At 41.5% G+C, this 60,948-nt stretch overlaps 2 protein-coding genes across 2 annotated transcripts in view; both read left to right on the plus strand.

Annotated features, from left to right (window-relative positions):
* The window catches only part of laynb (layilin b), a gene marked incomplete at its 5' end in the record, with an annotated part of 6,127 nt that extends 294 nt beyond the window's left edge, over positions 1-5,833 (plus strand). The window contains 6 exons of the mRNA XM_083886000.1: positions 1,364-1,673; positions 1,938-2,092; positions 2,486-2,530; positions 3,380-3,457; positions 3,626-3,743; positions 5,181-5,833. Of these exons, the coding sequence (XP_083742126.1) occupies positions 1,364-1,673; positions 1,938-2,092; positions 2,486-2,530; positions 3,380-3,457; positions 3,626-3,743; positions 5,181-5,493 (1,019 nt within the window). The 3' untranslated portion in view covers positions 5,494-5,833. The remainder of the gene's footprint in view (positions 1-1,363; positions 1,674-1,937; positions 2,093-2,485; positions 2,531-3,379; positions 3,458-3,625; positions 3,744-5,180) is intronic.
* Positions 5,834-9,124: 3,291 nt separating this feature from the next.
* sik2b (salt-inducible kinase 2b) lies at positions 9,125-60,491 on the plus strand. Its single transcript, XM_083887285.1, has 15 exons — positions 9,125-9,606; positions 15,352-15,468; positions 23,297-23,360; positions 36,034-36,195; positions 43,758-43,882; positions 44,344-44,467; positions 48,231-48,457; positions 49,345-49,497; positions 49,915-50,073; positions 52,897-53,119; positions 53,219-53,506; positions 55,997-56,154; positions 56,932-57,045; positions 58,372-58,460; positions 59,443-60,491. Exons 1-15 carry the CDS (start codon positions 9,469-9,471, stop codon positions 60,071-60,073), a joined length of 2,772 nt encoding a protein of 923 aa, XP_083743411.1. The 5' UTR covers positions 9,125-9,468; the 3' UTR covers positions 60,074-60,491.
* The last annotated feature ends 457 nt before the right edge of the window (positions 60,492-60,948 follow it).

Below are 60,948 nucleotides of genomic sequence, written 5' to 3' on the forward strand. Positions count from 1 at the left end.
AACAGACTGTGCACAGTCAGCAGACTGCAACACGTGATCTGCTGCTGCACGATGCAACGACTTCACTCATGCATGACATTATAATACTTATACTGGATTAAACATATCTTTAATTATATTTATATTATAGTTTTATTTGCCACTTTGCTCCTGAATGAAAGTTTGTTGAAAGCAGTTCATTGTTGGCTTTAAACTTCTTCAGTAATCAACTTTTATTTTTTTCCTTAAAGAAAACCATTTAATAATAATCATTTTTATGTTTTTTTGGACATTAATCTTAATTTTACAGACAGAAAGTATGTCATATTCTATTTTGCTTCCCCCCCTGATCAATTACTAAATTAATCGACTATTTTGATAATCAATGAACCAGTTTTAAGTTTTTTTCATGATTGAAGCAAGATTTCTGATTGTTTTAGCTTCTTAAATGTGAATATTTTCTTAATTTAAAGAAATCATTAAAACTGAATCATTTTGGCAAAAGCAACAAATGATCTTGTGAACAGAATTGTGTACAATTGTAGGTGGGCAGTAGTCTGAGTACACTCTTAGAAATAAGGGTTCCAAAAGGGTTCTATTACAAGGGCTGAGGTTCTACTTGGAACCATTTACTTCTGAAAACCCCTTTTTTCCAAAGAAAGGGCTTTTCAAGGGTTCTTGGTAAGACCAATGGTTCCAGTAAGAACCATTTTGATCCAGCGAACCGTTTAAAACCCCTTTCCTGAATAAAGGGTTTTAAAAGGGTTCTTGGTGGAACCCTCCAAAAGGGTTCCAGGTGGAACCTTTATAAAAAGGGTTCTCCTATGAGGACAAGCCGAAGAACCTTATATGGTTCTACTTGGCACTTTTATTTCTAGGAGTGTATTGCCTTATATATGAAAGTATACCAATGACTGATGCTGAGAGTATAACGCACATTGGTTTGTCGAACACTTTACAATTTGTAATAAACCTCAGGGACGCACAAAGACATTGAGCTGAAGCATTCATGTACAACCATATAAGGTTCCTCGTCTTGTCCTCATAGGAGAACCCTAGTTGGCTCCAGGTAGAACCTTTTTATAAAGGTTCCACCTGGAACCCATTTGGAGGGTTCCACCAAGAACCCTTTTAAAACCCTTTATTCAGGAAAGGGTTTTTCAGAAGCAAATGGCTCCAGGTAGAACCTCATACCCTTGTAGAAGGACCCTTTTGGAACCCTTATTTCTAAGAGTGTATGTACATTTTCGCTACCAAACCAATGTGACCTAAAAACTGTTCTTTTATGTCTGTGATTCTGAGAGTTTGAACGTTTCAGTGTCTTTAGAAACCAGACAAAACCACCTGCTCTCATTGTCTCCTGTTATCTCCTTGTGACGTCCAGGCCAAATGATCTGTCGGCGCGGGAGAGAGCGCCCGTGCTACAAGGTGTCCTACCTTCAGGACGGCGGACGGAGGCCCAACTTTGACGATGCCAGGCAGGCCTGCCGGTCAGACGGAGGCCAGGTGCTCAGCATTGAAACGGAGAGCGAGCAGCGGCTGATAGAGAGGTTCATCCAGCAGCTGCAGGCCGGAGACGGAGACTTCTGGATCGTTCTCCGACATAGCCCGCAGCATCGCTACAGGACGGAGACGGCGCGCCCAGGTTGCCCCTCGCAGTACTATTGGCTGGATGGAAGCAAGGCCAAGTTCAGGTCTTTGACTTCAACTTTTCACTCTGAATGAATCAGTATTTCAGCTTCACTTGTTGAAATTGCAAGGGACAATAAAAAAAAAAAACCTCAATGGAAAAACCCGGTTTTTACTTAGAAGAGATTATTGGATTAAATGATGCTTGCGTGGGAGTGATGGAATGTGAAGTTGAAGAATTGTTGTGTGGTGGGGAAAAAAAAGTCTGTGCGCAGATGACAATGAAAATGTCATAACAGTCAAACCTCGTGTCTTGTTAATGGCTGCAGGAACTGGCACTGGGATGAGTCAGCGTGCCGTGGCGAAACGTGCGTCGCTCTGTACGACCAGTCGTCTGCGACACCTGATGAAGGTCATTTCCCGTTCCAGTGGAATGACGGCGACTGCAACTCCAGGAACAGCGTTGTCTGCAAATACCCAGAAGGCGAGTCAGCAATCGCAGGCACACAGGCACTTGTACCTGGCTGTGGAGTAGACTCTCTTTGGCTCTCTTGATTCTTCTTAAATACGTTTTTTTATATATATATATATATATATATAAATGTGTGTGGATTTCCTCATTTACCTTTGAGCGACCAAAACTCGGCAGCTGTAAAAACCTCTCACTGAATAAAGTGTTCACACTTTATGGTCACTCCAATTGTTAAAGTTATAACCCCAAGCTTATATTTTACGCTACCAGTATTTTTACCTCTTCTATTCACGGCTCGTTTTATTTTATGGATTCCTTTTATTGCATTTTATGTTGTTGTTTGTTTGTTTGTTTGTTTGTTATATTCTGGGCAAAATGAACCTATTTTCTCTTTCTCTTTTGCAGAAAAAGTGCCTGTATTTACGGACACAAGGAACATGACACGTGCAGGTACAACATGCACCTGGCGACCACACACACACACACACACACACACACACTTCATGTGGGCATTATGTTACATCAGTATAGTGACAGGACCTTTTTTTAATCACTTAACATTGTGATTTATTTCTAAATGAAGACCTTTACTGGTTTCTTGTACATGTCTGATGAATGGAGCTTTACTTATGTATAGACATTATTCAAGAGGGAATGTTCATTGAGGAAAACCACTGATTAATTGATTACTCCACTATTTATTGTAATCGATTCATCAGTTTTGAAGCTTTTTTCATGATTAAAACAAGATTTCAGGTTGTTTTAGCTTTTTAAATGTGAATATGTTCTGGTTTCTTTGCTCCACATAACAAAGAAATCATTAAAATTGAATAATTTTTGTTTGTGGACAAAACAAGACATTGGAGAACATCGTCATTTCCAGGTTTGACAAACACCGATCAACGTTTTCTGATATTTTAAGGACCAAGCGCTTAATAAGCGACGGATTAATCGATTATAAAATAATGGTTAGTTGCAGCCCTCACGTCACTTCCTGCAAACCTGTTTACATGTCAAATGTATTATATATAAAATAATAATTATTATAATTATTATATATTATATTAAATTCCTGTTTCACAGAAAGTGGATGTTCATATATTGTGGAAAACTTCCTGTAAATTTGCTTTGAGATGCAATTCGACATCAATACATTTGATTTTATTATAAAAATAAACTATAGCATTGTGTATTATTCTTTAAAGTTTAAGTTAAGTTTTTTAGAAATCACTTTAACTTTCTGTGATGGTTCCATCCTCGCTGTCATTTAACAAACTTTATCTTCTCTGGCTGCTCCAGTTCCGTCGCTGAGGCCAAATCTATTCTCAACGACACAGAGTGATGACAGGACAAAAATAGTCCAATCTGAGTCATCAGGTAAGACAAGAAAAACTAACCCATGTGCTATTTTTGATACTTAATGTCCCTATTTTTTTGTGTTAGGAAACTTAAATCGGGTTTTCAAATGGTAAGAGACTGACGACGCGTCACTGATAATTTAAAGATAGAGGGTAAATGAAGATGTCGTGTGCTTTTACTTTGCAGTGTCTCTCTCCGACAACACCTTATATGTTTCATACATCCTTTATGGGACGATACCTGCTGTTCTGCTGCTGCTGTTTGCAGGTGCTGGGTTCTTCTGCTACAAACAGCATGCTAAGAGGTAAATACAGAAAAAAGCATGTATATACATATATATATATATATATATGTGTGTATATATATCTGTTTTGGATGCAAATAGTTAATTTTCCCTGTATAATGCACAAATGCTTTGGTCAAAATACCTTAAGGATGAAGCACCACAGCAGTTCAATCACCCTGCCAAAACAGCCCTGTTCAGAACGCTCTGTTTAGTAGTATCTCTTTAGGTCCACCTTAAAAAAAAGTTAAATGAAACTTAAGGGACAGGAAATGACATCAGCCACGGAGGCTACTGGGAGCTAAAAGCAGTTAGCATTTAGAAAAGTGATCATTTGCAGGCTCTAGCAGGCACATTGCTGTCATATATAACATCCACTGGACAGATAAATCATCTGAGGCTGGAAGTTTGTGTAGCACTCTGTGCTGCACTGTGGAGCCAAGAATATAACTTTTCGTGGGCTTCCGGTTTTCGGATGGCGTTGCCCTCACCAGCACTCTCGCATGTTTTACGGTCAACGTGGAGCTCCGCGAGACAACAATTCCAGGAATTTAGCATCTTGTGACGTCCCAGTGGAGGACCACAAAAACATGATTGAGTCATCTTTTTTCACACTTTGCCAACTGATGGGGCCTCCGGATTCCCAAATATAAGGATTGAAATGATTAAAAAGTTGATTTTGCATAATATGGGACCTTTAATGGCACATTGATGCAGCTCTTCTCCAAGTATTGAGTTTAGTTTTGACGAACCGTGTAAGCTTCTGAGTAACTTGTCTAGCTGTTGGTCTTAGTTTGCAGTTAGAAACACAAATGACAGCTGTGTTTTCTTACTTTATTTTATTTTATTTAACCAGAGAGGAAAAAAGGGGTTTCTCGGAGTGACCTGGCCGAGAGGTCAGCAGCACACGTCACAGTAAATAGTTACAAGGTTACAAACAATAATCGTTGACAGAAACAACAATCTAACAGTGTGTAAAGTTGCCGTGACATTTAAAGTGCACGAGTTGAGGTCACAGTGATAAATAAAGGACGCAGGCACTGTTTAACGGTTCCTCGTTGTCTGTCTTAATAAGAAAGAACAGAAGGCTGCGAGTGAAATAACATAATCTAACAGCTTTGTGTACAGTTTTTATTCTAGGGAACAGTTTTCTATATTCTAATCTAGTTTACTTTTTATTTTATTTACCTTTATTTCTATCCTTGTTTAAATTTAGATAAAGAGTGTTATCTTATTTTAGCACAATATTACAGACAATGTACCTTGTACAATCTCGTATCCAAATATGAAGGAACTAAACTAAGAAGAGTCTTATAGAATAATAGATTCAGAAATTGATCAGCTTGATCATACAGTTCACAGTGAACAACCAGTAACAAGTCAACTCATGGTTTAGAAACTTTATGAAGTTTCTAAAGTGGTCATTTCAAACGATAAAGCCTTTTCTTTCACACTCAGGAGGAAGACTGAAACAGAAAGCTATTCCAGCAGATTGCAGCCGTGGATGTTACCAGCAGCTTCTCCGTGCCCCATGCAAGGACCGTACGCCTCGAGCGACGTCACCAAGCTGCCTCACGACGCTCTCGACGGCAACGCGCGACCGGCCGACATCGTCACCAAGTACTCCTGCGCTCGCTTCCAGGACTCCCAGTGCGACGAGTATGAGAATGTGGAGTGCACAAACGGGGAGAGCGTTGGTTTTGTGACCAACGACATCTATGAGACGTGCAACAGTCAGCCTGGCTGGGTGGAAAACGAGATCTACGGATAACGTCGATTATGCCGATCTTGTTTCACCGCAAAGGTTATAACCCTCGTAGCTGTTAAAGAAAAGAGAGGAGCACAGCGTTCTCCCATCCCTGTCTTCCTCAGGTGGCTAAGTCAGCCGGGTTATTTGATCATAGATCTGTCTCCTGTGTGTTTCGGTGATGCTGCTTCGTGACCATGCAGCTTTTTTTATTACCTATAGTACAGGGTTTCCCAAGGGTTTGAATAACTGCAAATTTACATCACCAACGGAGAGTTCTCAAAATCTAATTTTTCAACAAATAGTAAATTTGAGCATAGCTGATATGGGCCACACTGTTGGTGTAGGGGTTAGCACTCTTGTTGTTCATGACCCGGTCAGAACAGTAGCTTTTCTGCATGGAGTTTTCTGCATGTTCTCCCCAAGTGTGCATGGATTTTGTCCGGATTCTCTGGTTTCCTCCCACAGTCCAAAGACATGCAGGTTCAGACTGGTCAGTTTAGAGCACATGTGTCAAACTCAAGGCCCGGGGGGCCAGATGTGGCCCGCCACATCATTTTATGTGGCCCGCGGGGTCTATGCTGCTTTAAGGCGTGTGTTGACCATAAACTACATTTCCCACAATGCATGATCGCGATCGTGTTACCCCGTGAAGTGACGGCATCCCGCCACTAGTTTGCAGTGTATCATCATGCGAGGAATGAAATTGGGATTGAAATATTTACAAATGATCCCAAAATGTCCAGGAAGAGAAAGATTGATGCAGATGGAAGGCAGTTTCAAGAAAAATGGGAAGGCGAATACATGTCTGTGCTTCAAGGAGAAAAACCGGTATGTCTTTTGTGTTATGAAGACTACAATCTACGTCAGAATTTTGACACCAAACAAGGAGCCAAGTATGCCAAAGTTAGCCTTCAAGGAAAAACAACAAATTGAACAAAGAATTAAAAGGCAAACTGCGATCGCATCAGAATGTATTCCCAAAAACCATAACCAAAAACGAGTGAAAGCTAGCTTTATTGTGGCTGAAGAAATCACCCGTGCTTCAAGGTCTTTTTCTGAGGGTGTCTTTACATTTATTCTGTCTTACAGTGACATCTGGCCCTTTGAGGGCAACCATTATGCTGATGTGGCTCTAAGTGAAAATGAGTTTGACACCCCTGGTTTAGAGTGTCCAACTAACCTCAGAGCATGTGAGGCATCAGTGCTCACCACCAGCCCTGTTATATGAATACAATTAACACACTGTTTCAATATGTTGTATTATTTAAAAAAAACTAACAAGTCTGCTTAAACTAAATGTGTCAACAAACACCAGTTTGAAATCAAAGTCGAGGAAAAGCTTGTGTATCACAAAGGTTATGCCAGTAAGATACATCACTCTAAACTTCTATAGGAAACCATTTATTGTGATTCTACAGGAAAACGTTTTCAAAAAAATGACCCTGGAATCATAATAATACATCCGGTTGAGACCATAGACATGTGCAACGTTTTGCTTTAAACTTATTATGGTGTTAAAACTGAGAAAAATGACACCATCCAGGTTTATATTGTGTTGTTTTGACACTGGGAGGAGGGAAATCAAGACTCAAGGAACTGCGTTGTTCTGTATCCAAAACAAAAACTTCATATCTATTGTGGATGGTTATTATGACACACTACAACGCTGACCTGTCCTTGCGAGCGTCTATTTACAGCTGCTTCTTTACAACAAACGTGAACCACTAGTAACATGAACGTAAAGCAGAAAAAGAAGAAATTTGTATGCTGACAGTGTAAAGAAAATGCTGGAACCCATTATTTGTGACATTATCTATGTGACAACACGTATAACCACGGGCCTTCACTCGTCCTGTAAACAATCTGAAATGAAACCACTTTCCAGTAACCGCATTACTGTACACAGACATGAGGACAAAAACATGTCGGTCCTCTTTTCGTCCAGTTTAGGGACGACTCTGATCTTCTCTCTAAACCTGAACTGTGTGGAGTGAACCCATGCTCGAGGCTTCCTGTTTGGATTCTGATGTCAGGGAACAGGACAGTACGTGCGGAAACGCTGATGACAGAACTCTGCTGACCCCAGTAAACTCACAAAAGTTGTGGGCTTTTCCCCAAGACTTTGACAGTGTGTCATCTCACCACCACACAGACTCCAGTTCTGGACATTGTAATGGATTCATTCGTCAATATTATACCTGTGGATATACGATAATAATGGTTTTGTCTGAGTATGTACCGAGTGGGCCGCTGGGTCGGCGTCTTGGAAAGATGTAGTAAAGCCCACAAAGGAGAAGCTGAGTGTGTTCTTGGAGAATGTTTGACAGGAAATGCCAAAAGCACATCTGGAACTCTTACATTCAGGAAGTCCATGCGTGACAGCGGAGGCCTTCGGAGCGCTGCTCTGCTCGGCTTTAGCAAAGCTCTGTTTTCTGTTAAGACTGTCACTGCGGGGGCTTAAAAGAACAACCGCTGGGTGTTAATGTGCGCTGCGTCTCAATAGGTGACGAGTGTTTTTGGCTTTCAAATAAAAGTTTGGCCTGCCTGAGATTGTGGTTACATTCTTCGTTTATAAAATAAAAGCAAGGGAATATTCAACCGTGTCTTCTTAAGACAGTGACGTTAGATGTGTGGGAATGTTACTGAAGTTATGTTTAAATAGAAAAATGATCAACATTATATATATATATATATTAGATAGATATAAATGGTTAAGGTTTTGGTTAGGTTGCAGTCAGGTGCTTCTCAGGATTGGGATTAAGTGCTGTTTTGGGTTGAGGTGAGTAGAGAACACATAATCTGGGTAACAGAATGCCTCCAGAATCTTCTCTTAAGCCTCATAAACCAATACCAGCCAATATGGAGGAAATGTGTGCTCAATTTTCGAATTCTGCCAACAGATGGCGCTGTTACGTCGCTGGACAAAGTCTTTGTGGCTGATAAAAATGTCAAACGAGGAACTGCATTATTTCATCATGTAAGAATTGTATATTATGGCATATTATAATATAGCACATGTTATGCCTAATAGTGCAAAAAAAATATGTTATGAATGAAATCATTGCATGCTTTCTTTATTTAAAAAAAATAAATGTTTCATTTATTTTATTTCATTCATACTTGCACGGAGCACGTAGCATCATTTTCTGATGCAGCTTATCCTGCAGAAACAATCTAACCCTTTTTTTTTTTTCTTTCTTATTTTTTTTTTTTTATTCCCTGCACCCTTTTTTGTTTTGCCTTCGTCACAAAAGCCCAACAAACAGCCGCGGGGCGAGACTTCAAAGTTACCTATGCGTGCAATCAAAGAAGAGCAGACGAGCAAACAGATTTCAGAATAGCAATTTTACCGGTTGACGTAAGAGGTGGGTCTGGTTGTCCTGGCAACCAATTGGCACTGGAGTGTGGAGCGGCTCCGTGGCCCCGCCCCCTGTACAAATACCCCTATGGCTTTGACGTCAATACACGTCAACCGGGAGAACATGATGCCTCTCTGCGAGTCGACTCGTGCGCTCCGCGGCTGATAGAGAGCAGAGAGGCTCCTCCAGCTGAAACACGAGAGCCGTATTGTAGCGGAGGACGTGCCGCGAGTGTGTGTGTGTGTTTGAGAGTGTGTGTGTGTGTGTGTGTGTGTGAACCTGTCAACAAATGGCCTGCTGCTTCTCCTTCTTGTCGCCGGACTGAGTGTGGCGCTCAGGCCGACACACATATCAACTTTGTCTCGGTTTTCTTTTTTTGTGTGTGTTTTTAATGGACGCGCTTCGAGCGGCGGCGGAGGCGGCGGCAGCGGCAGCGGCGGACAGTTTGTTTGACTTTGCTCCTTATCTATAGCTGCTCAAGCAAGCCCGCGAGAAAGAGTGAGCCCCCCCACCACCACCACCCTCCGACACCCCTAGCCCCACCACCACCACAGTGTGTGTCCCCCCACCCCCCACCCCCCCTCTCCTTCGTCTGGCTGCCTCCTCCTCGTCCACAAACAGTCATATTTAGACCAGCATGGTCATGGCTGACAGTGTCCAGAAACCGCTGATCCGGGGTCCCGTCCGAGTGGGCTTCTACGACATCGAGCGCACCCTCGGAAAAGGCAATTTCGCCGTGGTGAAGCTGGCGCGACACCGTATCACCAAGACCGAGGTGAGTCACTGTTTTGTCAGTTAGTTAGTGAGTGAGTAAAGTAAAGTAAGTAAGTTAGCCCCCTAAGCTAACCCGTGCTACTGTTCAGAGAGAGGGGGAGTTACATAACTTTTTTTTTTTTTTTTTTTAATGTTCAAGTTGACACTCCGGGTATTCTCAGCAGCAGCAGCAGATAGCGTAATGCTGTCCACATCGTGCACGAATAGAAATGTGGATCGGGTGACGGGATCGTTCGGCTTCACTCGGCTGCCCCGGTGCCAGCAGCAGCTGGTGTGTGTATGTATGTGTGTGTGTGTGTGTGTGTGTGTGAGTCGTGCTGCAGGTTTGCAGGAGCAATGACTGAGTGCACATTCACCCTCATTCAGCCAACATCATCAGTGCCAGGAAGAGGTCTGACCACCAGTGCTGCTGCTGCTGCTGCTGGGAAACACTCACCGGTCAACATGCATGCTGTAGTCGAGCTTTGAAGTCATCATGGGTTCAACAAAAAGTGACCAAATTATACAAACAGCACATGGAGCAAAATGTGTGGTGGCAGCAACGCCACACAGTGTTGGACACAAACAGGCAAAAAAACCACTCTCACGATATACACGTGTTTTCAAACGATAATTATTAAATGCAGAGTTTTGTGTCCTCCTGATGCATAGTTTAGAGTTCGACTTAGTTGTGGTTTAAACTTCTCCTTGTGCAGAAACACAGAAACGACAAATATCTAGCCGTTCCAAATGATATCGATTTATATTGAGCGGTCGCTATGTTGCCGTCTATGGGAAATCTATATTTCAATATACCAGATATCGATTTGGTGATGTATCGTCGTCGTCCCTCGTGTAAACACGTTAATCGATACGCCAGGGCGAATATCAGTATTTACGTGAACAAATGAAAGGTGCTCTAAAGTAAACAGTCCCTTGGCAGTTTCGCTCCCTGGGCGTCGATACTTGACTGCAGTGTTACTCAAATGAAAAGTTTACGGTGGGATAATGGCGGAGAATGCTTAGACGCTTAACGTTTAGAGACGCTCCATCCACGTTCAATACATAGACTTTATGCACTTTGGATAAATGGAGACATCCTGCACGTTTAGTTTTCTTCAGTCAGACGGATGTCATCATGTATTGCTGTGTGATTGTCTCGTATCGTGATGTTATTGGTATCGTGGACCATATATTGCGTATCGTGAGGTACTCTGTGTCGTGATTCCCACCCCTACAGTATACCGTACCTTTTTAAACATTGCTTAAAAGCAGTCACAGTAAACGCGCAACTGACTAATAATAGATAGTATTGCAATACATGGATAAATGACTTATGTAGCCTAAGTAGTATGACAATTAAAATGTGCCTGAAGTTTCGCCTCGTCTTCATCGAGGTTAAGGGTGCAGTAGTTTGTCTCACAGGACAGGAGGACGGACGGATGTCCTCGTATTTTGGGGCGTGGCCGTTAGGCACTCGGCAGCGGGCTTGTTTGCTATTAGCAGTCATCTTGAACTGCAATTTGTTTGGCCCTTCACCGAGGACAGGGGTCTGCAACCTGCTGTACGCATGGTGAGAATCATACAACTGCACTCCTTTTGGACTCAACTAGTTGCCTCAGTGTAAACATACTTGTTGTTGCTGTACGCAGAGCATGCAAGCATGGGTCGGTGGTCTAATTAAGTAATTTTGAATAATGATGTGATTTAGTGGGTACTGTGCCAAAAATGGAAGAAGAAAAAAGTGCCGAGAGCTTTCTGAGGAGCATGATGTGCCAGCCAGAGCTCCGTAATTGGAAAGCAAAGGATTCTGCACACAGGCACGTAGACAGCAATCCTCTGACACTGCTCTGGTGTCCTCTCAGAGTTTGGTGAGGGTTTGATATTAGGTTGCTCACTCTCAGGCGATGCAGTGTGAGCACACAGACTGAACAGGACTTGGATTTGCCTGAGTTTGCTTATAGTGTTATCTCATCTCATGAGCAGAGAGGCAATTTGTGAGTCGCGCCACTGAGGGCCGTGACGTTTTTACTGCAATGATAGAGAGACGGTAAAGAGTGTCCAGTCTCTGTTGTGTGACCGAGAGGGTGAAAGTGATCATTTGCAGGCTCTAGCAGGCACATTGCCGTCATATATAACATGTATCCACTGGGCAGATAAATCCTCTGAGGCTGGAAGTTTGTGTAGGACTCTGTGCTGCACTGTGGAGCCACAAAGAGAACTTTTTGCAGACTTCCGGTTTTCAGATACCGTTGCCCTCGCCAGTATTCTCGCGTGTTTTATCTCCTGTACTTAGACTGAGGAGGACCACAAAAACATGAGTGAGTCATCTTTTTTCACCCTTTGGCGACTGTTAGGGCCTCCAGAGTCCCAAATATAAGGATTTAAATTATTAAAAAGTTGCTTTTTGCATAATATGTCCCCTTTAAAGCCTGTGAAATAGTGTAGCATTAAATCAGAAGGGTAATCTGCAGCCATGTAAAACTAAGAGTTGCACACGAGTGCAGGTTTTCATGCGAGTCTTAGTGGTATTTAGACTGGCTGACTGTTTTTTAGGCAACTGGTTTTGTAGAGCTACACACAAAGCCAGTGCAAATGCCTGGCTCAGTCAGACCCATGGCCAGAGCCAGGCTGTTTATTAAATTGGCCAAGGTCAGCTGGAAAGGCAGGCGATCAACTTTATGCGATGCCATCTGCCTTGGAACTGTGCCAGTGCAAAAAAAAAAAAAAAAGATGTTAGCCAGGTAAAAAAGACTGCGAGGAAAATCAGGTTTAATGACGCATTAAACATCAGATCTGATGTGTCTCTTTGCACGGGTGACTGTGCATATTCCCAGATAAGTGCAGGTGTTTGCATAACCTACTTTCTTCTTCCCGTGGTTCCTGCGTGTCATACTAACCTATTCATCCGATTTATGTATATTTTGCAACTCGTTTGGTTCACAATGTAGTGCAAGCTCGCTCCCGTGTGGTACCACACATGTATTCATCCTCTCCACGCAGCGCCGTCCTGCATTTTCTGCTCTCATTACTTGAGGCTTAATCATTGCCCTTAAATGACCTTGTGCTAATAGAGTTCATTAGAAGTCCTGTGTTGTATATGTGTCGCTGCCTTTGCCAAAGGAGGTCATGTTTTTGCAAGACAAATGTTGAGGAAATTTTCTGGGAATGTAGGTAATGACCCAAGAAAGGAAATATTATTAGTGTATTGACACTGTGGAAACGTGTGTGGCATTGATGGAGGTTTTGCACTCTCTGAGTGCTTTTGCAGAGTAATCGCTCAGATCCTTCCTTTGTGTCCTGTTATCCTGCCATTTCCATAGAGAGCACTGAAAATGTTGATATTTTCATGGGATTTATGGTTAAATATCCCCTGTCTGCACTGTGCATCAAAACGACATACTACTAAACTTTTAATTAGTGCACGTCTCTTAAGAGCTCAATGCAAATTCGTGGAAGGGGATAAAACATTAATTTGTGTTCTTATCAGTGCAAAAAAAAATGCAGCTCTATGCTACAGCAGAAATGCGTATGCAAAAATAATTCCAGATAACCTGGTGGGGATAATGCTCCACCTGACTCATCCTTTGTCATTATCTGGAGTGACGTCACCGCGGCACGCACAATGGATGCCAGTCAAATGCATCCACTTGTGCATTCCTGATAAAGTATAGTGTGAACAGGGAAGTTCGGCTGCTCATCTGATGGCTGCCAAAACGGAGTAAAACAAACTCATCTGTGTGATAAGAGGGCGCAATTATCAACGGCTGTGCAGTGTTTATACCTCTGATAATCCTTCACACTCACGGATCCATTTTTAATCACCCTCGTGATTAACTGCTTCACATTGTCTTATTGATTCGGATTGCTTGTTTTGTACGACTTTCACATGAAATATAGTCAGTTCATATACTCGCATTTGTAGCGATGAAAGCACAAAATAAAAAGATCCATGTCAAACTTTTGGGTGGGAGAAGAACAAATCCAAGATTGCCGACATCGCGTTTGGGTAAAATTTGCGTTCGTGTTCAGGGGCGGGGTCTCGTGTCACCTATGAAGTTTCATATCGATTGGTCAATGCATGGCAAAGTTATAGCGCATTTTCGTGTTTCACGACGAGCCATCAAAATTCTGATGGCTGCCGTGGCCATTTTAAATCTGCGTAACATTCTGATAAAATTTGGATAAACCCTCAGACCAGCTATCTCAGTTCCGAAACTTGCGAAACGCCAAGATATACGCCAAATCCAAGATGGCTGACTTCCTGTTGATTTGGTCATGTTGTCCAGAGGATTGTGTGTGTGTCTCTGGCTGGACAATGTTCCCACCAAATCTTGCAAAATTCAGCCCAACTTAATTTGCGCCCACTCCGTAGGGGTTTGACCTGTGGGGGCGCTAATGAGCCATTTTGAATTGGTTTTTTTCCAATTCTGAGTCCATTATTTTATCTAATTTTTCGCCAGTTCTGGTTTGTGTGACAATTTTCTTCTGTTTTCACGCACGTTTAGTGGGTCAAATTCAAGATTCCCTGCAGAGAAAAATAATAACAAGAAGAATTCCTTGAATTAATTCCAATAGGGACCTTGCACACTTGAGCGCGAGGACCCTAATAAAAGTGATAATGTTCATATTTGAAGACTCACTGGTTCCTTTACTAACATAGAGTATACAGGTCCTGAAGAGACCAGCCCTGTTCTTTTTAGTTTAGTTTTCAGTGATTACCGAGCAGTGGAGTTGAGGTCTCCCTGTTGTTTACGCCTCCAGCTTTCTCAGAACACTTCAGACCACACTGGTGAAAAGTTGTTTATAAGACCATGTGAAGGAGAGATGTTAATATCGCCTTGTTACCTACCGGACATCATTACTCAGAGCCAAGAGCGTTGAGGTTGTGAGCGTGCGATTTACACGTACATGTCATAGTGGGTGGGTGTATGTGTGTATGCAGGCATGTGTTTGCCTCTGCTGAACCGTAGAATGATATTTCATCACGGCTCAAATTTGAAAAGTGTTTATGAAAATTCCTGTGCAGGCTGCGTTTAACTGTTTATCCTGTGTCTGCAAAAGTTTGCCACTCTCTCAGCAGAGAAGGACACTCTGTGCTCGCGCTACGCTGAGAATATAAAAATCGATGGAGTTTGTTGTGAGTGTGGGAATTGGGTTGCACGATATTAGGAAAACACACGCACTGTGGTATAATGTTGTTGAATATTGCAGTGAGGACATGACATGCGATAAATAAACAAATACTCCAGTAAACTGTGTTGATGTCTGCTTGCCTTGCCTTTGCTGCTAACACAGACCCAGACAGTGAGTAACCTATGCAGACTCTCAACAAAAATGCGAAATGCGAAATGTAAAAAGTTTCCTTGGCTGCCATATTCGGAAAAAAATATATAAAACAATGTAAATAAAAAACAATGATGTACTTATGTGGCAAGTTCTTGGTGAAAAAAAAAAAAAAAAACTCCTTAAGGAACAATAATCATTTATGATTCAATACTAGTGCAGTGCCCATAGGAAGTATGTACTCCTATAGTGGGAGCTGAAGAAGATTTTCAGTTATGGTAATGCATGATAGGGAACGTTAAGGCTAACATAATACAAACATTGTGCAACCTCATTAGGAACAACGCAATTTGTTTAATTTTCTTATAGCATTAGCGTAGCTAGCTGTTGTGACTGTCTTGCTTTATAGATATTGTCCTAATAATGATTCTGCTGTAAGCTATCGATAGTTAACACTGACTGTTGCCCCATTATTTTGCAGGTGGCCATTAAAATCATTGATAAGACCCAACTGGATGCTGTCAACCTGGAGAAGATCTACAGAGAAGTTCAGATCATGAAGATGCTTGACCACCCCCACATCATCAAACTCTACCAGGTGAGTTACTTTAATGCCTATTATCTGCACTTAGCCTGATACCTTTTCACTGCTCGCTGCAGTAATGTTGTACTAACTGCTTTCCTCTCTGCTGTTATCATTTCGCTGGGCTCTCGTGTCCTTTTTGTGTCTCTCTGATTGACATCTCTCAACATGGGGAAGTTGTTATTCCCCATGTTTGTTGTGATGTGGGATGATAATGGTTTAACCTGTTTGGGTTTTTTTATTTGCATATTTTTTTTGTCTCTTGCTGCTGAGATCAAACTCTTTCTCTAACCTCACCTCACCATAACTTCCCGCATTGGTGGAGGAATGTCCCCATACTCGCTGTATTTGTCCAGTTAATCCAGTTAGCATGACACAGACGGGGAAGTTTTTTCATTATCGTTATCCATTAGCAAAATTTGTCCAGGCATGGGAATCCAGAACCGGTTCCAAGTTATTGAAACAATGTGAATTGTATTTTTCCAAACCGATGAGTTCCATTTGTCAATACTGTCATGTTTATAAAAACAATGACATGCAACTCATTCCAGTGTTAACAGCACTGCATGTGTTGCCAATTACTTTAAGAATATGTTTTAAAATGATTGTATTAATCACTTTTAAGTGATCCATGAACATAATTTTCAGTACCTGTGTGATCAGTATTTCACAGATACGGCCTACCTTCGCCGTTGCCTTATCATTTTATTGTAGTTTTTTTATGGTGTGTGTTATCCAAGTTTTATTGTTATTACACTTGCTCGAGAACAATTAACCTAGGTTTAATATAAACGTCTATATTTATTTTTTAAATTTAAGGGTTTACTATTACATATTGACTAGTAATCTAATATATGAGCATTTTTTTTCCACTTACCGTATGTATAGTTGTAATAGTAATAGTATGTGTGTACTGTTGAAAGCATAGCATTAAGTAAAGGAAGTTTACGAGTTGTAATTTTGACAAACAGGGTTTCCCCCAGAAAACCTGCTAAGCCCGGTGGTACCTTTTGGGCCCACCGGCGGCCCACGGCGTTTTTGTAAAAAAAAAAAAAATTTTGAAGTTCACAGGAAATTTTTAATTATGACTATTATGTGTTATTGTAAGACATTTTTTAACAATACTTAAACACCAACTATAGTCTTCCAAAAATTTTAATTAAATAAATAATATAAATATTTTTAAGTAATCGGCCAGTGAATCTTAAAACAAGCCAGGCAATGGTTACATTTAAAAGTAAAATAAAGCAACATAAATATAAACGTGGTAGTGCCCCCTCATCTGCCTCATCTGGTGCAGACAAACGGCCCTCTTATTTCTGTGTTCTCTTCTCCCTCTCCCGCGCCGTTTGTTGCTCCTGCGCTTCTGCGTCTCCAAGCGGTCATTTCATATCTAAAGCAGACTGGATCATTTCTCTACGTGTTTTGTCCCCACATAAAAATAATGATCTTTATGACTAGGATGGAGTACAGTTGCGATGAAGTGCAGGGGATCTGAGTAAAACATGGTGTCAGACTCTGAAGAACAGAGCGCACTTTTCATTTCCACTCCGTGGTCTTAATCTTTGTGATAGAAGAACGCATGTGCTGTTCCACAGTGTTGTAGCTGTGTTTCGACCGCCAAATTCTCGGTGCATCCCTAAATATAACATCTTTATTGACAAGAACAATGTAACTGTAATAATGATGCGCTTGATAGTGTGAATTGGGTTTCAATCAGCAACTGGACAAGCGTGCGCTGCGCTGATTACATGGGGGCGCATGCGCTCTTGTTCCCCGGTATAGAAAAAGCCGTGGTGTTTAAAAAAAATCTATTTTAAATAAATAAACAAGCAAGCACTGTGGGAAACCCTGACAAAGTTTGTTCTGTCCGTGAAATGGTAATTTGGAAGTTAAACACAAAGCTGAAACATCTTTTTATGTCGGCTTCACTGCCAGGAATGTCATATCTTTTGACATTTCACATATGAGCTTCACTGCTTTCCAACCAAGCAGAATGTATTTGCCAAGGGTAAATATCCCATGCCATGTTATAATAACATTTGTTCCACGCAGGCAGACTCAGAAAGTCTTAACCTCAGTGACAACAGCAGTTTAACAGTGGAACATTTGCATAGTTAATGCTCACAGACGCAGAGAAGGCACAACTGTGACGCTGACTCTGAAAACCTGTGGAGGGGGAACTGTGCATGCAGGAACTGTTTAGAGTAATTGATTAAGGATCTGAATAATTGGTGCCATTATTATCAAAGTCTTACCGATTCCCATCTTCAGTCCAGTGTATCGAAATTAGTGTCCTGTAATTTTGAGATTGCAGATTGTAACAAATGTAGGACAGCACAGGGAACTACGGTGGCCTTCCCATACCAGAAAGGATGTCAGTCTTATTTGTTTGCATAGTAGTCTTCAGATTAAAAAGTGCACATGCTTTGCCTGGTTTGCCTTTCTGGGCTGCTGTAGGAACTAGGGATGGGCGTTCCGTGTTAAAACACTTTTCGAAAGTCGTATCTAATTAGTTGAATAATCGGCGGAAAACCAGTTCCCGAGCCAGTGGTTAATTTCAATAGGAAAGCCTGAGGTAACGCTGCTCTGCGCTGGGCACTGTGACCACAGAGCGCCTGCATAAGCGGAGCTGTTCACCTCCGACTACGTCGCTGCCAAACTGCATGTCATGTCTTGATACTTAAAGCACATTTTTAAATTCTAAATGACTAATTTTCTCGCCTCAAATGATCTAAAAACGGTTTCATTTCATTCTGAGCCTGTGGTTAATTTCAATAGAACAGGCTATACGGGGCACTCTGAGTGCCGAGTGCCCCGTATAGCCATATTTAAAAATTCTTTTAAAAAAATGTCTTTAATTGTTCAGGTTTGAAGATAATATGTTAATATAATAAAGAACTAATTCCACGAAACCAGTTTTTGCCTTTCAGAATAAAAAACATTACAAATGTATCAAAGAGATATTTGACCCCAAATTGTCCAATTAAACAGCATTGGTCATTGTGTGTGTGTGCGTGTGCACATGTGTGCATTTTAGCTTTTGAATGGTGTTGTGCGTTGTCAGTGTTTTGTGGCAGATTTTGATGCTCTGAAAAAAACAATAAAAAAACAGCCAAACGACAAGTTCATAAATTCATACGTTTCAAACTTACCCTTTAATTAGCAGCTATTAGATAGCTATAATATAGCTATTATACTACTTGTGCATTTTTTGTTATTTCCACGCTATGATGCTAGCATGATTAAGTCGAACAGTAGCCAAGAACATGACGCGTTAGAACACGGAAATCGACACGGCACTGACACTGACGTGCAAAATTGATACGCTCATTTTCTTTTTAGCATAACTGTCCTCAGCTAGCTAGACTCCAGGGTTGTAGATAGCGCATTTTAGACTGTTATGCTGTTATTAGCGGCTGACATGCTAAAATGCGCTAGCTATAACCCTGGATTATTGGATAACCATCACCCATCTCGAGTAAAAACATGGCAGCACAAGATGGCAGCATCTATACAGCAAGGCCCTGGTGGAAAGAACATTTAATTGTTATTGTAAGGCTATTGATACTACGTTCTGTTTGTGCCAATAAACTCTCTAAATGTTACACACTGGACCTTTTTAAATGTGTGTGTTATAAAAGCCTACGTGAATTCCCACAGCCTCACCTGGTTTGGTTTGTCGTCTAACGTAAACTATTATAAGTGGCACTGCGAGCTGGTCCCAAAGACTCTGCGTCCTTGTACTGCAGTCGTGTTACACGTATTACCGTGAGGCCTCAGTGCAACATCTGCTGAGGGGGCCTGGAGTCGGCGGTGCCTCTGGCAGAATTCACCTTTGTCGTTCTTCCAGGTACTTTAGCAGTTGGTGTTGAGCACACGACCAATCCAGGTCATTTTCTAATGCATTGGCAAACAACTGATGCCTAGCAGAACCTGCCACCGCTGGATAGTTTTAAGATATGAGAGCATGCGGTAGTTAATGACTGACGGACGCTCGGCGCTGTGTGTCTCCGTGTCTTTTCTACACTTTCATACAGTGTAGAAATCGATTTTTATGAAACCAATGTTTGCAGTGTTTTTATTAAGCCTGTTTGAAAATTCAAGTATATATATCTATATCTATATATAGATCTATGTAATGTTTTTTCCTGCGTCAGACTGCAGAGGTCATTCAGTTTCTTCTGTAGTGCAATTTACATAATTATGCTTCATACTCATGTCACAATAGATATGATATACAGTACATATTCTTCATTGTACATAATAAATAAACATAAAGCAAATAATAGCTGTAGTGAATGTGAGCACAGAAGTCAAGGAGCCTTTTAGTCATTATCATATCAAATCAAAGTGATTTTTTTCGTTTGCCGATATCCAATGATACATTTTAAAGCCGATATTGGCCAATGCCAATATTGTGTATCCCTAGATTTGACTTATTTTTATTCATGTGTGAAGATGAACCAGCTCCTCAGTGTTTTTCGTCTGTGTTGCGCTGCTTCAGTTTCTGGGTCTTGTGTTATATTGGGCGTGTGGTCACACTGGCTTACTTGGACATTTAGTATTTTACACTGTATCTTGACTCGAAACTGCAAGGATTTCATCCTGCAGTTTGTTTTTGACCACATTACGGTGATGTGTGTCAAAGGGATTTTTTTTATTCAACTTAATCCTATATATGTAATTTCCCTCAAGCCCTAAGCCACGTGTAAGGACATTCCACATGATTTATTCTCCTATTGCACTTGATACCCTGGTACACCAGTGATGTTTGGCACAAAACAGCCCAATATCTCAACAATTTTGGGTGATGCTGTTGTGTTACATAAGCCTGTGGGTCCCGTTTCTTACTCATGTTATCGTTATACAACCATGTGGCGCCGCTCTAGCTGTTTGCTGTGTTATTTTAGTATGTGTCATCGTTTCCGACTGTCCAATCAGCACAGGTCAATCAGTGAGTCTGTGCAAGTACAAAGACTTTAAGTAGTGACGTAATGATGACATGCTCTTACCAAACCGCTCTGTTGTTAGTTACTTTTTTTTTTACTAAGTCGTGTCAACATAAAATGGATCCTTCATTGGAAGTCCCTGAATAAATATATTCAAGGATATTTGATAGATCAATTCACTAAGTCAATATATTCTGTGCTGTAATGAATAATTCATTATGTATTTAATTTAATAGATTAAAAATAATTAGATTTATACCGATAAATTATTAATTTACAGAATGTCAAAATGCCATTCTGTGGTTCACCACAGAGAATACAATTCTGTCCTCTTTTAAAAAGTGTATTGATGTCAAAATAAACAACCAAATGATATTTTTTATGAGTTTATGTTTGACTGGTTTGGCCAGTCTTTCTGAATGATCAGCAATGTAATAATGTGGTGTTGTATAACATGTTCAATATCACCTGAAGCGAGACGCACGATAACACAAGATGACAGTCACCCAAACACTCAGTGCTCTTTGCTTTTCGTAGCATTTGAAATTCAACGTATGAATCGTTCCCTTGTATTAGGATTTATAACATGGATTCATTTATAACCCCCTGATTTCTCTGAAGCACACACACAGTGCTGTGCCTGTGTCTTGTATAATGTGTTATCTTAAAATGAAATCAATAATCACTTGATACAGCTGAAGCATGAAATATCAATGGAGGCATTGTACCTATTATCTGTATCGCAAATAATACGAGTCTGTTCAACTTTTTTCACTGACAAAACAAACAGAAAAACAGATTATAAAACTCAACATAGTGGCTCGTAATCTGGCCTTAATAAAAGGGCTGGTATTAAAATACATGTGAGCCAAAATTATCAGAATAATATTTAGTTTTTATTTATGCAAAATTTTATTCTCCTTGTTGTACATGTCATGTACAGAAAAACACTGGAATTCTACAGTCCCTCTCACAATTATGCAACACAAAGTGTGTATATATATATACATATATATATATATATATATATATACATATACATATACATATATATACATTTAAATGTATATATTTATTATGATCCCATCCAGTACTAGTAGTGCTGTCTCTGCAGCAAAGATGACAACCTCTTGTTCATAATTCTTGATACTTGATAGGTTTGAGAGATGTTTTTTTAATGGTTTCCCAGTATTTGTGATTGATTTACAGTTTAAAAAGCTTGAATTTTCTCAGCCTGATTCACACACTTTGAGTTTTTTTGTTTAAAAAGAGAAAAATAGTATAGTATTACTTTATCATTTAATAAGTCTGGCATAGTAGGCTACAAAATATCGTGTTACAGGTATCAGCACATCAATCCTAACAAATAATATCACCCTGGAAGTAAAGTGTTATTGTTGAGTTTTAGATGCTTTCTAAAGGCGGATTTCCACTGGGCGCGTTACAGCGGCGGCACGTCGATGTGAGCATTTCCACCGGACGCGCTGTGGCGCGTCTCAGCAGCATCCCTGTTGCGGCTCGCTGCGCCACAGCGATATCGATAGGTAGCAGTTCTATTTTTGCCGTTGCCGCTGCCGAGTTGCTTCAAGCTCAACAGAGCAGATCGCACCAGACAGCAAGTCCGATACAGAATTTTTAGTAAAACACTTCCGCCCCCCTTTCAAAATAAAACACAATACGCAGGTCATATCACAACTTCACATCAACATTACGTCGTGACCGGTGCTACCTGGTCAACAGGCAATTAATCAGAGCGTCTCGGAGAGTCATAATGTACGACGAGATATTAATTGTTGAAGTGGAGAAACATAAAATAATTTATGACCAGATCAACAGTTCTTCCACGTCGTAGAATGAAAGAAGCTGTGTTGTTGTTGTTGTTTCCTTAATACACAGTCTACATCGTGGGATCTCGCAAACTCACGTCCGTTCAGGATTATTGCATGATAGAGGACGAAGCAGAACCGCGGCACGTCAGCGGCACGGCTGCAATCCAGTTATGCCAGTGCCCGGTGTTGTGTTATTGTACGTACGTGTCGGTCTACCGGCCCAGCGAAATAAAAGAGAGCCATCGTCGTCAATACTATTAGTTACACCTTTTACTTTTCCTGCTGTGTGGAGTAAAAATATGCACTGTGGGAGAATGTTTAGTCCCCAAATGAGGTGCTGTTGCTGCCCTTAATTCGTCAGCGAGTTGCGTTACTGCTCCACAATCGAGAGAGAGAACAGAATGTGTTTGTGAAACAACAACAGTCCGACCAGAGGAGAAAACACAAACTGGGTTTCATTTCCTAAATCCATGAATCGGTCAGTGTAACAGATGGAAAACTGATCATAAACAATGAGCGTGGGCTTTTTCTAGTGTGAATGTCTGGCTCTCTGTGTCTGATTCATCCTCCCCTCTCCATCTGATTCTCCCCTCTGCATTTAATTCTATTCATCACCCGAGTGTTTCTGTTTCTAAATCGGTGCTTTTCCTCCTACACGATGTGGCACTGGGTGAGGACTAAAAGGTTTTAAGTACCATTCAAATATCCTCTGCAGCACCAACTGTCCACCTCCATTCTCTTACACGGTTGCCATTTTTAGACTCTGTACCATTCATGCATTTGGGTTTTTGCTCATGACTTTGTGGATGCCAGATGCTGCAGTTAAACCACAGAGTGGGAGCCTCGTGGGCAGTATCTGTTATATTTTGGTCAATTGTGTCTGTTTTAGGCTCTCTTTCTTTCTTTCTTTTTTTCTAATACTGCAGGAGACTGTTTTTGTGAATTGTCTGCTCATGTTGCTCTATGAAAAGTGGTCTCCTCTGTGTATTCACGTGGACTCTCCCACTCTTTTCTCCCCCCCCTTCCCTGGCCCCCCGTTCCTTCGTCCTCTCCCTCTCCCAGGTGATGGAGACGAAGAACATGCTTTACTTAGTCACGGAGTATGCCAAGAATGGGGAGATTTTTGGTGAGTGATATTTTCAAGTACAAGATCAGTGTGATTTCTGTGTCTCATGCACGTTGCCCCCCCCCCCCCCCACATCCACTTCATTTGCATACTCCCCATATCAGTTCCACACACACAAAAAAATATCAGCTGTGTTGCGTCAGTAGTGTTTTTGACAAACAAGGAAGTATCAAAGTCTTGTTGAGTTTTCAGGCCCTTACAGTTATTTTGGTCCAAATCTCAAAGGTCATAGATGGAAAGCTGAGAACAAGAGTTCCAACGCATTCCTTGTCATTAGCTGCTGGTAATTGTGTTGCTTCATGCGCTGACATTGTTTTCTTGTCGTATAAATTACATCACTGAAGGCCTTTGAAGAACACAAAGGGGAAGCCTCAAAGAGAAAAGAAGCGTTTATTGCTCTGTGTGGTGCGCGATCACATGATGTCGAGATTACGCAAGGCGCCGTGAATATGGTCTACCTGCTGGTGTTGTTCAGTCATTTTAATTGACCGCAGTGCAACTGCAATCAGCTGCTCCTCGTGACAAGAAAAACAGACGAGACATAAACGTGTAGATTCAAGCGCACTTATTGATTCATCTTTTAATAAACGCCACAGAAAACAGTATAAAACACTGCCTCCAAACAACCAACATCTTGTATTTATTCATTTCTATTTATATGTTTGTCTGTTGCTTCTTCTGCTGCCATAACGCACATAACATTCTGTTCTAAAACATAAAGTGCGACGCTTGATTTTCAAAAATCACATAAAACTGTGTTCTGAAATGTACACCATAAACCATGAACGCTCCAAAGGCAGTGCAGTTTTAATATGAGCGCTAGATAAGCTCAAATAAACAGCACTTGTCTATGATTTGGCCTAAGGGTCTCGCATAATGATTTTTAAACGACTAAAATAGACCAGATACTCGAGTTGTGACTCATTTTCACAAAAGCACAGCGCAACATTAAGAAAAATGTGGAACAGAAAGAAATTAAAATTGTTCCTTTGCTGTAGACCGTAATTTCCAGTCAGTCACCAGTATTTTAGAGACAAAAATGGAAGTAGGCTAAATTTGCCAAAGGACCATTAAAATGATTAAAGTTTCCAAGAAGACAGTCTGAACATCAGTGGAAATGTTATACTCTAATAATCTGAGGTGCAAATAAAGCAAATTTGTGCTGGAAGAGACAGACAAGTTAGAACACAGCAAGAATAGTACACGAAGATAACAAATTATCTCGGTCTGCCGTGGAAGCACGTGCACTCTATCGCCACTACACACACACACACTCAGTTTGTACAATGTGTACACACTTCACTCTCCCATCCAGTACATGAGACATGAGCCCAAGCCCAAGAAGAAGTGTTTTTTTTTTTTTTGCATCTGTGTTTTGCATCATGTTGCAGTGAAATATTGTGGAACCAAAAACTGGGATTCTTGGTACCATTCCAACTCTGAACATGAAATACTTGTACACTTGCATATTTCAAGTGTAGACCTGTCTGATGTGGACAGACCAAGTAGATCATGATCCACTCATTGTTGGCCTCACCTATCACACTGTCTGGGAATGTGTGCACTTAGCTACTACTTCCAGACGCACTGTAGTAGCTAAGAGGCTTACTCTACTCTGTAGTGTATGGTAAACTTATTAGGTGTGTATATGTATATGTATATGTGTGTGTGTGTGTGCGCACATAAGTGTGCATGTGTCTTTCTTAGGCCAGTGTTCCACTTGTGATGTTGACTCAGCAGCAGTAGCAGCTCCTGCTCCCGTGACCCACTGAGAGCTGGGAATCGGATACCAGAAAGAAAAAAAAAAAACACAAATGAATGAGAAAACAGTGTGGTTGAAACAGAAAAGGAAACACAGACATGTAACTAGACTCATCTGTGTTACTGCATACTGTGCTCAACACATTTATGAGACCACCAACCGAATCCACAGCTGCCCTGAATTAACAGCATTGGTTAATTGTCAAAATAATTTTTCTGTAATGGTTAATGCACCAGTATGTAGAAGCGCTTTAACCAAAACGTGATTTTTAAGGCTAAAATATAATAATTGTTCTTATCCATTTACAAAAAACCTGAACCATTTCTTGATTAAAGGGAACATATAATGCAAAATCTAATTTTTAATCATTTAAATCCTTATATTTGGGACTCTGGAGGTCCTATCAGTCGGCAAAGTGTGAAAAAAGATGACTCGCTCATGTTTTTGTGGTCCTCCTCAGTCGAAGTTCAGGAGATAAATCATGCGATGCTGAGTTCTGCACTCACTGGGACGTCACGATGCGCTAAATTCCTGGAATTGTTGTCTCACGGAGCTCCGCTTTGTACATAAAACACGAGAGAGTGCTGGCGAGGGCAACGGTATCCGAAAACCAGAAGTATGCAAAGTTCTATTCTTGGCTCCACAGTGCAGCACAGAGTTCTACACAAACTTCCAGCCTCAGAGGATTTATCTGTCCAGTGGATACATGTTATATATGACGGCAGTGTGCCTGCTAGAGCCTGCAAATGATCACTTTTCCAAATGCTAACTGCTGTTAACTCCCAGTAGCCTCTGTTTAGATACTACTAAACAGAACGTTCTGAACAGGGCTGTTTTGGCAGGGTGATTGAACTGCTGTGGTGCTTCATCCTTATGGTATTTTGACCAAAGCATGTTCACCAGGGAACTAGTTATATCTAGTTAAGAAATAGGATTTAATATGGGACCTTTAAGCATTTAAGCTAAGATAAGTTGAGAGACCCCTGGCTGTAGAGTTTACTGCACACACAGAAGAGAAAGAGTTTGGAAAGAGTTGTATTTGTGTTAAGAGTGTATTTTCCTAAATGATGATCTCCTCCTTTTAAATAACCGATCATGATTGGTTAAACTCAAAAAAATGTTTTTCCATGTATCCTCCCAGAGTATTATAAAACCATTTTGTGTCCCGATTCCTCAGACCCCTCTGCCCTAATTGAACAATGTAATATAGTTACATAAGACAATCATATGTCATCATCAGCTGCAGAAGCAGCAGTTGCTTTTATTCAGCCAGCACTAGACTACTACTAGAGCATTCAATCTTACCAAATTGAACAATCATTTCTGCTTTCCAAGTACTTGTTCTGGAGGTGGATCAACTCATCCAGCCATACTGAACGCAGACAAACGGATAAGCTGCCAAGTCAACCTCTTCCTCCACTATTGCCCTCCAGAGAGTTGCCCCCGCTTTTATGACACGATGCATTTCTCAGGTTTGCTTCGCAACATATGTGTCACAGCGGGGAAGATGTGAATGTGTTGTGTATACTTGAACAGTCCACACTCCCAATTCTCTGCTCAGACCGACGAGTGTTCGTGGTGTTTGTTGGAGGAGCAGCGGGGCGACGTGTTCATGTGGATGCACCAAGTTTGGATTTGGAAAAGACAAAGAAAGTGTGCCTTTTGTGTCAGTCTGCTGCACCCACAGTCGGTTTCTGCGCCGCTGGATGAATCAAACCTGGAAATTGGGTCAGCCACAAAATGAAGAGGAATTGCGTCGAGCATAGGAACGAGACGAGAGGAGGTAGAAGAGAAGAGAATAGAGGCGAGAGCAGGGGACATCCATTTGAATTTGGAAGGTGTTGGAGAAATGTAGGGCATGCATATTTAAGGAAGTGCTGCTGGAGAGAGGGTTTTTTATATCTTCCAGTGAGTAGGATCACTCATGGTGATGAGAAGGAAATGAGACAGCGAGGCTGGTTAATTTCAAAGGACTTACTCGGACCGTTTCCCTATTATTTACAGAAGCTGTCGCGTTTGATGTCATTGTGAAGTAACCTTCGTGTCACAAAGACTGTTTTCTGTATGGATCGTGTGATGGGGCTGTGGCAGCTTTGACTTTGATGACCAGAGGAGAAAAACATACATCTAATATAGGAAAGGCTGCTTGAAAATAAAAAGCAATACAAGCTGGGAAGGATGTGCACACTTGACCTCCACGCAATACGCAAAATAGATTTGAAGAACATCATACCGTCATACATCATAGGTGTAGTGAACTCACTAGAATGTTGTGTGTTGTCCAGGGCTGAAAAAATCGCACTTCATCCCACTGCAATTTTCAAATCGCAGGAGAAATGTGTGTCAAAATATAATTTTATATGAATTATCAGTCTTGAGAGACACAAATCTTATTCTACAGACTGAAGAGAACATCTTTGTTTCTTACAGATCTGCATAAACATCACACGGTGATGCTTTTAGATGTGTTTTTCGAATGAAAAAGAGAATAAATCCCTCTGGTATCGTGAAATCATATCGCAATTCCTGTCAAAATAGTCGCAGTTAGATTTATATATTAAAAATGTTATACTGTGTAAAGTGCTCTACGTTAGTTGTGGAGACCCCTTTACGTCGCCGTAGAGCCTCTCCCTCTTCTCCAGGTTCGCAAAATATTTTTTGTGTCCATCACTCTGTCAAGGGACAACAGAGACTGCAAGGGCTGCGATTGGTCCTGAGGACAGGCCGAGATATCGCTGCTCTGTGCCGACCACTGTGCGCACTGAGCGTCCACAGAGGCCGAGCTGATCACCTCCGACAACGTCGCTGCCAAACTATAAATATGTCATATCTTAATACACACACAGCACATGTTTAGACTCTAAATGGCTAACTTCTCGCCTCAAATTATCTTAGAACTGCGTTTCGGGATGGAAAAATATTTATTTCAGGTGAGAAACGGCCACTGTCTCAATGTTATTCAGCTGCAACAACAGTCTTTCTCTCTCGGACACCATTGCTCACTGTAGCCTAAAGCACAACAACCTTGCGTAGTGACCTCTACTGATTGGGTGGGAAATTGCAGTGCGTATCCGGCACCACGACGGAGAACTATGAAGGCTCGAGGGGTCTCCGTGGTTACGCAGTCGGATAACGCATTACGCAGTCGGAGAAGTATAATGCGGCCTTTACATGGCTGTCAGACCTCAGCGTTATCCACTGAATTGATGTAAAAACACAAATTATATCTAGTATATCTTAATATCTACATGTAGAGCTAAAATAATTTGTCAGTAAATGTTTGTTAGGTGACCGTTAGCCTCTCAGATATGGAGATGTTCTGCTTTCCTTTATCCTAAGTGTAAAATGTGTACAGTTTCATGATGCTTTCCATGATACATTTTATTTTATTCCATGATATATTTTATATATATTTGAAAATGGTTGTCAGATTTCCCTCTAAGTCCTGATAAGAAATTGATAGAAAAATAGTTGTAAATAGTCATGAGACCCTGAGGACAACACACACAAGCCTACTAAAAAAGGATTGTGTTTGGATTGACAGATTGCCTGCTGTCCTCTGCCGCACAGATTATGACCTATGACTCTGTGACGCAAATCTATCCCAGCGTCGCTACACGTTTTATTCAACTCTGCTCTGATAAACATCCACCAGAGCAGAGTTTAAGTATCTGCGTGGTTTAAGGAAAGCAATCTGACACTAATCTGTGAAGAGATTAAATAATCATTAGTTACACAGTGACACAGGTATGAAAAGGATTTCAGCTACGGCGTTTACACATTGCAAAGACCATAATGAGGAGAAGTTAACATTGACACTGTCTAACAAGGGGATTGGTCATGTTTGAGAGGAGCAAATTCAACACGCGCCTTTGAGTGTCAGGCAGCTGCAAAATGACAGAGGTTTTAACACGATCAACCTGACATTATTTTTGATTGTCATTGGCGTTTGTCTCCTTCAGTGATTTGCAAACAGTGTAGAGTTGTAGTTAATATAAATAATGTATAAATAATCTTTTGTTACTGCTATGTTGAAAATGTAAATTAAAGGGGACATATTATGCAAAACCAACTTTTTAATCATTTCAATACTTATATTTGGGACTCTGGAGGCCCTATCAGTCGGCAATAAAATAAAACATGCGATGTTGACTTCCGTGCTCATTGTGACATCGCAATGTCATTTCCTGTTCCTTAAGTTTCGTTTTAGATAAGACGAATATAAACTTATGGTATTTTGACCAAAGCATGTCACAGACATGTTCATTAGGACACCAGGGAACTAGGTTAACTTGGAGAATTATTATGTCCCCTGAAAATATCAGCTAAAATGTGCCATGACATTACTCATCCAGTATGAGATGGTCAGCAAGGGTTAGGTCTTCCACATGACCTCGTATGTTGAGCATCATCAACATTTAGAAACGCGTTTCCTCCTAAAAACTCCTTATACTAAGGGTTATATTATGTTTGCTTTACTTTATTTACTGTTGTTTATATTAGACCTGAGGGGAAAATGATAAAACATCTTAACATCTTGAGCCTTATTTTTAAATCCAAGTGTAACAAAATGCTTGAAATCTATGTCCACATCCAAGCCACAAACAGGCACATACTCTGTCTAAATGAATGAATAACTAAATAAATACATTAATGCAATAATTAAAAAGAAATGAAAGCCCCGTAGTGTGAGCTGTTAGTTTGTTTTCATTACTAAATCATCTTCACTAATCTCAGTTTTGTGAATGAATGAATGAAACTGACTTCTGAAAGTGGCTGTAAAATACCTTACTTCTTGTTTTTGCAACTGATTTTTTCAATTGTTAATTTTCTCAATTCATAATTTTGTAGAGAAAACGTTAAAAATGGTAGTTAAAAAAAATAATAATCTCAGCAATTCCTCATTTGCAATGTCTCATATGATGAATGTGTCATTAGATGTGTCAGTTCTTTGCTGATTGACTTTATATCTTAATCAATTCATTATTTTAGCCATCAAACAATATTTGAATGATTTGGCTACAAATACAAAAAAGAAAGGGATTTCAGCAACTGAACTAAAGACTACAAAGATGGAACTACATATAAAATGAAAGGATAGAATTAATAATTGCCAAAATACGCACACCGTGAGCAGATATTACCCTGCTAATGAGACTTATGTTTCTGCAACATTTGCCTGATTGTAAGCAGCATAAATGAAAAGGTAGTTGAATTTTCCAGGATTTGTAGGTAATGGACTCAGGAAGAATATATTTGTCTGGATTCAGTGTTTCTCTCGTTGCATGTGTGTGTTTTTGTGTGAATACAAAGTGTTGCGACCAGTAGCTGCATCTGAATGTTGGCAGGACATAACTTGGATGTCATGCTCAGCTCCAGCTGACTTCAGTCCACTTTAGCCCCCGGGAGGTGCCAGCATTAAATCAGTATCGGCATCCATCAACGTGCACATAGATTGGACTTGAGTGGGGCAGCTGTACGCAAGTGGTTTGTGGGTATCAGTTCCCGGCGTATGATCTGTCGCCAGCGTCTGTGAATGTGTGTTTGCCCTTTAGCGTCCACACACACACACACACAGGTTTGTGCAGCTATTTTACTTAGGTCACTGCACCGACTTATTTTCATTTGGACAGCGTGAACAGTGTTATCCCATAAGCAGTTAAGTGCCTAACCCGAGCCTTAGGACCAGGTTTTGGTCTCCAAGAGGACTTCTTGTCCTCACTAGGTCAGTGTTAATGCCAGAAAAGGTCCTAAAGAGGACAAACGCACATTGACATTTTATAGTCTGACATTCATGTGTAGGACTAACCCAAACCCTACAAATAACTACTTAATCTAAAGTTTATGACGCAGACACACACACACACACACACACACTTGCCCCACGCTGTTGTCTGAAGTCATGCCAAAGATCTGTTGAACAAGCCAGTTTGCACCCATGATGTTTGTCCCCTCTAAACCTGAGCAGCTGCTCGGAGACTTAACTCCTCAACCAGCTCTCGGCAGAAGTGGAACACAGTGGTTGTTGAGCTGCTCCCTAATACCCGCATGATTCATACTTTTTCTGTTTGCTTTCCCAGAATGCATCGCCGCATGCCTCACACTGCGCTGAGGGCCTTGCCCTCGACAACTTTGAATCAGTGGATTACTCATCCTTCTACTGGGGCAACATAGGCTGTGCAGTTTCTGATTGCTCAAACACTAATGACTTGTCTTTTATGTGCTACTGTCGAACAAACAGGAGCAACACTCATTGTTCAGCATGAAGTGTATTTTATTCTTTATTCATTCAAGCCAGATTAATTTCAGAGTTCCACATTAGTTCATATGCAACAGTTTTTAATACTGATTTAAATCTTAAAGACCGTGAATTCACTCTTTATTGTGCCATCTTTGTATCACTTTATAGTGTGAGTGTTGGTTTGTAGTTGGTGCTTTCAACTGTGCCTTGGATTGTTGGAAATTAACATTCTGCATCCAAAATCGGGCCGAGTAATTATGCATTTTTAAAGCCATTTTTGTCAAAATATAATGTTTAGATAGTATTTTGTTGTATATAATATGGATAGATAGTATTTTGTTGTGTATATACTATAGATGGATAGATAGTATTTTGTTGTATATACTATAGATAGATAGTATTTTGTTTTAAATACTATAGATGGATCGTATTTTGTTGTGTATATACTGTAGATGGATAGATAGTATTTTGTTGTATATACTATAGATAGATAGTATTTTGTTTTAAATACTATAGATGGATCGTATTTTGTTGTGTATATACTGTAGATGGATAGATGGATAGTATTTTGTTGTATATAGATAGATAGTATGTTGTTGTACAGATGGATAGATTGTATTTTATTGTATATACTATAGATAGATAGATAGATAGATAGATAGATAGATAGATAGATAGATAGATAGATAGATAGATAGATAGATAGATAGATAGATAGATGGTATTTTGTTGTACATACTATAGATGATAGATAGATAGTGTTTTGTTGTAGATAGATAGATAGATAGATAGATAGATAGATAGATAGATAGATAGATAGATAGATAGATAGATAGATAGATAGATAATAATTTTATATATACAATATTACCCTGCGGCTGACTTCCATATGTGGACATGAATAATATAAACTATTCATACAATATAATGATGGCCAGCTGTCTTAAGCTAATGTGCAGTTAAAATGCGAGTGCATCCTCAGCCCCGAAGCATGTACACAGTTATGACTTCAGAGCCTCCGTTCTCCTTACAGGTGCATAGTTGGACCTCTTTGGCACATTCCCCTCCCCAGTGTGCTTTTTGATTAGCAGTGTTGCATGAAAACTGGCCTGGGTCACTGAACAGCCTCCACTGTGGAATTTCTCAGCAGCCGTCTAATCAGGGTTACACACCGTCGGAAGTTAACCCACGTCAGTTGTAATGATGGAGCAGCAGCATCATCAACCGGAATATTAAAAGTCCAGTGTGTAAGAATAAGGAACATCAAAGTGACAAAACACAAAACAAACACAGCACAATAGAGCAAGGCCTCCATAAAGCAAGGCCCTTACATCAAGCACATGACAAAAGGCTGAACTTAAGGCAACAGATTACATTTTTTTTTGTTCAAAAAAAACCCTCAACCCTTCTAAATGTTACACACTGGCCTATTAGTAGTGCCACATTCTTTTTACTGTGCAAACTTGGTCCTAAACAAACAAACCATACATGGATATTAAAATGAATTACAATGTAATGCAAATCACTGGCCTGGAGACATACGTCGCTGTACTTTAAATATCCTTTGTGGTTAATGGCACAATATTTTTCACATTAATTTGCTGTGAAATTGGTTTGGTGTGACATTATGTGAGACCTAGTTGTTTTGAAACTCGTCAGTGATCTAACCGTATCTTCACACACATGTGGGCGCACACCAGGGAAATAACAGCGAGGATTTCTCACAAATGCAAAGACCAAGCAAAAATGCCCATTTCAAGCAAACTTTGCCTGCAAATCCGTTCTGCTTCGGGATTACAAAATGTACTTTTTTATGAGGTTTTATCTCACGGATCTTCGGATTAGTACAGTTCCTGATATATGAAGTTCTGTTGGCTGGGTCTGGTGTGGTTGGTGTGTGTTGTTGTGAGGTTTGGTTTGTGGTCTGTATCCGTGCCAGCTGGAAGTAAACGGTGTCCTATCTTGTTTGCCACAAAGTGTGAATTGAAGAGTTAGCGAGCTATCTGGACACAGAGGTGTGAAGAGGAACCCTGCCGACGGCGACGAAAGCCACACTTTTCAAAGTTCAACAGCCTGAAAAAAAGATTGTGACCTGAATGATTAACAACACAATTAGCAAATTGAACAGTATGATTTTTGTATATAATACATACATTTTGGAAACAATTGGTGAGATGAAGCTCTTATCCTTGCATTACATTGTATGTTGATATATTTGATGGTATCTTGCATGGTGATTACCAAAGTTTAAATCATCTATAACACAGTCATTTTATATTAAGGCTTGACTTAAAGGTCCCATATTATGCAAAATCAACCTTTTAATCATTTTAATACTTATATGTGGGACTCTGGAGGCCCTATCACTCGGCAAAGTGTGAAGAAAAAATGACTCACTCATGTTTTTGTGGTCCTCCTCAGTCTAAGTACAGAAGATAAAGCATGCGATGTTGACTTCCACACTCATTGGGACGTCACAATGCGCTAAATTCCTAGATTTGTTGTCTCGCGAAGCTCTTTTTATTAAAAAAATAATATCACAAATCAAATCTGTCATGATTAAAGTCCAGTCTAGCTGCCAGTCTAATGGCAATGATGCCATTTGCAACATCACGAGTGGATAAATGAAATATTCACACGCAGCGATGTCTCTCCACAGTGTTGCTCTCTGACGTCCTTTGATCCCAGAATCGTCTTGTTATTTTGAAATTCCAACGTTATGATGCTTATTCCCTTCACTGTTGACGCATATAAAACACAATTCACCCTCTCATGGCCATCATGATAATCTGTATGGATTTATTTAGATTTTATGGCTGTAGAAATGTCAAAAAATTAGTGCCTCTGCCCCCTTTTCCAAGATAATTTTCTCTTTCCATATCTGGCAGTTATTCATCCATTGAGAAATATAGTTCTGAGAAGCTGACGTTAAATTACGATCATTTTCAGCCACTGCCTTTATCAAAGACTGATCAGGCGTACACCAGAATTGGGATTTGGCCTATGGTGATACCAGCAAGCTCTCTCCTTTTGCCAGTCATAGTCCCTACATTTAAAGTCCCTACCCTCACTTACACACTTCCCTTCCTTTCAATCCTTCTGCCTCCTCACACAATCGTTCAGCTCCTACTGTAACATCGTCATAGAAGTGAGTGGTGTGAGAGTCGGACAGTGAACGAAAGGTCAGTGATCTGGATGCTTGGAGAAGGAAGACTGCAAAAATGAATGAGACCACCGCCCTCGAGAGACGGCACAGACTGGTTTCATGCGTCCTTTCTAAACAACCACAAACCTGTTCTGTCTCACAGGTACTGTACGTATGATGTTTAGCAGTTGTTCAGTTTGTTACTCGTTGACTAAGGCCTCGGGGCTCATATTTACATCGACGTCTTGATTTTTTTTCCTGCCGATTGTCAAGTGTGTTTGTACGTCTGTTTGTGCACTGCAGTTATACACTGACAAACACAGCATCCCCATTAAAGCTCCAGCACTTAACCAAAGTAATGCCGGTGCCTCCACATGATGTATGCCCATACATACAGGTATTTTACAGCAGCAGAATCCTCTTCTGGTTTCCGTATTTTCCAGCCTGCTACAACAGTTTTGCTGCACATCGCTCGTGTGCTTCCTCCTTTCTTCAAGCAGTCCTTGAATGAATCACTTCCTGTGCATATTGCAATATTTTTTAACCGGAGAACATGAGATTTAAAACTCTGCTGTACTGAGAAACACAGAGAGTCACGTGGAGCTGGCATTGTGTGAACTTATTTGAATGAATTCATTAATAAATATCTTTATTTCAGTTGCATTCATATAAAAAAAATAAATAAACATAAAGCGAGATCATGTAACACAATAACCAATTATTTTTGCAGATCCTGGACAACACAAGGGGAAAAACAAAGAAAATCTGAAATATAGAGAAAATACATCAAACTTTGCACTTACAATTATAGTTGAGCTGTAATTATTTTACATTTTCAACTTTTTTGAACCCCAAAATAGTTTTACACGATTTTAATTCATCACTGAGTTCATTCCATCACTGACACACATCTGTATTTAATATTTGTCCTCACCTTGATAGCTTCAAACACACATAATCCTCGTAAATTAGAATGACCTCCTCTCGGTTTAAAAAAATAAAATGTCTGAATGCAAATAGGAAGAATTTCATCATGATTTGAGTGCGACTGACATGCGTTTATTTTAAAAGTTGCTCTCTGCAGCTTTAAACCCCACACCCACAGTTCACACCCGGTTCCAAGTTGTACCAATGTGGACATTATGTAGCGGAACAACAGTTCTCAGAAATCTCATCCTGCCCTTTCCTCCTCCAGCTATGACAACACAGTTTACTCTCCACTCCCAACCGTTGCCTGATCACATGTGCACACACACACACACACACACACACTTATGGGGTTAGAACAAGGGTTTCTGAAAGGCAAGACTGAATCATTTCAGAAAACATGCTGTAAAGACAAGCAGCTGTAAATATACTTCTTCTCACCAGGTCTGCACTTCGTCAAAAGTCAAACCATTTCAACACAAACAAAGTGTTGCACAAACACATTCATCAGTTATCTCTATATACTTTTAAAAGGACACATCCCTCACCCGATCTGCACTCTGCTCCTCTCTCTCTCTCTCTCTCTCTCTGATTATAGACTACCTGGCAAAGCACGGCCGCCTCAGTGAGCTGGAGGCCAGGAGGAAGTTCTGGCAGATCCTGTCGGCAGTGGAGTACTGTCACAACCGCAACATCGTCCACAGGGATCTGAAGGCAGAGAATCTGCTGCTGGATGGCCACATGAACATCAAGATTGCAGGTACAATAGGGACAGAAGATCCATCTGCTCGACAAAGGTTGAGAAATATTGCATGTCTGCGTGGAATCATTTAGATTTTAATGCATTGCCTGTCTGATGTCAGTGCCAGGGTTGTTCAGGAAACATCGTGATGAGAATAGGCCTGAGGTTAGCTTGCAAGATGGCTGCTGGCTGAAAGATGCCATGAATTCAAAAGCTTGTGCCATCTTTTCAAAATGATTAACAATGGAGCACGGGAATCCCTGCCCATTGACCCTCAGCACCAATTTGGATGTGAAAGAAAAGAAAAAGGTCCAAAAAACCAGGAACAGGTTCAGAGACAGAGCTTTGAGACCAAGCTGAATGTCTGAAGTACAAGCTTCAAATTGTGATTATTAAGCAACTGGCATTTAGAGCTGGCTAGTGAGAATGTCACCCTACTGTTGTGTCCCAGTGTGAAGGTGGGGGGTGCTGGGTGGGAGTGGGGAAAAATCATTTGGGTGTAATTGGTTGAGTGTAGAAGGTGATGGAAGGGACTAGATGTTTAGGAGACAGGGTAACAGATGAGAGGATAGAGGACAAATGATGCTGAGTGGTGCAGGGTGATAGAGCTGCAGCTGTGCCAATACTTTGAAAGAGGCTGGGGTTTATCTTAGGCTTTATTCAGAGCTGATACTGACATCCATCTAAAGTGAGCTGATCATATGAGTATGGCTAAAAATATGGATGTAAATGGATACCAGACAGACTATTGTGTGTTCCAGGAAAACTTTGTCCTCAAGGAACTTCAGGCCACTGACTTCATGTCATCAAATAAAATAAATAGTTGTTCATTGGTCTTAAAGGGGACGTATTATGCAAAATCAACCTTTTAATCATTTAAATCCTTATATTTGGGACTCTGGAGGCTCTATCAGTCGGCAAAGTGTGGAAAAAAAGACGACTCACTCATGTTTTTGTGGTCCTCCTCAGTCTAAGTACAGGAGATAAAACACGCGATGTTGACTTCCGCGCTCACTGGGACGTCACAGTGAGCTAAATTCCTGGAATTGTTGTCTCGCGGAGCTCCGCTTTGTCCGTAAAAAACACGAGGGGCGAGAGCAACGGTATCCAGAAGTCTGTGAAGTCCGCGAAAAGTTCTATTCTTGGCTCCACAGTGCAGCACAGAGTTCTACACAAACTTCCAGCCTCAGAGGATTTATCTGTCCAGTGGATACATGTTATATATGACGGCAATGTGCCTGCTAGAGCCTGCAAATGATCACTTTTTCCAAATGCTAACTGCTGTTAGCTCCCAGGTGCCTCTGTGGCTGATGTCATTTCCTGTTCCTTAAGTTTCATTTTACTTTTTTTTAAGGTGGACCTAAAGAGATACTACTAAACAGAGTGTTCTGAACAGGGCTGTTTTGGCAGGGTGATTGAACTGCTGTGGTGCTTCATCCTTATGGTATTTTGACCAAAGCATGTCACAGACATGTTCATTAGGACACCAGGGAACTAGGTTAACTTGGAGGAATATAGGGTATAAAATGTCCCTTTAAATCATGGGGAAAATTATAGATGATCAGCCCAGTTAACCTTCAATTAAGTCACAGCCAGTTTGTATTTGTTTTAGGAGATTACGTCAGCTAAGGACAAATTAGACGGAACTGCACAACAACAGATGGAGAACTGAATGTTTCACCTGCATCATTACTCGTATCATCCTCTCCACTATTTCTCAGAAGGGTCCAAGATGATAACCTGGAGATGTTATTACCCCAGCAGTAATTTTCACAAACATGTCTGACTCACAGCCGATTGTCCACGCGGCAGATTAGATTTGAAGCAGGAAAACAATGAACAGAACATTACCTGGCTTGTGATTAGACAAAACATCCCTGGGGTGGACATCAGCGGGGAAAGTACATTCTGTACTTCTCTTATACCCACAATGTACTCTCCAACATGTGTGGTAAATCCTACATGACAGAGATGCGTTACATTTGTACTGCACATGTATCTGTGTTTGTAAATGAAACCACAAGAGGTTTAAAGATTTCTTCTTATGTTCAGATGCCAGCTGGGCCAATCTACATTTAATGGTTATTTCACGATCAGTTCATCTGTTGCTAAGTTTTCAGACATAAAACTAAATTTAGACACGAAATGATGGATTGGACTGAACCAAATGTTTTGTTGATTGTCTTGTCCTGCCAACAGAAGTACTCACTGACTCATCCTCCTCCATCCTTACTTTGTTTTTACATTGTTCATTTTATTTGGTTAAGTGCAAATTGATTTATCAAAAGCACCGTCTAAAGACGATGTAAGCTTAAAAAGTAAGGAAAGGAAAATCGTTTTAAATTAACCCTGGATCACCTTTTTAATCCCTCTTTGAGTCTCACTATCATTTAAGGTTTTAATTTCATCATCATAATCATATTTATCTTATTCTTCCCTATTTTACCGTACCAATACTTTCTGTTTCTGTCCACGAACGCCTCCCTGCTTCTCTAAAGGCCACCAATGGTCAGTCTCTGTGAAGCTCAACCAGGCAGTGGTCAGTCAAAGAAAGGTCACGCTCACGGTGGCTGCAAAGGGGAACGGGAGTGGCGGCAGCAGGGGGCGGCTTTCATGTTTTCACTTCAAACACAACCTTTGCATTCAGGTTGACAGATTGGAGGGAATTGTGGCACAGAATTCAGAAATAGCGAGAATCCTCCTCCACAGAGCGGTGTCATTTAAAGTGTCACAAACCCATAAGGTGTTCACGGTCAATTAAACAATGTGATGAATACAAACAGGCTTCAGATCAAGGGCGCCTGTGTGAGATTTCTTTTGCAGATACAAAATGTTACTGAGAGGAAAAAAAATGAATATTCACTCCTTTGTCACTGACAGTTACAATAGATCTTTGTGGTCTGTTGCACATCCTTGAGTAGGAATGATTCATAGTTGTATGAAATCATGGATCTACTTAATTTAGTTTATTCAATTTCACCGAATGAAGCTTTTGCCATTAAGATTCAAAGTCCATCCAATCCATCCAAGTCCGTTCTTTAATGTGGAAATGACAGTTTAGCCATTAGTCCATAGAAGTAGCGTGGAAAGGGGGTGAAAAATTCCAGGCAAATTTCTGGTAAATTTCGAGAAAATCTACATGGGAACTTTGGTTTGGATATTTTGGAAATTTTGGAAATGTCCATGTAATTTATGGGAATTAAAGATAATTTCCTCCTGGAAATTTTGGATAATTTTAAACAGTTTGTTTTGTCATAAACAGACATGCATGCAAAATTATATGTGTAGGGTTGAGTTCATTTTGTTTAGTTTAAATCATTAATGCAGGATTAATTATTACAGTGTCATTTATATGAACTGTTGAAGTAGTTTACTGTTGGCCTTTAAAGCCTTTGAGTAAATATTCTTGCAAGGAAAGGAACGTGGCTTTGTGGTCCTTTGGTGTTATTAAGTTTTTATTCTATAAAGAGTACATCATTGGACCCTTTGATACCTTTGACAGCTAGAAAATATCTAGCATTTTGTGTTGGTGGACGTGTCCGTTAGAAGCTGTGCTCGATTTGGTGTAAAAAGTTTTTTGGACCGTTATGTTACCCTTAAATCTATTGATTGTCATTCACGACATGGAACATCAAGGTCATCATATGGTTAAATAACATGAAGCAGATTAATTTGTTGTATAATCTATATCTAGATTCATGTGTTACCTGGTATGTGCTGTATGTCCTCTTTTAACCAAACTTGATTTAAGACGAGAGAGAGTATTGTTTGGATGCCATTATGTGAGGAAGAGAGTAATCATTTCAGCAAAATGGCAAATTTACTGTATTCTATTTAAGTATATATTTTTTTCATTTTGCGACCTGCGAGCCGGGGGAAACATTTTAAGCCTCAGTCCAGAGGGAAACCTCAAAGTAAGCATTGCATGTGACATCTGCTCCACAAGACGGAGAACATGGAGATGTGACTTGTATATGTCGAGGTGTTAAAGGTGATAAGGTGCTCTCAGAGGAGTCTATTGTAGGCTCTTGAAGATAGAGAAACATTTGGTTGACTTGCTCCACCATTGGGGAACCACAAAGAAGACGGAAAGAGTGCCTTTTGAAGGGATAGCAAGGCTAGGAGACATTGTTCTTTAGAGGAACCGTGTGTCCTAGAAGGACAAGCTTGTAGGACTGAGTTCAAGACAAACTGACCCAGAAGTAACTGTAGGGAAGCATTAGTGACTTGTGTAGAGGTTGATGAGCAGGAGAGTGACTCTTGTGTGTGCTCTTTGATCTGCCGATCACAGGGTTTTCACAATGTCAAATCTTCTGTTACCAGGAACTTATTTACCTGGGGAAAGTAATTCCCGGTAATCACTTCGGTAATCACCGTTCTGTCATACAGTCGGAGTGTTGTTGATGGCATACAGTCAAAACATTTAACACGGCGGCAGATCACTTGATTGCGTTTGTTCCCCAAAACCCGTTTCATTTAAAACAAGAAAAAAAATTGTGTTGTGGACACGTCGTGTCTTTAAGTTTCCCAACAAGAACTACTCAATGTGCCAGAGCAGTTATATACCTGAATGTAAGCAGGTTTGTATCTTTAAATTAGATCATTTATTTCCTTCTGTCAATAATTATGCAGACTAATCTTAAAGTGTGAAATCAACCTTTGAATAAGTGTGAAAGAGGAACTGAAGCATACACGAAGAAGGACAAGGAGAGACAAAATGGTGATAATAAGTGTGAGAGATGAGAAGATACAAAAAGAGAAATGTCTAGATAGGTTAGGGCTGCAACAATAAATCAAGTATTAATCAATAATTCATCTATTTTTTTTTCGGCTTCTTAAATGTGAATATTGTGTGGTTTTCTTGCCCCATGTGACAAAAAAAGTCATTAAAACTGAATCATGTGGGTCTGTGGACAAAACATCCAAGAAGATCATAATTTCAGGGTTTGGGAAACACGGAATATCATTTCTTAGCATTTTCCGGCTTCAACAACAAATCTCAATTATGAAACTAATCATCGCAGCCCTTAAATAAGTTCCATGTATTCTCAGCTGCAGCCATAACCGTGTCCAGAGTGTATAATTTAGGTAAAATTATTTGAATTTGCCTCAAATTGAAGGTCAAATGATTATACTTGTTTTTTTGTACAAGTGTACAATCACTGGATCGTATAAATTCTTGTGAACCTTTTATATATCAGTTTTAATGTTAACTGAAGGTGACCTCGGGTGAAGTGAGAGATATTCAGCTGCAACTCTGCCAATAAATAATATATATATATATATATATTTATAGCAAAATTTACCTGGTCACAACACAATTTTGACATATGCTTGTTTTACTCCTATCCACGCGATTCAGTGTGACATGTTTTACGCCGTTGTGTGCGACACACATTTGTCTCCCACCCCACCCTTCCTGTTGAGCTGTGAGTGCTGGTGGTAGCCTGCAGCGTGCTGAAGCGTTTGACGTCAGCCAGTCTGCTCAGTATTCAGCTGCATGAAATGGGTCACAGCTTCTGACGATAAACCCGCTGCACTGCTCGGCTCCGATCTGCCTGCGTCTCACTTTTCTCCCTCACAGCAGCATAAAGACGGTAAACACACTCTTGTGTGATTAAAAGCCCCACCGTGGTGCATGGCTGCACCCTCCACGTTATTATAGCCACACCTGCTGCTGCTACCTGGCATAATTAAATGGACTGAATGGTGTCCAACCTGCCATTTCCTGTTCAGTCGGAGTTAGCACTGCACTTATCCCCCAAATCTGTATCCTACGTGTGTTTTGCAGTAGACTCTGTGGATTTTTAAACACTGACTGCTAGCTCTGTGCGTGTGTGAGTCTATGTGCACATTTCTGCGCTTGACAGCTGGTTGTGCACTGCCTGCCCCCAAAAAATCATCACATACTGTAGTGTTCCATTTAGTGCTTATCATACAAGCCTGTGGGGACAGTGTTGTGATCTGGAGTTGCATCAGTTGATAAGGTAATGGATCAGCAATGGCCCCCTCCAAAAAAAAGGAGGTCAGCTGACTTCCTAAGTATTTTGAAGAAACCAGGTTTTCATGCATATGCTAAGATGATAAAGCAATATTTATCAGGCTAAATTTATGAAGGAACGGAGACATCATTTCCACACATGGATTGGTCAGTCCTTACCCCTTTGGCGGGCTTTAGGATGTGCTGGAGAACACGGGATTGAATGAAATGTTTTTGACATTGCATAAACAATGCAAATGCATGTCTTAATCAAGCCAAAAGCTAATGTTTGAGAGCGTGTCAGGCTGTCTGTGTTGTTTCCTGTTAATTGTACGAATCATGATGTAAAACGGAGCAGAGAAAACAGAACTGGTTGCTCATTCAGCCCCTCTATGCTCACGGTGTGTGAATGTGTGATTCCACATCACCTCCAGACCTATTATGTAAGGCGGATTGAATTTTTTTTATCAGTGTTATTTATTAGTTTTCGCAATGCATTTTTTTCTGTTTATGTAACTGTTGTAAATACAGACAAAATGGTGGTAGTGGGGGGCAGGGTTGACTGTGCCTTCTGCTCAGGTCCCATGACTCCATCCAACGCTCAGTGATCATGAAAAAAAGCTGCATGGACTTGTCCGTAGCTATCACTTAGTGATTTAAAAAAAGAGAAAATGTCATGAGTAGATCATCAGATCACAGAGAAGTTTGTCTCACATATTTCTTGATTAAAACATACTTCAAATTATCAGTAATCAAAATAGTTATTGAATAATTCCCGAGAAGTAAATACAAGCAATTTTGCTGAACAAGGAGAGGAGACGAAGAACAATTTACTGGTAAAGGGTTTGGAAAAGAGGGGAGGTGGGACGTGAGAATGATATGAACCAACAGAACAAAAAAAAAAAGGGGGTGGCTGAGTGATTGCAGGCACGCAAGTCGACTGTGATTTGGCAGATATTTACTGCAGCTTTTAGTTGGATTTTAATGAAAGGCAGACGTGAACTTCTGAGCGCTGCGTGTGTTGATTAGACCCCTTTGTCTAGACGGCCAATCAGAACACGGCATTAATGACCTCGTGTCAGTCTCCGGGGAGGTTACCTCATCATGCAAAAGCCAAATTCCACAAAGTAAAAAATATGTGGCTCACATGTTGTGTTATGTAAAAACCTGTGCACCCCTGGTACAGACCGCTATCATGGGGGTGACCTGTTTGCCAAAGGCTCAGGTTTTCTGCACCACATGGGCGATTCAATGCCCCGAGCAGCGACTTTAGCTGAGCCAATTTTATCCCAGATGCTCTTTCTCACGTTTGTATGAGGCATGAGAAAAAGAAGAGAAACTGCACGTCATTTTTTTTTGTTTGACCACATCAGCATGGGAACTACTGGGGCTTTACTGTAACTGTAACCTCTTCCCCTTTTTTTATTAATATTATAATAATTATTTTACAGTCACGGTAAACACTCATGGTTACAGGGTGGTTTCTTGCAGAAGCCGCAGTGAACACCGTGTGGTTGGTTACCAGGTTTTAGAAGGGCCTTTTAAAGTTTCAACACACTCCACATTAGTCAACTTAATGCTGGTGTTTTGTCTCGTGTAGATTTTGGATTCGGGAACTTCTTCCAGCCGGGGGAGCCTCTGGCCACGTGGTGCGGCAGCCCACCTTATGCTGCTCCAGAGGTTTTTGAGGGACAGCAGTATGAGGGCCCGCAGCTCGACATCTGGGTAAGAAAAAAACTGTAGAATTAAACTTAGGACTTGACAATTGATCATTTTTGAAATTGTAGTGCAGTAAATTGCAAACTCTGCAATTTACCACTTCAATGTTGGAAACGATTCATTGAATTGGGTTCTTAATGAAGTAGTTGAGGTTTTTGGTGTCATGTTATCATGCTCAATAACATTTTTAAAGTTATTACACAGTGAATACCGAACTGAACATTGGTTTGTATCTAATTGTATTTCAAATTAACTTCTTAATAAAAATCGATTTGATATAGTTTATGTTTTGAAATGACGTATCTGTCTTTTCCCCAGAGATTTTTATAGATTCACTTGTCTAACTCGTGTCTCATTTGTCATTTGCGAGTACAAACAATGACATCTCCGATTGATTCATTGATCTTCTGGTTTTTCCTTGATCCTGCCATGACCTTGAAATGATGTGCATCTTTTCCTATTCACAGAGTATGGGGGTGGTGCTGTATGTGCTGGTGTGTGGTGCGTTGCCCTTCGATGGGCCCACTCTCCCTGTGCTCAGACAGAGAGTCCTGGAAGGAAGGTTTCGAATCCCCTACTTCATGACTGAGGGTAAGAGGAGACGAGCACATTCTCTCTAGGATATTGCATACAAAATACAATAGGAGACGCCGCTTTCTCCTACTGTTGTTTCTCATACTTCTGTAAATGGACACACGTGCAGTATATTTGTGAGATGGCCTCCAGACTTCTTTCTTATGTTATGTAATAGAACAGAGGCAAAAATATCATGAAGTCCCAGTTCTGCACAGATAAGTGGATCACACTTTGCTTTCAAGTTTCCCACAATGTTGACTGTTCACTGGCAGACTCTCCTGTGGCTGTAACCAGTCAAGTGGTCATTTCAATGAGAAAGCAGTTAGCTCATTTGAAGGAGATACAGTCGGAGAGTTGAAGGAGGAGACACTAATTTTCCTCTGTTGTTTGTCTGTGTGTGTGTGTGTGTGTGTGTGTGTGTGTGTGTGTGTGTGTGTGTGTGTGTGTGTGTGTGTGTGTGTGTGTGTGTGTGTGTGTGTGTGTGTGTGTGTGTGTGTGTGTGTGTGTGTGTGTGTGTGTGTGTGTGTGTGTGTGTGTGTGTGTGTGTGTGTGTGTGTGTGTGTGTGTGTGTGTGTGTGTGTGTGTGTGTGTGTGTGTGTGTGTGTACTGCACAGTGTGTCAGGCTGGCTGAAAGCAGCCCTGCTGTTTGCAACTGTACTAGCTTGCTGACAGCAGATTAAGTTCAGAGCCGGAGCTGTTTGTGTCACCTGGGAACGAGCCAGTGAAGCCTTCCAGCAGCATGGCTGTCTATCTCGCTAAGAGAAATCTGCATGCCTGTCTGTCCGTCTGTCTCTCTGACTCATGCTTGGTCTGTGAGACATCTTCCTGTCCGTCTGTGGCCCCGTCTTTTTCTCTGTATCCCATCTGCAAGCCTATAGCACTTTCTCCACAGGGGGTGTGGTTAGAGCGTCGAACAGATTTCCTTTTTCTTTTTTTGTTTTTCCTCGGTTCGGGACCTTGAAACAATTAAGACATAAGGGGAATGTAGGAGTGTATTGTCAGTTCCTTGGCCAGACTGACACTCAAACCTGCCTCCCCCACCCCCAGACCAGCCCCTGTTCCCCGAACAAGGAGAACAGAGTGTGCTGATTACTTTATCCAGGAACAGTCCATCTCATCTCAATGGACACACAGCGCAGCCTTGCACCATACAGTACACTCTCAGCACTATGAATGTTGTGGTCAAGTCCCAGCTGACTGACGTTTTGCCATGGCTTGGTAAATAGTAGCGCAGAGTAGCCTGGAGTTAGTCGGTGTTTATGTTCTGCAGAACAACAAACTACCAACTCTCTCCTTTGGTTTGTCTAAACCTGCATGCAAACTGCAGGTCATATGATAAAGCAGTGTCTTCTGAATTGAATTGAATGTTTTACCAAGTTTATCTGCTTCTGTTGATTGTATGTTTTGGGTAACATCTACTGCACATCTGTCCGTTTAGGGAGTGGATCCCTCACCTGTGTTTCTCCCTGTGGTTTCTACCTCTTTCTTTTTCCCTGTTATAAGGGTTTTTTTCCCTGGTAGTTTTTCCTTACCCTGGTCAAAGGGTCTAAGGACAGAGGATGTCACCAACCCTGTGAAGCCCTGTGAGACAAACTGTGTTTTGTAATTGTGATTTGATTGCCTGAAAAAAGACCCTACATGCAGATGTGTCTGGTGAAGCTCAACTGCTTGTGTTGCTTCAGTGAAGCAGTAGGTTAGTCACACTGAAACAGTTAGTTGTTTTTGATAGTCACATGAAATCTGATGCCATGATGCTTTATCTTACATCTTATATATATGGGTTATAGCCTGTTGTTTTTAAGTCTGATAGAAAGCAGTGAAACATAAAACATGAAGTGGGTCTCAGTACCTGCTCTCTGCTTTCTCAAATGAGGACTGTTCTCCTTCACTGAGGGACTTGGTGCAACTCTACACCTCTGGGACAATTGTTAACTGGGATGTTTCTGCGATTGAGTCATGGTGGCGTAATGTACTGGCTAAGAACATTGTGCCAATCAATCAGCTCGGCTGTTATGCACTGTTGGCCCCTCTCATCCACACAGTCCAACCTTCCCCTGGTGGTTAGTCGCTTTTGAAAAATATGCTCCGTTTCGAATGTTGCTGTAAACACAGCTGTGGCAACGTAGAGGCTGTGTAATGTCTGGGTCAAACTAATTGCAGTCGTGTAATGTAAGGCATTGTGTTTAACGCAGGTTGCAGCTGCACAAGCTGCTGAATATGACAGGGTAAAAGTGCAGTGAGGGGCACGCACAGGTTGTGCTCATAATGGGGGGGGTGGGGGTTGATTTTGCTGAAGCGGCTGGCACAAGGTAGGAAAAAATGACATGTAAGTAAACATTAGTGGATCAGCAGGGCAACTGTGAAGAAGGGAGCAGCAGGGAGGTAACGGCAGCCTTGTCCTTTTGATTTGTCTGTGACGAAGGGCGAGATGTGTGGAAACTGAGAGAAGGTGACCTGCAGAAAAGATTATCATGTGTGGACTCGCATGGCCAAATGTCTTTGAAAACTTGTTTAGAGTTTAATCATATTTACAAATCATTAAGTTTAATGCTTAGCCTGTTGGTGGCATTTTTATACTACCGTTCAAAAGTTTGGGGTCACTTAGAAATGTCCTTATTTTTTAAGGAAAAGCATTTTTTTCAATGAATATAACATTAAATGAATGGGAAACACACTCTATACATTGTTAATGTGGTAAATGACTATTCTAGCTGCAAACGGCTGGTTTTTAATGGTATATGTACATAGGTGTATAGAGGCCCATTTCCAGCAACCATCTCTCCAGTGTTCTAATGGTACATTGTGTTTGCTAATCGCGTTAGAAGACTATTGGATGATTAGAAAAAGCCCTTGTGCAATTATGTTAGCACAGCTGAAAACAGTTTTGCTGGTTCTTTTTGACGAAAGCAAAGTTATTATTTTGAATAAAAATCATTATTTCTAATCTTGCCAATGTCTTGACTATTATCTATTCATTTTGCAACTCTTTTGATGAAGAAAAGCCTGACTTTTTAATGGAAAACACAAACAAATTGTATAGGTGACCCCAAACTTTTGAATAGTAGTGTATGTATATGCTGTGGCAGCACGACAATAATTGTTAATAATGTTTTAAAATGTACTCCTAAAACAGAGCAACTTAAATCAATAAACAAACAGCATATGAAACATGTTTATTTAAAATTCTTATTTTGAAAGTTCAATGAGGAAATGCATGGTACTGATGATTCATTTATTTAATTTATGTTCCAGTAAAGATTAAAGAGCAACAACATTCTCTTATCTTTTTAACGCACATCTGTTAAACTTAAAAACAGCAGCAGGGTATATGGGTAAGGAGGATGCAGTGTGGCAGAGAGGAATGCAGTGCAGGCAGTAGGGGTAAAGGCAGGCCAAAGCAGCACAGCCAGGAGAACTGTAATCCTGTTAAGAACCCAGCTGTGTCTGACGTCAAACTCATCTAGCCTCTGACTGGAGGTGCGGAGTTCTCATTAGGAGGGGAGGAAAGTAGAAAAGAGACATGCTGTTCAGAAAGTGACGAGTGAAGCAAGAAAGAAGTGAGCGGATCATGAGTTAATTCTGCTCTACTTCATCTGCGCTGCTTTGACGGGGCGTGATGGTTTGTGGCTTAATTTGCTTCATGGTTGCTTATACAAGAAGTGTTCAGCATTATCATTAAACAACTGTTTTTTTGGTTTTTTTTTTAAAGAAGTATTGAGTTTAGTAACCTCAAATATGAAAGGATACACAATTTGAATGTTCTTTCCTCCCCTCACAGACTGTGAGCACCTGATACGCAGGATGCTGGTCCTGGACCCATCGAAGCGTCTGTCTGTGGCCCAGATCAAGGAGCACAAGTGGATGGCTCTGGATGTTCCGGTACAGAGGCCCGTCCTGTACCAACAGCCACTGCCCGCTGAGGGTCATGCGCTTGTAGGAGAGTACAGCGAGCAGGTCCTCCGCCTGATGCACAGCCTTGGCATCGACCAACACAAGACTATAGAGGTGGGGACTGATCTTTAGGGGAGGGGTTAGCTTTGTTTATTCAACGGGGAAAAGAAGGTGTGAGGTTCAAAGAGCAAAGCTTCAGAACAAGGGAGAAGAACGGTGACAGTGGACACTGGATATGCAGAAAAAACAAGGTTCCCCCAGTGTCCAGCAGTGCAATTGAGCAACGCACAGACACAAGAAGCTATAGAAATGGATATAGTCGAGCAGAGGCCCTGCCAAATCCCACACATGCAGACTCCTTTGTTCCTTCGTCTCACCCTTATCTCCAACTGTGTAGCAGATGTTTGCAGACCTTACTCATGTCCTTGTCACATAAATGGTGTTAATAGTGGTGATGTATGTAATGTAATGTAATGTTGATTGTTACAGCATGTTGCCTTTGTAAGTGAAGTCATATTTACTTGATCCAGAGATGTTGGCCAGTATTTGGATCAGCACATCCCTACTTATGCGTCTAATTCATACATACATTTTAACAGTAATAATTAAAATATATATATATATATGATAAATATTATATAAGGCATAGTATGAGTATGATAGGAATGTATTACATTTGAACATCTATCATCTCGTCCTACCGTGTGGTGTAAGTATACTCGTTACACATTACTGCATTATATCAGTCAGCTTATCATTTCCTAGTGTTTTGGTGTCAATAATGTAGATATTTTGTCACTGTGCATCATCCACCATATGTTCTTTGAGCAAACTTTTGTTAAACTAAAACTTTCTGCACATTTATTTATTCTTTACTCCAGTAACCCAGTTTGAGACGCGACGGAGAGCATATCGTAATAGCTGTCACAGTCAAATCACTGCAAAGAGAACGCGTGCTTCAGTAGTAACCTCAAACATTCATGTTGCCTGTCATCCTTCAGTCTCTGCAGAACAAAAGCTACAACCACTTTGCCGCAATCTACTACCTGCTGGTGGAGCGACTCAAGGCCCATCGATGCAGCTTCCCCGTCGAACAGAGGCTCGACGCGCGCCAGCGTCGGCCGAGCACCATCGCCGAGCAGACGGTCGTCAAGGTGACCACAGGGCATCGAGGCGATGACGAGTCGCTGAATAAAATATACCGAGTTTATTATCCGTGCATGTCTGATCAAAGCTCCAATATTTACACCTGCTGTCAGGAACAAACAGACAGACAGACAGAGCCATCATTTATTTGCTCTCTCACTGTCTTTTCCGCCCAGCCTTGGTCTTTTTTTTTTTTGCATCTCCCTCAGTTACATAATTCATAATTTTCTCTCTTTGTTGCCCTATGTCTCTTCTTTTGTACTTGGTGTAATTACTCTTCCATTGCCTTCACCACTTTAATTTCAAATTCACTGCAGCTCAATTGTGCCATTGTTGTGTGAATTATCACAGAGATTATCGAGTATAGTCAGTTTTTTTTCTAAGGATTTTATATAACTTTTTTTATGTAATGTCCCCATTTACAGTCAACCAGCGGATCAGCCCAGGTGGGTTTGCTCCCGCAGGGCGTTCGTCTGTTGCGCTCCACCGCTGTGCCCCAAGCCTCCTCTGAAGCTTTCACTTTCCCCCAGACTGCCTCTCACCTGGAGCATAATTTCATGGTGGAGGATGTTAACACGCCTAAAGTAAGTCCAATTCCGAGTATAAAGGCGCTTCAAAGACATTTTTATCTGTGTGTTTGTCTCATGGTTTCACATGGTGGCTCACTCGTGTCTGGATTTGCTGCAAGGATGTTGCGGTTCACACGATAAACTCATTATTAGCTTGCATAAGCCTGTCCTTTTAAAATAGTATCCCCTTACGGTTGATAGTGATTTCCTTTAAGAACAAAAAAAAGTATACCCACTCGCTGTGAATCAGGAATGATTTGCACGCTCGTGGATGTGCATGTCAGACTCTTGGGTTTACAGCATCCGCTTGTTCCCTCATCCTGACTTACTCACTTATATAAGCGCTCGCAGCGGACGGGACAGCTGTCCGTTCTGCAGTGCCCCATGACACGTATACACTGTGCCGTTCCGGTTTTTTTTCAGTTTATCTGTGCTAACCGGGCGACCTTTTTCCTCCGGCCTGTTGTTGAGCTGACGCACTGTTACAGAACGCAGACATCCGTGGTCTCACACACCTCCAGGGCCACACACACACACACACACAGTCACAAGTCGGCGCAGTTATTCTTCTGAGGACACTGCATTCAGCAAGTGGTCTTTCAACCCAAAGGTCGAGGGTCCGATTCCCAGCTCCACTAGTCTGCATACTGGCATGTCCCTAGGCAAGACACTTAACTCCAACCCCCGGCTGTGCTGACAGTTGTTGTGAAAGATGTGTGATAGAAAAAGCACTGCACTTATGCGATGTGCTGTATAAATGTGAGAGTGAATGTCAAAACTGCAGCATGAAGCAGCTTTGAGTGGAAAAGTGCTGAAGAAATACAGACCATTAAATGTGTACAAGATTAGTGTTTATGCAAGAAAATTAATTTACATGCATTTGTGCGAGTTTATGTCTTTACCTTTCTCCCCGTCCTGTCTCTTTAGAACAGTGATGTGTACATTGTTTTGTGTGAGCATGTGTCTGAGCGGAGAGAGCAGAGACAGAGCACAGACAGAGTGACTGTTATCTGCATGAATGGAGCATGGTTACGCAAGAGGTCCTGTGATAATGATGTGACCTAATGTGGACCTGAGTGAACACACATGGTCGGGAAAAGCTGCCGCACTACTCCAGAAATGTCGCCACCACAATGTCCTCTCTCTCCCTTCAACGACTGTGAGGACAAGATTTCTGTTTTCAAAAATGGGTTTTTGAGAGTTAAAGGTGCATTATGTAATAAATCTAAAGCAACTGGCCATAAAATCCTCCTAATATGTCACAGAGACTCAGGAATAATGTTCATATAACAAACTGAACTCACCAACAACAACAGTACAGACAAAATATTTGCATTAAATAAAATATTTTGCAGACTGCAAATCATGTTTTTGTTTTGAAATCATGTTTTGTCATGTGGCGCCACCTACCGCCGTCTACCGATCATTGCAGTCAGTAGAGTCTCGGCTGCCGAGCAACCACGGGTTGCCAGTTACGTCAGAAAACGAAACCTAAAAGACCGTATTTTGAATTTGAATGTAGTAACCGCTTTTGGCCACATTCTTACATATGGCACCTTTAAGACTTGGTTTACAGTTAGATTTCGTTTCAGGTTAAGTTTGGGGTTAAGCATTTAGTTGATGTGGTTAAGGTTAGTGTTAGGGAATGTCTTTGTGTCCCTCAACTACGAAGACAAGTGTGTCTCTTAATGAGAACCTTCTGAGGAACTACTTGAGTTTAGGGCTGATATTTGAATTGAGGTTAGGTTATGTTAGGGTTGGGCATTAACTGGTTATGGTTAGAGATGAGGCTTTGTTGGGTTTGTCCAAATGAGTGGAACTCAACGTAGTGTCCTAAGAAGAATAGATGTGCAAACTTGAATGTGTGTGTGTGTGTGTCGGAGTCATTGTCGGTTGAGTAACAGCATTCCTGTCCCAGCACACTATAGAAAGCAGATGGGGATCTGGGCAAAGCTGTTCTATTTAGACCAACACCAGGCTTTCTGGTTACTGCAGCAACTCATGCAGATGACAGTCGGTTGTGTGAAAGTGTGTGATTATATACACTCACCATACATATTATACAAGTTATACAGGGCACTTAATAAATTGTCAGGTGTGGCTCCTGGTGTGGTCTTCTTCTGTTGTTAGCCCATCTGCATCAAGGTTCAACATGTTGTGCAATGTGCATTCAGAGGATGTAGTAAGTGGTTATTTGAGTTACTTTTGCCTTCCATTTCATCATTTTTGAACCAGTCTGGTCATTCTTCCCTGAACTCTGGCATCAACAAGGCATGTTTTTGCCCAGAGGCCTGCCGCTCGATGGATATGTTCTCTTTCTCGCTCCATTCTCTGTAAACCCTCGAGATGGTTGTTTATGAAAGTGGATCAGCAGTTTCTGTCTGTCTGGCACCAACAACCATGCCAAAGTCACTTAAATCACCTTTCCTCCCCATTCCGATGATCTGTTTGGACTTCAGCAGGTTGGCTTGACAATGTCTTCATGCCTAAATGCATTGAGTGGCTCTAGTGGTGAGTCTGTGCGTGACAGCACTTTCAGTTAAATTTTGCATCCTGCTGAGCCACAGGTCTGGAACAAATCCAACTGTGGTGAACAGCCCTAAGTCTGAGAATGATGGCCACCTCTTGTGTCGGAGTGGCTGGCTGTGAATCATGGACTTGATGCGTATGTGTTTTTGTATGCGCCTTGTGTGCATTTTATAAATATCTGGACCTTTGTCTTTGATTGTCTCAATGACAGCGTGTTCTCTGTGTGCAGCTGTTTCCCTCCTGACACAGTCGATAGGTTCTGATAGGTAATTATTATCTCTCTGTCCCTTTTATTTCCCCCACATCCAGGTGAATGGCTGCATGCTGGACCCCCTGCCTCCCACCACTGTCCTCCACAAGTCCTCCACCTCGTCGCCTAGCAACATGATGGAGACGTCTATTGACGAAGGCATCGAGACTGAGGAGCCCGACACAGACGATGATCCAGCCCACTTGCTCTCAGCCTATCAGACGGCGCGGTTTGGCCAGCGGCGACACACCCTCTCTGAGGTCACTAATCAGCCAAACCAAGGTATTATGTGCTCTGATCTCACACACATACATTTAGACTCATGTCACTTAGTTCTTACCATTGTGATTTCATTGACAGAAAATCTATGTTGTCCAATAGGCAAGTTATTCACTCTAGGCCACAACCCGTCCATGGGTAGTGTGGACTCGGACATCGGCTACGACATGGGCTCCATGCACAGTGACCTTGGTCTCCTGGAAGATCCGCCCTCTCTCAGTGAAGTGGTACAGGCCAACAGCTCTTGTGTCACTCCTACGCCTTTCTTAAACCCTCGGCCTCCCAACCCCGCAATGGTCGCCCTGACTTCCCAGCACAGGGAGACGCATAACCGCTCCCCTATCAGCTTCAGAGAAGGACGCCGTGCCTCGGACACCTCCCTCACCCAAGGTTTGAACCACCACTGTAAACTACACTTTGTTATTCCAAAGGCATCATTCATCCACAGGTCTTACTGCCTGTGTTATGTAACCTGGCAATTTATTGGATGGCATCATATGATTCTGTAAAGAATACTTGAAAAGACAATTTAGTTCTTCACCAACCATTTGCAGTAAGAGATGAATCTTCTTTTAAGTCGATGTGCACCAATGTTTCACATTAAAGGGAGGGATGGAGATCCTGGAAAAATAGTTTGAGGAGGCTACATGTTTTTCAGACTTCCCTCTGAAGCTACGCCTCCAAAGCAGAGGAACACGCAAAGAACACAGATTCACGAGCGCTGCATCATTGGATTCTTGTTCAATTGTGATGATTAAAAGCAACAAATACAGTTCACAAGGACATAAAATAAAGTTACCGGTCCAGTAGAAACAGAACCATCATGGCATCACTTTGCAGCCCTTTCTGGGCGTTCAGTTGTCACCACAGTTCAAATGCAGCACCGATGATGCAACCAACACCTGTTGTTGGCACCTTTTTCCGCCATAACATTGCTGCTACAGTCTCGTTGGATTTAGCGAGCTAGCATAAGCTCTGGTCGCTGTCTTGTGAGCATGCGCGATTAGTGCACAAAGAGGGGTACATGTATGTGGGGAGGGAGGGCAGATGGCAGTTTGATTGATGCATCATGATCCACTTAATTTGTTCAGGATATGACGATGCTCTAAATTGCTGGAATTGTTGTCTCTCAGAGCTCCGCTTTGTCCGTAAAAAAATGCGAGAGTGCAGGCGAGGGCAACGGCATCCGAAAACCGGAAATCTACGAAAATAACTATTCTTAGCTCCACAGTGCAGCACAGAGTCCTACACAAACTTCCAGCCTCAGAGGATTTATGTGTCCAGTGGATTCATGTTATATATGACGGCAATGTGCCTGCTAGAGCCTGCAAATGATCACTTTTCGAAAATTCTAACTGCTGTTAGCTCCCAGTAGCCTCTGTGGCTGATGTCATTTCCTCTCCCTTAGGTTTCATTTTACTTTTTTTCTTTCTTTTTTTTTTTACGTGATGTGAGCTCCACCTTTAGCCCACTGCTCATCTCTGCTTTGCCCATGCCATGTGACATAACACATCTGAGTGTCATCCTTGACTGTTGGTGGAGGACTTGCATTGTGGGTAATCTCGTTGCAAATTCAATTTGAACAGCTGCTGGGAAGTATCAAAAAGGTCTCACTGAAAAGCCTCAGTTAATCACAACACAAAGGCAGTCACGTGACATTTTGACAAGTTCTCTGTGGAGAGTGCTGTAAAACATTCTTCGACATATGGAAATTCACCGTCAGAAGTCGCGACAGGTGGAGAGTGATGCCGTGATATCACTGATCAGTCATACGCAAGTGTCAATTAAATCCCCGGCTGATGCATGAGGTGTCACAGCACATACGTCTGAGGCTTCAGGGTCCACACAGCAGCTCCAGGCAAGAGGAAGAGCTCCACCTCTCCTGACACAGACGCAACACCGCGGCTGCAGCTGCTCCCTCACACTCGCACACAGACACACTCGCTCTGTATCCCGCCGTCTTCGAGATAAAAGTGCCTCATTCCCACCCTCTCATTTGCTCTCCCCCTCCTCTCTTTCACACACTTACCCCCCTCCCCCCCATCTCTTCCTCCTCTCCCTTCCCCTCTCTCATCCTCTCCAGTGATGACTGTAGCGGTGATGATTCACTGTTATGAATCAGACGCAGATATTTGAAGGTTTCAGCCCACATATCTCCCTCTCTTTCCTTTTTTTTTTTTGTTCACACATGCTCCTTCTCCCTCTGTGCTGCTCATTCTCAATCTTCTTCAAACTTTAAATCTGTGGCAGACAGGAATTGTCTCTGGAGGTAAAAAAAATAGGGAGAAATGTTAAACGACCTCTGTCTCGTGCTCCCTCTTTTTCCCCCATAAACTGCATTATTATCTGCTTTGCTGTTTGTAAAACACCTGTGATTCAGCCAAACATACAACTATAATTTGTGCTTCAAAGTGTGCTTTACCACTACAGCCCTGCATTGACAGCCTGCACTGCATGTTCCCCAGTTTATTCATCCATTTATTTATTTATTTATTTATTTATTCCTCATAATCCTCTTTGGAGAGAGTGTTGATGCGGTGGAATCTTTTGCGTCACACTGCTGACTGTGGTTTTAAATAACTCCCACCATCGCAGTGAGTCAGGTCCCATCGTTCACAGATGCAGCTCGTCACCACTGGATGGGCCTTGCCACTTTATGTTGCACACCCACAGTGGCTCATGACATACGTACAGTCACGATCACATTGGTCACCGAAAAGCGTAAAACTACTTTTACGGATATCCGTGGGGATTAGGACTAATTGTCTGTTAGGAATGAGGCTCCTGACGTCTTGTTGTGGAGAGAAAAGTGATTTAATTTGATGAAGGAATCCATTGTGACTCTCTGTTGTGGGGATTTTTTTTTCTCTGTGCTCTCAGGTCTGGTTGCATTTCGTCAGCATCTCCAGAACTTGGCGAGGACCAAAGGCATCCTGGAGCTGAACAAAGTACAGATGCTCGTGGAGCAGATAGGCTCCGGGGAGGGAGCCGTCCTAGGCCCCCTGGGACCACAGCACCACTTGCACAACCTCATGGAGGTTAGACCTAACTGCAAAACACTCACACATCCGTCACTCAAACCCATTCAAGATCGTTCTGTTCCCAGTGTCCAACTCCTCATCCCATGTTGCCCAGAAAGAAAAAAAAAAGCTACCCAAAAAGCACCCAGGATGTTGTGTAACATCAGGAGAGGCAGCCAACTGTGGCTTGTTTACTGTCTCCTGTCCTCCTGGGGCCTGGAGCCTGGAGCCTAGGCCAAAGTGAATGCAGCCATTGTTGAAGTCAGTCAGACTCTCACCCATAGTAGTGACTGGCACTCAATAGGCAAAGCTGCAAGCACACAAAGACGGGCACACATGTACACACAAAATGATGCACACAATGTAGGGGCAACCAAAACAACACAAACACAGAGGCGGCCTCTGTATCACAGAGACAGACAACATCTACTTGTTTCCTCCTGTCCATCTTATAATGCAATAACACAGCTCTTTGTTGGTTATGATGCCCAGTCCCTATCATCCATTTAATTTCCTTTCATTTCATTTAACTAATGGGTAATCCCACGGGTGCATGCCATTTAGAGGAAAGCATCTGGCTGATCAGTCACCACACAGGCATTTGGGCAGGAGAAAGCATGGATAATCCAGTTAGAGCCCACGATGAAGCACCCAGACCCTGACACCATTTCATTAAGCATCAGGAGAGGGCATCTGGAGTACACGTGTCCCTGTGTGTGTGTGTGGGTGTGAAGAACACACGGGGCACAACACACATACATCCCCTTGTTCTAATGCGTCATGTTTTCATCAAAGGGTGAGGCATCCAAGCAGCAGGAGGCTCTCGCTTTGTACCAAGGCGCTCCACAGCCGCCTCTGCTGTCACGGAGACAGAGTTTGGAGACACAATACCTCACTCATAGACTACAGGTAAAGGCCAACACTGTAACTATGACTGTATTCAATCATGTGTTTTTAAGATGTCAATGAATTTTAATCTAAGCTCTGTCATGATGTAATAGTTTTTTTTTGAGGGATTTGGATTAAGGATCTTGTTGGTATGGCCTGTGTACTTCTGTACTTTAATTTATTATGTCTCTCTTTTTTTAAACTCTTCTTTAACCCTTTAACACCTTAGCCTCAAAATGTCCATCTGGATGTTTTTTTGGGGGCTTATTTTAATCATAAAAGCGCCAGAAAATGATCCTGCGAGTAAGTGCTTTGGCCCATTTTTCTAGAAAAACTTTCAATATATGCCAGTTCAGTTATTTACAGTGTACTGCATGTTAAAATAATATATTAACAATTTAAAATGAAGAAAAACAAAAGGTTTTATTTAGAAAAAAAACGTTGTCGTTGTTAAATTTGACATTTGAACAGTACTAGTGCAGTGCCCGTAGGAAGTGTGTATTCCTATAGTGGGAGCTGAAGATGATTTTTCAGTTATTGTAATGCATGATAAGAAACTGCCGTGGCTGACGGTCACAACAGCTAGAAAATTTAAAAATGTGCGTTGTGCCTATTGAGGTTGCACAGTGTTTGTATTATGTTAGCTAATGCTACTGGTAGCCTCACTAGCTTACATTTTGGAAACAGGTTTGCCAAGTTAGCCACAAAATAGTAGCATGCTCATGCAAAATAAATGTGCTTGCGTATTGATGAATGGACACCGACTTCCTCATTTCAGTATAACACCATATTCTGCGGTGAGCTGTGTGAAAATGTCTCACCCACCGTGGAGGACAGCCTCTTCACTCCAACTTCCCCGCTCCGGACAGCGCAGCAGCTGCTGATGAGCCGCTGCCTGCCTGGTGTAGCGTGGTATAGCAGGGAAATTTAAATTCCTCCGAAAAAAGGATGCACACCATCGGGCCATGCTCAACCCATATCCAAAGTCTTAGGACGATCAGACTAACGGTCAGCGAGATATGCCTGTCACAGACGGACAGACACAACTTGCTTTATACAGACACACATTAAAAATAACATTTGTTTCAATCTTTGTCTCAATGTCCAAAAACTACTGCAAACTACTGTATGTACAGGCGTTTTTCCAACTCTCCTCTTTGGTGACAAAGACGCTAATTCGTGGGCTTGGGTGAAATCACCTTCACTATTGTTTTGTCTCCATGGAATAAGAGATCTTGTATCTTAATCGAGGATAAATTACTAAAATAAAACGAATCGGATCTGATCCAGTTAACATGGTGTTTATCCAGAGAGCAGTAATAATCCCATCTCTCCTCTGCCCTGAAGGCCAGCGTTTTAGCCAACAGTCCTGCCAGCTGCCAACTTTTCTGTAAGGAGACTCCACGAAGTTTAGAGCAACAGCTGCAGGAGCACAGGTAAATCACGCTGTCACAGTCTGCTTTTCATCATATTTACAATGCGTCTGCAGCAACAGGAGCGGAACATTTTTCACTCCCTCACAGAGATTCTGGAATATAAGTTTATTTCAAGCCATTCATTCAGACTCTGTGTTGATTTTTGGCATTTCTTTTTTTTCCCTGTTTGTTCTGCCCTGACCTCATTCTGTTCATGACACATTGACACTAAAGTGATGGTTTTATTCCCTTAAATCTTCATTTTGAAAACTTCATTTGTCCAAGTGTAACATCGTTTTTCTGTCACTATTTCTTTACACGGCTGCAGCTGTGAAGCGAGCCAGCTTTGCCGTCCCCACATTTTTAAATCACAGCACTGATGAGCAGTTGATTGGTCGGATTCTTGATGATAATCAACATCAGAGCTGTTTTTAGTCGCTGAACAACATGGGGATTTGTAGGCCAACAATTAACAGCACAGCTGCAACGCATCCCACGTTTTAATTCTGTTTATGTATATATATATATGTATATATATATATGTATATATGTGTATATATATATATATGTATATATGTATATATATGTATATATGTGTATATATATATATATGTATATATGTATATATATGTATATATGTATATATATATATATATGTATATGTATATATATATATATATGTATATATATATGTATATATATATGTATATATATATGTATATATGTATATATATATATGTGTATATATATATATGTATATATGTATATATATATGTATATTTTAACAGTTTAACATGTTTCTAATAAGAGTCTCTTAAAAAAAATCATAAAGGTGTACTATGCCATTATTAACACTCATTTGACCATCTTATGTTTATAAGCAGCGTTAAAGATCTTGTGAGTGGCTTATTGCAAGCGCCTTAAAGTCTAAGTGTTATTTTCTGATGTTAGTAGTGACATCTTTAATAAACTAAGTGCTCTGTGACACTCTCTCTCTCTGCAGACTGAACCAGAAGAGGATGTACCTGCAGCAGTCACAGGGCCTGGGCCTGCAAACTTACTTCAACCAGATGCAAATAGCTGAAGGCTCGTACCCGACAGGCAGCTCTCCTCTGGACCCCACCGCACCTCAGAGCTCCTCTCAGCCCACAGCGATGTCGGGTGTCCATCAGCCACAGCAGCAGGGCAGCGCTCAGGCCTCGCCTCCTTTCAGCCACCCCCACAGCTTGAGCCCCCTGATGGAGCCGGGCGAAGGCCTGGTTTATGATCCGTACATGAGCCATCACCACTACACCCAGCAGCTGCCCTCTGCGTCTCACCTCCACCACCATCTCCAACATCCCCAAACTCATGAAGCTCCTCCCGGTAGTTTGGGCTTCGGCTACGCTGCAGGCTGTGAGCAGCTGGGGGTCTGCCCTTCTGCTATGGCTCTTCACCCAGATCTCTATGAATTTCCAATGGACCCCATTGTGATGGTCCCAGCTGCTCCAGGAGAGGCTGAAGCTGGGGCTGGAGTCTTAGCTGGTCCAGGGGAGTCTGACGGGCTGAACCTGCCCGAGCTGCAGAGCTCCCTCCTGGACAGTGAGATGATGGAGACTGTGGACTCCCAGCATGGCTTTGTACTGGTTAATTAAGCCGGCTGAGGGGGTTGATACGAAGCGGTATTAAACGATGAGAACCTACCTAGCATTAAAAGCAGGGAGAATGGAGATGTAAGTGGAGGCCATAAGCGTAGCAACAGGGAAGGAGAAGTGTTCATTTTTGTATGACTAATACAAAGTTAATTTCTTAGTTTTGACAAACCTCAGACAACATTTCTACCAAGAACCCTCCCTTTGCCGACCTCCCTTTCTCCGTCTCCTCCTGTTCGTGTTCTCGTCAGCTCTGTGAGGCAGGAACACGCCCCACAACGCGCACAGAACTCGCCGCGCTGACTTGGCGAGGCTGCTGTCGTCACGGACGTTGTGCCACCTGTGAGGACTGAGCCGTGCGATGCGGGGGAAGGAAGGGGGGGCGCTGCACAACCTGGAGGCTGCCGGACTGCGTGCAGCGTTTCACTCACTAATGGTTTGAAAGTTAAGCCGAGTTTGGGGGGGGAGGGGGGAGGGTTGACTGAGTGGCAACCGAAAAGCACAACGGCTGACCCTGCTTTGTTTGTATTTAAAATAGGACGCCATCGTCACATCTCAAAACACTTTTCTGCTTCTTTTTTCTTTTTTTTTTTAAATGTCGTTAGATTAAAAAAAGACAAAAAACAAACAAACAAGTGAACTAGAATAAAAAATAAATGCCCTCATTTATCACGGTACAATGGACATCACCACAAATTCAAATGTTAAATGACGATTTTTACAAAGACTAATATAACGACCACGCCGAGGTCTCAGCACTAACGTTTAGAATATTCCTCAACGCTCGCTGAATGAAGCACCAGGTTGGTGAATAATGCACCATTTGTTTTAGCTTCTGCTCCATTTGTGCTCTTTACAGTGATAAACTCGCCTTTTTT

Source organism: Microchirus variegatus, assembly GCF_963457635.1.
Source record: "Microchirus variegatus genome assembly, chromosome: 3".
In the NCBI taxonomy this organism is placed as follows: domain Eukaryota; kingdom Metazoa; phylum Chordata; class Actinopteri; order Pleuronectiformes; family Soleidae; genus Microchirus; species Microchirus variegatus.

Excerpts from the sequence above, each read along its gene's own strand:
- sik2b (XM_083887285.1), top strand. The coding sequence starts at position 9,469 with ATGGTCATGGCTGACAGTGTCCAGAAACCGCTGATCCGGGGTCCCGTC. Across the intron at positions 53,120-53,218 it reads CACTAATCAGCCAAACCAAG|GCAAGTTATTCACTCTAGGC; the intron begins GTATTATGTGCT and ends GTTGTCCAATAG. Across the intron at positions 56,155-56,931 it reads ACTTGCACAACCTCATGGAG|GGTGAGGCATCCAAGCAGCA; the intron begins GTTAGACCTAAC and ends TTTTCATCAAAG.